This window comes from Diadema antillarum, unplaced genomic scaffold (assembly GCF_040938485.1).
Source record: "Diadema antillarum isolate AM-2024a unplaced genomic scaffold, OU_Dant_1.0 seq00001122_RagTag, whole genome shotgun sequence".
NCBI classification, from domain to species: Eukaryota; Metazoa; Echinodermata; class Echinoidea; order Diadematoida; family Diadematidae; genus Diadema; species Diadema antillarum.
This window is the reverse complement of record NW_027271936.1, coordinates 289,148-351,557: the sequence shown is the minus strand read 5'-3', so window position 1 is coordinate 351,557 and position 62,410 is coordinate 289,148. Positions and strand designations below refer to the sequence as shown.

At 38.3% G+C, this 62,410-nt stretch overlaps 2 protein-coding genes across 2 annotated transcripts; one reads left to right on the top strand and one right to left on the bottom strand.

The window, feature by feature from the left end:
• Nucleotides 1–12,473: 12,473 nt before the first annotated feature.
• On the top strand, nucleotides 12,474–22,044 carry LOC139743927 (exosome complex component MTR3-like). The gene is made up of 7 exons (XM_071654395.1): nucleotides 12,474–12,651; nucleotides 14,279–14,336; nucleotides 15,100–15,353; nucleotides 15,949–16,009; nucleotides 17,166–17,251; nucleotides 19,281–19,451; nucleotides 21,567–22,044. The coding sequence occupies exons 1-7, from the start codon at nucleotides 12,565–12,567 to the stop codon at nucleotides 21,699–21,701; spliced, it is 852 nt and encodes a 283-aa protein (XP_071510496.1). The 5' UTR covers nucleotides 12,474–12,564; the 3' UTR covers nucleotides 21,702–22,044.
• A 4,712-nt stretch (nucleotides 22,045–26,756) lies between these two features.
• Nucleotides 26,757–60,664, bottom strand: LOC139743926 (uncharacterized). The gene is made up of 9 exons (XM_071654394.1): nucleotides 60,557–60,664; nucleotides 59,022–59,144; nucleotides 46,448–46,586; nucleotides 43,629–43,744; nucleotides 39,952–40,090; nucleotides 36,682–36,869; nucleotides 31,858–32,023; nucleotides 27,609–27,725; nucleotides 26,757–26,896 (listed from the first exon to the last, which is right to left on the bottom strand). Exons 1-8 carry the CDS (start codon nucleotides 60,662–60,664, stop codon nucleotides 27,610–27,612), a joined length of 1,095 nt encoding a protein of 364 aa, XP_071510495.1. The 3' UTR covers nucleotides 26,757–26,896; nucleotide 27,609.
• Nucleotides 60,665–62,410: the final 1,746 nt, after the last annotated feature.

The window sequence follows — 62,410 nt, the reverse complement described above, 5'->3', positions numbered from 1 at the left end:
TTGCACAAGCGCATAGAACTAACATAAGCGAAACTGCGGGGAAGCCGCCAGGACCGCGCCTCGCGGCGCGGTCTCCGGGGCTACACACCAGTGAACTACATCATACATGTCTACTCTAGGCAAAAAATATTCAAAAGAATAAACAAATTTGATTTCAAAAAGTAGACACTATTCTACAGACAAACTAGATAGAAATAGATATTCACCAAATAATAAATTGCCGATTTTATTCCATTTAGACATAAATTTTAATCACTTTTTTTTTTTCAGCTACAACAATGTAACGACACGTCATACATTTTCAAGACACACATGCTTTTTCACCTACACTTGGTGCTTGCAGAACACAGCACAGCATGACAGGCCTAGTCCCGCTAGGCACGCTTTTCGAGCTGAGAAATCCGGGGGTACACCACCAGCAGGGCCAGGGAGGTGTGAGAGAGACTCTCTCATACCTCCCTGCCACCAGCAACCGGCGACCTCGCCCTACAACGGTAGGCCCGGCCCTGTATGCAGCTGCCGGCTACTTGTCGCTGATTACATACACACTCGTATTGCTTGCATGCGAGCACGGTCGGCGGACCGGACGAGCTGCCGCTGCTCGGAGCTGAGCCCCAGTCACACCGCGGATCAGTAGCTAGACGTCCCTGGCCCTGAAGTTGAACACACGTAACACAACCTGCACGTGTTTATGTAACACAGCCGTATCTCACTACCATCATTACAAGTACAACCTATAAAACATACTCACCGAAGGGTTCTGACGGCAATATGGGTGTTGTTCAGTCGCAAGTAGTCTTTCAGGGTCAACTGCTGCCGTAGAGCTTTCCCGAGGACACGAATATCTTTGTAATTTACACAATTTCAAACCGATTTCCGAGCGAGCTAGTTAAATTTCGGTAGGAAGCCACCGTGCAGAACTTCAGCTGTCATGTGTCTGCTGTGATGTGTGTGTGTAAAAACGTGTATGTGTTTTCTACTGTGTATAGAAGCGCACGCACTACGTGCGCGTACTGTATGTAAGTCCTCTGTGTCTGTGTGTGTGTGTGTGTGTGTGTGTCGACTGGCCATGTACTTGGACGTCGTGCGCAGAATTTTTTAGACCCAAATACTCTGGACACCATGTAAACAAAATGCACCCAATATTGATTGAGTCTGATTTACTTACTGTTTTGATATACTGGTAGTTCCGATTTAGACGAAATTGAGGGTCCCAGGAGGTGGGTGGGTATGGTCTCTTTCAACTACACATCGTATACGATTGTAAATCAAATAATTATTCTCTTTTATAGGCTCTATATACCTTTATACTGGCCGGGGGCCTATATGGTAGACCTAGATAATGAAAGACAGGTGATGAGAAGCATTGTGATCAGATAAAGTGTTCGAACATTATCATGCCCCTGTCATGAACTATAACTCCAGCTAAGTGGTAGTGCATCATCACTATGATCTTTTTTTACTGAGGGTAGTATCCAGCAAAACAACAACAACAAAGCAAAACGAAACAAAGAGAGAGGGTGGGAGAGAGAGAAAGAAAGGAAGAGAGAAAAAATCTTTGTAACTATGCGCGGCTGTCTACTACAAAACAAATTCCCTTATCATTTCTTAAAGATAAGGGAAATTTTCTTTTTATTTCTTGTGTTTTAACCAAAAATAAAGAGGGGCGCGCGCCCGATAAGTCCCCCTCTGGATTCACCACTCGACAGTCATACACTAGCTATCTCTCACAGTATTCTGAGATTCTATCGATATCACACCATAATTGGGCCTGAGTCAAAAGACTACGTCTAGCTGAAAAAGTAACCTCATGAAAACAACTGGAACTTGTTCGTTACACTTACAGGATAAATGAATGACCATTGCCAGACGTTTTAAGTGGTGGGGGGTAGCCGCCAGACGCCCTTAAAGACCCAAATTTTTCCAGCTAGGCTAGCCTAGCTGAAAAAGTAACCTCATGAAACCCACTGGAACTTGTTCGTTACACTTACAGGATAAATGAATGACCATTGCCAGACGTTTTAAGTGGTGGGGGGTAGCCGCCAGACGCCCTCAAAGACCCAACTTTTTCCAGCTAGGCTAGCCTAGCTGAAAAAGTAACCTAATGAAACCCACTGGAACTTGTTCGTTACACTTACAGGATAAATGAATGACCATTGCCAGACGTTTTAAGTGGTGGGGGGTAGCCGCCAGACGCCCTTAAAGACCCAACTTTTTCCAGCTAGGCTAGCCTAGCTGAAAATATAACCTAATGAAACCCACTGGAACTTGTTATTTACACTTACAGGATATATGCATGGCCGTTGCCAGACGTTTTAAGAAGTGGGGGGGGGGGGGGGGGAAGCCGCCAGATGCCCTCAAAGACCCAATTTTACCAGCTAGACTATAGCCCTGGCTGGAAAAGTAACCTCCTGAAACCCACTGGAACTTGTTCTAAGTTTGCATCTCACCTGATAAACACTGTCGACATAGTATTCTGGTGTTCTTTCAATAACTTTCCACACTTTTGAGCTATATGACCACCAAATTCACTCCTCAGATCATCTAATGATTGCTGTCAAGTGTTAATATTGGTGAAGTCCGACTACGTCAACAGTCAAAAAGTCAATGAACTAGGCCTATGCCATTTGAAAATCTCTGTAATCACAAAGTCGATACGTGGACGAGACATCACTTCGCTTTTGCCTGGTTAGATGGTGAATATTTGTAAGCTTCCGTTTCTAATTCATACAGCACCAGCATACATGTCTGAGAATAGCGGTAAAGAAGATTAGAGTCTTTGGCAACAAGTGCAAAATTAAATTCTGTGCCTTATTTGCTAAACAAACGTGGTAGGAGAACAGCGACCTGTTAGGCAATATGGCGGACCAATCTCTATATTATTAGTGTTATAGAATAAATGACAATGATGTAGTTCTGAAGCATACTTTTCATTAAATGCTTTTGCAATGACTCAATGTATATTTTTAATCGAACTTATAAGTATATATCCATGACTTGCTCATGAATTACGGCAGAACGATTCGGTGAGGAAAGTTTTCTGTCATGTCATTACGGAAGAAGTGAACGTATCAATATTTTGCTGTTTGTTCCATAATTATTTCTGAAGTGGTTAAATGTATTTTCCTAAAACATTTTTTTCTTTTATATGATACCTACGTTGCATCCAAATGCCTATTCGTTGAAAAAATGCGGGCCATGTATTCAAAGGTCAAAGATCATAGGAAGTAGGGCATACATTGTACAACATTTCACTAAGTTGTTGTTGTTGTTGTTTTTTTTTGTTGTTGTTCTTTTTTTTTTTTGGGGGGGGGGCATCATTCAAAGTGTACTAAAACCTTGTATAATACATGTAGGCCCTATTTAGTTTTGTAGTCACGACTCTTGCTATGTATGATGCCAAACTCTTCCCGCTCATACAAATGCAGCCGTTTCAGGGAAATAATTATGATAATGATTGGTAATGCTGAAGTGGTTCATAACATTCCATTGATACTATGTATAGAACAGAAGGTGAATTTGACAATGGTATATGATATCCGCAATTTACTCTTTGACAGGTTCTATCATCCGATTAATAATGTATAAATTGAATATACAGTAGTCCCCTATTCAGTAACTACAGGTTAAGTTATATAAGCTGCATTCATTTTGCACGCGACCATGGCGTTATATAACCAAAGATGATTGAATTCTGTAAATCTCTGTGTGCCTGCACAGGATTGGAAAACGAAGCAACTTTCTGTGTATAGAACAACGAAACAGAAACTGGTGCGTGCATTATTCTCAGTCACTTTGTTATGCATAATGATGGTTTGCTCATTGCAGTTCCGGAATCTCAGCTCGAGGGACTCGAATTGATCCCAAATCAGTCGGCATGCGTGTATCACCCAAAACAATATCTGAACACAAGTATAACTGCAGTCCTCCATAGTCTGTATTAGTTGCCGATAAGGGCTGGTATCAAGTTTGATTTTCATATTATTTACAGTACCTTGTATTTAAATGTTTTCATCGAAATGCCCGTATACGGTATGCGTATCTCAGTTAACTCTTTAAACCATATTTGTAATCTACGTGCCAAGAATCTCATGTTTTCAATAAGCGTGAACTCCAAGACATGTCGTGATAAGGACTTTAAGACAATTGGCATCGTCATTATAAAACGAATTCCCATTTTACAAGACACGTTTTAGATTTTAGATAGAAATATGGATTCGTTTGAATGCATACAAACAGCTTCTTAAATCCTCTTACATTTTGTTTTTAAGATATGGTGTATACTTCAGAAGTGTAAGAAGCATGCTCTTGTTTTCGAGGCTTTGAGTACTGGTAAGAAGCATATGTTATTCTTATAGATTATGTGAATAAATACGCATTCAAGAACGTTTTGAATAAAACGTATCCAGACAACTGCATATCATATTTTCACCTCTTCCTTCATGCAGATGTATACTCTTGCCGAGAAGGTTAACTGTTTGATAGATATAGGGCTCACCTTATTGAAAAGGTAATTGGGTAAATTTTTGTTTTCAGTATATTATTCAAACACAACTAAGTTAACTTTTACATTAACATATTCACAACTCACAAATTCCACACGCACACACATTTCATGATTCACAAGATCCAAGTTACACTAGTCCTATTTACTTTGCAGAGTGCAACAACAACATAAGTTATATACTGAGCAAATAGGCTTACATCAGTTCGCACTATTCAAGGTTTAGAGTAGTTAAGGAACTAAATCGTATACCCGATTATGTGATGCTAAGTTGCACCTTGAGATGATGGGCAATATTGTCCCTATAAAGGAGCAGGCAGTGACACTGACTTGCTCCTTTAAAGGAGCAATTTTGCAGCAGTCATGGAGCAAATAAGCACCACATAGGTGCAACATCATACCAATAAGGCACAAGAATGCACCCTCAAGAGAGGGTACATTCTTGCATCCTTCGGGCATAAAGTTGCACCTAAAGGTACGAGGTTGCGCCTTTTTCAAGGGGGCAAAGTTGCTCCCGAAGGTGTAACTTTCACCCTTTCTTGCGGGTACAAAGTAGCACCCAAAGTTCCAAGATTGCACCCTCAAAACAAGGCACAATCTTGGAACTTTGGGTGTTTCTTTGCACCCTCACGAAAGGATGTAAAGTTGCACCAAGATGTAAAGGCTACACGGGGTGCAAAGGTGCGCCAAGAGGTAAAGGGTGCAAGATCGCACCCTCAAGAAAGGTGCAACTTAGCACCACTTAGTGTGGGTGGAAAGATGCACCCTCAAGAAGAGGTGCAATCTAGCACCACTTAGTGTGGGTGGAAAGATGTACCCAAGGGAACATTTTCGCACCCTCAATAAAGGGTTCAACTTTGCACCCTCTCTGCAGTATTATTTTATACACACGTGAATTCCTTGTTCCTGTGAGCTACGTTTAATATGAGCGTGACCCAGTATTAGACACGTGTCAAGCCTTTGCAGACACAGGATTTTTTTCTTCATATATTTTAAAGGTCATTTAAAACAAATTTAGATATATATTTATTTCTTTTAAGTTAAGAGGAGCAAATGTGGAGATCATGACCTGTGATACATGTTACGGGAAGTCTATATTTTTAAGTGTACTCGTTTGTTGTTTTTTTTTTTCAACTACAAGGAATTACCTATGAGCTAATTGGATAAAGATGCTGAGGATTCCTTTTAATTTTCATCAGTTAATGTCAGTGCTGGTGTATTATTCTTGAAAAGTTGGCATCTAAATGTCCTCCAAACCAAGTACCCAAAACCCTCCAAACCAAAAACGTGCAATACTAGACACGACAGGAATTCCTTGTTGTAAGTTATGTTTCTTAAAAACACTGATTTTTTTTTTTTGCTTTTGCAATGTACTATGTTCAAAAAAACTCTTGAACAATTTTCATATTTCGTTTCTTTCTTAAGAGAAGAAAACGGTGAGGTCATGTGAAGCATGTTCCTATAAGTTTTATTTCGTTAATATTTTTTCTTTACCCATCTCCTCTTGAAACCGTAAGGTGATACGGTACCTAAAAAGTCATAGGCAAAAGGTGTTGAGCTTTACTTCCCCTGTTTAAAGTAAATTCAAGAGCTGGGGAATTATTTTTAAAAAGTTGGCATTTTAAGCTATGTACACCGAGGACGAGTCTTACTGAATGGATTTCTTGTTGCAGTAGAATTGTATTTTGTATGAGCTTGATGGAGTATTAGACAATAAAGTGTTTGCAAAAACTGTTAATGTATTCCCTTTTGCTAATGTCCAAAGAGTTCATTTGCCAAGTTTTGATTGTCTTTTGTTTTAATCATCAGGGGTTTGTTTTATCATGCAATAGAGGAAAGAAACTTAATTATAAAAAAAGCCTTCATATAAAAAGAGATACTGACAATTTCATCAAAAGTTGTGATTTTCAACATTTCCATAATGCAATCGATGAATATTTCTCCCCAGGGCACAGAAAGAAAGTAGTTTTTGGGCTTCTTTTTTTTTCTTTTTTTCACGTCAGTATGTTATAATACCCGCGGGTTTACGCCCATCCCACCAATTTCCATCCGGATACTGTACCCGGCCCTGTTTTTTGTTTTTTGTTTTTTATTTTTGTTTTACACTGCAAAGAAAATGAGAACACTGATGTTTGAGAAAAATCCCGACATGTTTGATTGGGCAATTCTTTTTTGATGTCCATTATTCTTTCCAAATAAGTTTTTTGGTTATCACTGAGGGCAAATACAGATACCCTATTTCTTCTACCAAAACCACAGCACTGTATATTCTCATATTTCTACAGTATTTCGTCTCAACACTTGCCCTATTGATATTTCAAAGCATGTTTCCCTGTGCGCTCAAGAAACTCCCCCATTAAAGGAGACCTCCGGGTGATTCTCAGATTTTTACATTTGTACAACTATGAATTAGTTATACTGAGGACAGAGTTTCAGAATTTGTGATAATTGGGATGAAGAATAAGAATATTTTCAAAAAATAGAACAAATTGCAATGAACAAGGATGATGACATGGGAGAGTCACCATAAGAATGCATGAGTTCGGGCTCAAGGAAAAGCAGAACAAAAGAATAAGGCATGCATATTATAGACAGGTGAACTCGCAAGCAAGCGGTATTGTTATGGAATTACACTGCTATCATTTCTGCAATATGTGAACCTTATAGCTGGTAAAATTGGGTCTTTGAGAGCGTCTGGGGGCTACGCCCCTCCACTTAAAGCGTCTGGCAACGGTCATGCATTTATTCTGTAAGTGTAAGAACAAGTTCCAGTGGGTTTCATGGGGTTACTTTCCTAATTTTCAGCTAGGCTAGCCTAGCTGGTAAGAGTTTGGTCTTTGGGGCGTCTGGCGGCTATTGTCTGGCAACAATCATTCAATTATCCTTTGAGTGTATTACAAGAACAAGTTCCAGTGGGTTTCAGGAGGTTATTCTTCCAGCTATATATAGACTAGTCTAGCTGGTAAAATTGGGTCTTTGAGGGCGTCTGGCGGCTACCCCCCCCCCCCCCCCCCCACCACCACCACCACCAACACCATTTAAAACGTCTGGCAACGGTCATGCATATATCCTGTAAGTGTAAAAACAAGTTCCAGTGGGTTACATTAGGTTACTTTTTCAGCTAGGCTAGCCTAGCTGGAAAAATTTGGGTCTTTAAGGGCGTCTGGCGGCTACTCCCCACCACTTAAAACGTCTGGCAATGGTCATTCATTTATCCTGTAAGTGTAACGAACAAGTTCCAGTGGGTTACATTAGGTTACTTTTTCAGCTAGGCTAGCCTAGCTGGAAAAATTTGGGTCTTTAAGGGCGTCTGGCGGCTACTCCCCACCACTTAAAACGTCTGGCAATGGTCATTCATTTATCCTGTAAGTGTAACGAACAAGTTCCAGTGGGTTTCATGAGGTTACTTTTTCAGCTAGGCTAGCCTAGCTGGAAAAATTTGGGTCTTTAAGGGCGTTTGGCGGCTACCCCCCACCACTTAAAACGTCTGGCAATGGTCATTCATTTATCCTGTAAGTGTAACGAACAAGTTCCAGTTGTTTTCATGAGGTTACTTTTTCAGCTAGGCTAGCCTAGCTGGAGTTGGGCCTTTAAGAGCGTCTGGCGGCTACCCCCACCACTTAAAACGTCTGGCAATGGTCATTCATTTATCCTGTAAGTGTAACGAACAAGTTCCAGTGGTTTTCATGGGGTTACTTTTCCAGCTAGGCTAGCCTAATTTTGAGGGGTCCTTTTTGTGGCCCTCCTGGCCACACCCACCACCGATGACCAGCCAGACGTGCATTTCCATACTCAGGGGCATATGTACTAAATTGCTATACACATAAAAATTGGTAACCTTTTCAGCTAGGCTGACCCCCGCTGGCTCCCGGACTACTATTCTGGTCCAGGGCGTTGATAAATCAGCCTGCCTGAATATACACAAGCGAGGTTGCTGACAGTGAAATGAAATTGATCAAGACCAATGGTGGTAGGCCTATGACATTTCAAACAATAATATCTCCGTGTGTGCCTAAACTAATAGAATCGGCCACTACGTACACTCACAGCTAAATAGCGTCAATACAGATACTGTATACAGAAAAAGAACACTTGGTCTTGGTTTTGTCTTTGTCTTTTTGTTTTGTTTTGTTTTGTTTTGTTTTTTGTTTGGGGGATCGTGGACAGGGGAGGTGCGGGTGATAGAGATGGGTCTGGCTGTGTCCCCCAACCCCACCCTATACTTCATCTCCGATAATTAAAGAAGGCATGTGGCGGATCTAGAGGGGGCGCAACCGGTCAACGCCCCCCCCCCCTTATTTTTCTTTTTTTTTTTTAATGAAATGAAACCCGGAAGTGGCATCAGAAATATTGGTTGCGCCCCCCCCCCCCCCCCCCCTTTACAGAATTCCTGGATCCGCCCCTATGGAAGAGGCCCTGAGCCAGCAGTCTAGATGGCCGAAAGGGATGGCAGTATCGGTTAAAAGATGAGGATTCAGCTTTAACTTTTTGAAACATACTCGAAACCACCTTATGAAATGTTAAAAAGCATACAATTCTAAGTGGAATTATTTTTTTTATGAAAATCCATTTTGTATATGATGGTTGACATATCAAAAAACAAAGTAAAATAAAGCGATCCTAATCATAAAAGGAGAGTCCCACCTTTTATTATGATCTCATCATTTTTGATAATTCGCCGGCCAATTCAAAACCAATTTTCATCAAATAAACTTTGAATTCCTCTCAGAATTTATTGTATGTGCTCTTTCGTATTTCATAAGAGGTTTCTCATCATCTACAAAGATCATCATCAAAAAATGTTGGAAACCTAGCTCTAACCCTCAACCAAAACTGTGCCATCCCTTTGAGACGTATAACACTCCGTGCAAAGGGACTGTCGAGTTGGTTCCGGCTTTGAAGACTATAGAGTAAAATTATATAACTTTTTCTTTCGTTGATCACATTTGTCATGAGTTGTGTAATGTATCCGATGAGGCCCATCACATGTGAACGACAACAGACAAATGTAGAAGAAAAAATGAGAGAACAATTCAACAGCTAGAATTATCCTTTACATTATATATACACTTTGACGGTTATGCATCAAAATTATGGAAGGATGAGTCAGCAAACTTTAGTTTTGTCATGTGGTAACCCTTGCTGTTTGCCCATGCATCCGATGGACTATTTTACCTTGAGAAAACCCTAGTATGTAAACATTCCATTTCTTTTTATAGTCGTGTATTATTTTCATTCAGAATGATAGCAGCCGGAATCGTGTGCACCATTCCATGGCTGCACGCTCTGCTCCACCCGAAGGCACCTGAAGTCGCACCTGTCTACAGGCAGGGAGTCCGACTCGGAGGCGGGCCATCTTTATCGTGCTCGAACGGTACTACGTTCTCAAATCGAAATCGCACAGTCACGGTGCCGTGTTTTGTCAAAAGCGATTGTCAAAGGATCGATCAATGGTCGATCGGTACTGTCGAGTCCATGGCCAGTCTCAGCTGGGGAGATTATGCGGTGACGTATTTTTAGACCCCAACAAGTGCAGCTCCTACCAATTGACTTAGGCCTAGCTTAAATCTTACTGTATAGGATCACGTGAAGAGTTTAATCGCAAAACGAGCCAACTCCATTCGTGTTAAGTTAAGATATTTGTTATCAAAGCTGCAAAAAAACAGAGAAAATAATAAGAAAATGCAGGATATTTCAATCATAACTTCTAGAATATTCCTTGTTGTGTCACAAGTGAACGGTTTAACTTAGGCTCTGTCTGATGATGGACTTACTTTGAAATGTTTAGAAATGGCGCTTAGCTCATTTTGCAATAAAACTCACAGCCATTGATCTATATTACAGGACCACGCGGCATCGCCATATATCGAACATGACCTTGTACATTAATTATAGACCTATATGCATAAACTTGCCGAATGAACTGGCTTACAGATCTCCCTATTATAGGCCCTACAGAGACGCGCTTCACATACTGGGGTATTATGGCTGCGGCTGATCGAGCTACGATATGCATGGCCGGCGGAACGGGAGGGGGGGGGGGGGGGCTCTCCCCCCCCCCCCCCCCCCACACACACACACCTTTTTTTTATGAAGAAAACGTAATTGATTGTTTTTATCATTATGAATAGTACAAATTAGATAAGGATGGGAATGGAAATGGAGGGTCCAACTATAAAGCAAATCTTGTACGATATGGGACCCTCAGAAAATACATAAGAGAATGAATAATGAATTAATTAATATAATATGGGTCAAGAGTCACTATTACAGAGTTTTGTGATGTCTTCCGTTGAAGTTGATTGTTTTGTTCAAGATATTGCTACTTTTACTTTGCTGTTAATTAGGCAGTACCATTTGCAGATGAAACAAAAACCCAGCTTTCGTGCTTCAAAATACATCTAAAATGTAAGTTGGGGATGGAAACAACCAATGTAAAAAATTGAATCAGTAGGGCCTAACAATCAATGTTAAGTTTATGTTGTTAAACGTACAAAATGTGAACAATAAGTATAATAGAAATATTTCTAGACTATACAGTCTATACAGTTACTGTTTAATGAGAAAAATAGTGATATCTTCTTATATTTTTAGGCTTCATTGCAAAATTGTTCTATAGTAGAATGTTTCGTGATGCAAGTGACCTATACACATGCATGAAATGCGATATCTATTGAACATTTGAAGAGTTTGTTCGCAAAAACCGATAAGTCAATTTTTAAAGATTTTGAAGTATGGTCTCTGTCATAAAGTACAAAATAATACCTTTTAAATGATATATTGGTCACTACATATAAAGGTACATTTTTGAAGTTATGGTCAAAAGAAGCAAAAATTTTCTTATTTCCATTCTCTTTTTTTTCTTGACCTTTAATCGCAAATATCTCCGTTTGGCAAATATGGACTTATCGGTTTTTGCGAACAAACTCTTCATTTTTTAATCACTGTTACCAAACGTAAACTATACCTTTAACACGTGATTTCTTCCACCATTTCACCCCTTTTGTCTCAAATATACTCGTTGATTATTATACCTTCAATCTTGTCACTCCCCCCCTAATCCCCGTCCGTTGAGACAAGGATGCTGCAAGTTGGTTCGAGCAAGAGATGTTCCTCCAAATAAGGAAAGCAAACCTCATTGAACGTTTATCAGTAAACCTCCAAACATTCATTGTTTTTTATATACCAAAATTATTGATTATAGTACACATTGTACATGTACCCGTAATAGTAGTGAAAATGTATCATGATAAAACAAAAGAAACCTAGAGTCCAAAAGAAAAAAATCGGGAAAAAGATTCGGGGAGGTCTTTATTAAGAATTTATTTTTTACATTTAATCCCAATCTATTGCTTTTATACTACCTATATTTCGATGTATGTATAAACTTATAGATAATATTGCTTTATATATTTTGTACATGCATTGACAGTCTTTGTTGAAATGAATGGATGAATGAATAATGATTCATGAATGAATATGCAGATGAATGAAATGGTAGACATGGAATTGAAGAGAAAGAAGAAAAATATGATAAACAAGAATAAGTAACAGAAGCAGAAGAAGAAAAGAAGAAGAAGAAGATCGAAGAAGAAGATCGAAGAAGAAGAAGAAGAAGAAGAAGAAGAAGAAGAAGAAGAAGAAGAACAATTAACAACAACAACAGCAAAATCAATGACAGCAACTAGTAACAACACAATCACATTCAAGGCAAAACTGATTGAGTGTCTTCTTTTACGTTGAGATTTCACGGGGGTGTATCATAAATAGGTGTATAGTGTTCTTACATCGAGTGAATATATGTACACAAAGTAAACTACAAATTTGTATTATCTCTCTTTTCTGGTAATGTACTTTCGTTGGAAGTCATCTGTGTTTGCTGTCCTCTACGTTCATGGACCGCAAGCACGCCTTTCAGCTGCAATAATTAGTTTACTACTAGACCTACATGTAGTACAGCAATTATACGACAACTCAGCTCACGTGTACTAACTATCCATCGGGCCTAACTATATTATTATCCTAATTCTTGCTCCTATACTGGATGAGTTGTTGGTACAATGCCGATTGATACGAAGCGAATTCAGGGACCTGAAATATCTCAAAGTCCACTCCTTTACAGAGAAGCAGAGGAGAAAGTACCGTTGGTAAGAGAGAGCTCAGTCCCATATGCAGTGAAATGTGTTAGCGTTGCTAATTACGGCAGAAAGAAAGAAAGAAAAAAAAACATGTTTGACGGTAGACCAATGTGGAGTAAACTTTAAAATGTAACAGGCATTTCTAGCATATTATGTGACCCTGCATCACAAAACCAACCAAAGTCGCCAGACGATATTGATTTTTGTTACTTTTTTGTTTTTTATCATTATTATTTTGTTTTTAAAGGGCAGATTCTGAAAGAGAAGGCCTGCAGTATTTTAATACACATGATGTGTGGTGACGTGACCTGATGACGTGAGTAGAAAGCCCCCAGTTTCTACTCTAGTTTACGGCCAGCTTCCAGAATCCGGACACTTATCACTTCGACACTTTATACCGCAAGCCAGCAAATTTTACTGTCACAACACACGCATATCACATACAAGTGTAGGTTCTAATTTCACATTTAAAAAGCAAAGTCAAGATCTATGCCAAGGTTCAACCTCCCTGGGGCGTGCTATTGGGTTGAACAACGCCGTGTGTGTCTACTCTAACCAACCAAAATACATGGACTCTGACTCTTCTATTCTACACTGTAGATCACTTGTCTTTAAATATTAGAGAGAAAGCCACACTCGGGGGGAAAAATGTGTAATTTACTGAGAAAAGAGGCTCTGAGCTCTGAAGACAGTGAAGTACAGCTGTATAGGGTGGGTCAGTAGGGGGAGCAGAGACAAAATCGCAGGTTCCTGCGTATTCGCAGGTAGGCCCTACCTGCATATATGTAGGCGATTTTAGAGGTTTTGTGCTCTAAAAACCTGCGAATTCGCAGGTTGCGTTGCGATTGCAGCCTCTTGCGGCCAGGCGTTTCATCAGAGGTTTCCAAAAATGGCACCATTTGAAGGAGCGCCTAACGTTGCCTTTAATAGATCCAAAATTTATAGAAAATTCTGGTGTTGTTTCTTTTAAATCGCCGATAAGTGAAAAATGCGTAATTGATCGAAAATGACGTCATCGTAATGCAAGCGCAGTCATGTGATCACGAGCACCTGACACCCAAAACCTGCAAATTCGCAGGTAGAGCTCATGGGGGGAATGTTGTTGCAGTCTGAGTGCAGTGGACAATCTAACGTTACTTTGGTAATTGTTACTAACAATGCGTTTGGGGATCTAGCCAAAAAATTATTGGTCAAACTGCTAAAAATATTTGCTGGAACGTTTGCTATGATTGTATATAAGTGATATAAATGTAACACTTTGAGTGTAGTAACTTACCCATTCATTTTTTGCAACTTTTGGTCGTAAGACATTGATTTTTTTCCTCATTCAAAGTCCTTTCTTTTTAACATTACCAATCGACCCTTTAATTTACCATGGCATCTCTGATATACATTGTATTTGTTTTATAATTGTATTCATTCTTTTCTATATCATAAACCTGGGAAGGATGAACATTTTACAACATGATTTTAAATTGTAGATGGTGATTTATTGGTAAAATAAAATAATATGAAAATTTGATTAAGTACAGTGTGCATCATGTATAATGTTACCAACCGCAGTATTGTCCATGTACAATGTACAATTTTTGTGTACATTTTTAGGTTTTATTCCTCTTTAATGCATCTCTTGCAGATTAGTGAAACAGGCAAAAGACATGATGGAAGAACCCCACAGGAAATTCGCCCTGTTTGTGAGTGCAACATTTATTCTTCTTCTCTTAATGTCTCTTCTCATCACAACATGTGTGTAACTTTTCTGTTGCTGATATAATATGTGAAAATAATGTGCCAATTGGGCCTTTTATATAATTGCATTGGAATTATATTTCATGTTTTATACCTTCATGTGTCAATGTAGATAACATATTCTTTGCACTCTTTAACTAATTCTTGTGAAACTAATAACTGAAATCAATGAAGAGAAGAAAGAGACAAGATGGACATTACATTTGATGTGTGCGTGCTGTGTGTGTGTGTGTGTGTGTGCTCTATGTGTGCTGCCATTGTAGTGTGTTTGTGTATCTGTGTACCTATCAAGGCACTGTTGAACATTGTTGAGAAAATCTATGGTCCTACATGCTATTTGACTGAGTCGCTGCTATTCTATGAAAAAAGGAAAAAAACAACAACCAAATATTAAATACTTTTAAAAAGGAACGTATGTGAGTGAAAGGATTCGCCATGTACAAGTACTCAATATCCGATAGACAGTTGTGCTAGAAGAAATCCTACAGTAAATTTTTTGCTGATACGGTTATGCATAGTAATAGATACCTCAGCAGTGCGGCTTGATTGTTGAGCTTTTGTATACTGGAGTCTTGTTTCATGTGTATGAACATTATCTTAAAGTTCTGTCAGAAAAGGTCAACAATTTTAAAAACTGAGTCACCTACACGTTGTAAATGCTAAATAGTGTCTGTAAAACATTTCTTTGCTTTTGTCATTGAAACAAAGTCTTAAAGGCGGGCGTAGTGAGCCAGGCAAGAGGCTCTGCCTACATCGAAGCCAGGAACACCAAAGTTTTATGCGCCGTCTACGGACCACGTGAGGTTCCGCGTCGCGAGGGGTTCAGCATGAGCGGCCAGCTCCGCTGCGAGTTCAAGTTCGCCTCATTCTCCTGCCGTTACAGGCGCAGCCACGTCACCGACAGTGCTGAGAGGGAACTGGGTCTGCAAGTTCAGCAGGCCCTGGAGCCAGCTGTATGTCTTGTGAGTCTCTCTCATCAACTTTTGTTCTGCAATTTTTTTTTTTTTTGTTATAAATAGTGTTACAAAAATGACTATAAAAATAAAAACAAAAACCTACCATCACAATTTCAAAGTAGGATGCTGAGTTGATACATTGTTAAAATATCTGCTAATGTGTAGAAGAGTTAAGGTCACTTTCTTTTTTATAAACACTTTCTGATGTCGTGGTTTATTATTGTTTTCGTTAGTAAGGGAAACTGTGAATGGAAATTAAGTACTTAAAGTGTGATATGTATTACAACTGTACATTGGAACATTTTTTTTTTCCATTTTAAGTATGTCCTGTTATTTTAACACCAGCATAGCCATGAGTTTTTAGCTAATAGAAGCAATACTTTTCATTCATATTTGGTGGTTTGTGAATGTGTAATGATATTTCTATTATGTCATTCCATTATTATTAATCATGCTTTTAGATGATAGTACCATCCAGAGTATTTGCTTGCATTAAATTCATTGAGTGCGACGTATATGGTTATTTTTGCAGGTGGCAGCTGTTTGCCACATTTGCAAGATTCCTTCTGTATTGTTTTGTCTTTGTGTCTTGTTCTCGTAGCACAAAATTCCAAAATCTCAAGTGGACGTCTTTGTTACAGTACTGGAAAATGATGGGAGTGGTAAGTGTTTGAAATTGCCAGTGAAAAAAAGAGAGGTTATATGTGACCCTGCATCACAAAACCAACATAAAGTCACTAGACATGGATTTTCAGTTAAGGGCAGATTCTGGAAGAACAGACTTTCAGCTTTAAAATGATGCATAACTCAATTCAAATGGACTCTCCGATCCTATCTAAATCTTGAAAAAAAGGACATGCTCTGGAAAAGTGTGCACTGAGAAAAGAGGCTCAGAAGTACAAAAATTGTATAGGGTCTGCTCAAGCGCTTAATATTTAATACCAAGCCCTTCTAACTGTGCAGTGGATGGGACAAAAAACAGGATGTAAAAGAACATACCAACAACAAGGAAGGGATTGTCAGATTAAACTCAAATTGAGTACACTGTATTAACACATTCTATCCACTACTAATACCAATTTTGAAAGAAGTAGCATAATCTTGTCAAGAGAATTAAGGTTGAATATGAAGAGTGTATACAAGATTTTTTTAAAGAGTTGAAAAGGGGTCTCTAAGACATACCTAGTCACGCTATGCTCCAAAATGAGTGTTCTAAAAAGACTGCTAAAATTGCAATTTCACGTTCATTTCATGATTCCAAACTGTAGAATGATGTAGAAGAGATTTAATATCATTTGCGTCTGTACCCTTAAAATCGTTGTCATTTTAATGGTACGTGTATGTGGTTGATCCACATTTCAGACTAAAACAGTGCAAAAGGATAATAGATTCTTATAATTCTGATGATAATTACAATAATGCTGATAACAATAATGATAATGCCATGATTAATCGCTTATGATGGTGGTCTCCTGCATTCAGTGATCTCTGTTGTTTACTGAAAAATACTGTATATCTTATTTTATGTTTCTGTGTATCTACATTGCTCTATGCAATCACCTATGTGTATCTATTTATGTACTGTTATCGATTTATTTCACTGCACTTGTTATTCTTTGTCTTTGTACTTTTTGAAGTTTGTATTCAAATTGCATCTGATTGAATGCAGAAATAAAAGCAAACAAACACACAAACAAATTATCACCATTTTTGCTAATACTATAATCTAACCATTATTAATATTCATTTCAATGTTAACGATGTATGTTTACATGAGGCAGTTCCTCTTTTGTATTCCTACCCTCTCCCCTTCTTCAGCTTTAGCAGCTGCCATCACATGTGCTTCAGTTGCGGTGGCCAATGCAGGCATAGAGATGTATGACATCGTCATTGGCTGTACGGTGGTGAGCTCAGTTATTTGCTTCGTTCAATGTTTATTTCTTTAATATTTTCATTCCATGTGAAAACTAGATATATCGCTACGGCTACTGATATGCCTCCGCCATAATGCATGGTTCTCCTAATAGGTCTATAGTACAATGTCTTGACAATGTGTGATGACAGTTTCACACAATTGGCAAAATATTAAATGACATTATCTAAACCTGGCCTTTGACCTTTGACCTCACAGTTCCAAAGAGAATCACTGTTAGGTTGAACATGCATAAATATGTAAGTTTCATGATGATACCTTGAGTTACTTTCGAGATATGGAGGAAAAAGTGCAATTTAGCACTTTCACTTGACCTTTGACCTTTTGACCTTTGACCTTTTGGCAAGAAACTTCCCCAAAAATATATATTGGGTAATACATGCCATACATGAAGTTTTAAAAAAAAAAACCTTCAGGCACACTGCATTTTAAGGAAAGTAGTGATATTTTGAGGAGTTGACCTTGACCTTTGACCCCCTGACCTTTGACCCATGACCCCCAACTTCCCTAGATAATCACTGCCCATCGGTACAAGCATATATACTAAGTTTCATGAAGATACCTTGAACCATTTGCGAGATATGGAGAAAAACATGAAATTTCAATTTTTTTCACAAAATAACCTGTGACCTTTGACCTTTGACCCTGTGACCCTAAAATCCACACAAAGTATTATCCCCCAAGGATATACCCTCATACCAAGTTTGATGTAAAACCACCACACGGTTCTTGAGATATCGACAAAAACAAAACGGGACGGACGGACGTACGGACGGACGTACGGACGGACGTACGGACGGACGTACGGACGTACGGACGGACGGACGGACGGACGGACGACCCGAAAACATAATGCCTCCGGCCACTTCGTTGCGGAGGCATAAAAAAAAGAAAGAAATACTATGTACGTGTATGCATCTAGGGAACAAGATGACATGAAAGCTACATTCATGTTAAAAACATGACTTGATAATACTCCCTCATACTGTATACCAAGTACATAGATCGGTGTTTTACTACATATGCATCGAATTCATCCTCTACATAGTCATGAAAGCTTGACAAATGATCGGAGAGGATAAAAGAAACATGGAAAGAAGTACAGTTGAACCTCTCTTATCCGGCCTCCCTTTATCCGGATCTCTCTATTATACGGACGCAATCTCGCTGTGAATTTTTTTATTTTTTTTTAATTATTACGGGAGGAAAGGGGGATTCCCAACTCCTTGAGAACTCCTACACAAACACACATGAATTACATATTACTTCCAACATGATTAACATACATTACATCAAATTTCCTTCCAAATTGCTTACCTTCAGACATTTTAACATCCCCAAACATCCCCAAATGTAACAATGAAAAGGTTCCAGTATACACATTACTACATGTGGTACTACAATGGGCTACATCAGTACTTGTGTATGTATATGTACATGTATAAAGCATTGAGTCTCCCGTATCCGGCCAAATCCCTTATCCGGATGAGCCCCGGTCCCGACTTGTCCGGATACGAGAGGTTCAACTGTACTGTGTTTCTTTCATCATCTCCAATCATTTGTCAATCTTCAATGACAATTTAGAGGACGAGTGGATTTTAGACTGTTTCCAAAGTTAATCAAGAGCATCCATATCTCACTGATCAGCAAAATTGGCCTCTGCATTATTTGTTTTATAAAAAGAGTCCATAAATTAATGAAATTCAACATTAATTTTTTCCCCATCATACAGTGTACGTCCGGTACACTGTACAACACTATTCAAGGCTTGAGCCATGCGTTCAGACTTTACAGGACGCATGGCACAGTGTGGGTCAGTAAAAATCAACACATGATAATTGACCAATCAGATTGCAGAGACTCTAAAGCCAATTCATGGACTGCACCTAATGTGAATGTAAATGCACCTTCTGAAGTAAGCCACTCCACTGATAACAACTTCTTTAATGCAATAATCTTATTACTCCCTCCTCCTGTTGCTCTTCCCTTTTCCCCACCAGAGGCAAGCTGGAAAGAGCGTCTTGCTGGATCCGACGGAGGTGGAGGAGTATCACGGCCTCTGTGAGAAGGAACCAAGTCACGCGTCTGTCACTGCCGGCGTCTTGCCATCTCTGAATCAAGTTTCTGGTCTCGTGCAGAAAGGACAGCTGAAATGTGACGATTCCATCAAGGTTTGTCGACAATCCAATATGTCCAAGCGATGGGATTGGCTTTGTATCTGTTGGTTTTCTTTCCTTTTTCCTGGGCTTAATAGTTAGCTAACATTCAGATGCACAAGCCTCAAATTTCATCAATTTGGGTCAAGACCACACTTTTTGAGGGGCACAGATCCACTGAAATGGGCACAAGTGAGTAAAAAATATTGTGGCCATAGAGGGTTTGATTTTCAAGGGGCATTCCAACCAGTAAGAGGAGCATGGCAGTAAATTGCCGATGGCTGGTGGGTATTTCAAGCTCTGGATACAGACTGCCACTTTGATGATTTCTTTTATTCAGAATTTTTTGATAAACATGTCGCATATGACCAATCACATGCCATTAGTCATACATAGGAGTCACTATATTGTAAGGAACAATTATTAGTGGAGGTGCTGTGGTCTATCAAAGTGCACACTGCACACTTCCATTGAGAAGGGTCAGGATTCAAGCCCTGCCACACTGCTTAACTGTAAACCCTTTCTGTGCCACGGACTTTGAATAATGTGTACAACACTTGTAGGGTTTTCTGTGTGAATCTGTACTTAAAGGTTGTGTACAGTTCTGGTTGAGGTGAGGATTTAGCTTTTAATGTTTTGCAAGATATTCAGAAACAACTCTATGAGATGTCAAAGAGCATGCAATTCCATGGGGTATCAAAAGTTTATTTGATGAAAATTGGTGTTGAAATGGCTGAGATATCCAAAAACAAGGTGAAACAAAGAGATCCTAATAAAGCTGTGGCATGTCGCCTTTTATTATTATCACTTTTTTGGATATCTCAGCCATTTGAAAACCAATTTTCATCAAATAAACGTTGAACCCTTCTTAAAATTACATGCTCTTTCATATTTCATAAGAAGTTTCTCATTATCTCACTTAGGAATGTGCAAAACATGAATCCCCACCTCAACCAGTACTGTACAGTCCCTTTAAGGCAACAAAGGGTTAAGCAGGATGCTTCATTCATAACTACAGAGGCTACTCTGCATACTACAGTAATTGAGACCTTCATCAGTTACAATATTCTACCCAGATGTACAGTCAAGAAAAAAAAAATTACAATAGGATTTTTGCATTGATAACTTCCAACATGATTAAACTGTCTGAATGCTATTTCAGGGTCTAAAAATATAACATCTTACCTATGTTTTGCAGAATACCCCATTCAATTTGGTTATTAGTGGTCACAGAGAAATGTGAATCGTTGTGAAGCATGTCGTGGATGTGATTCTTCCAAGTTTAGCACTTGGATGCTCTTGGAACCGCATAATAATGTGTCAGCACAATAGTCAGAACTTGGAGGGAAGGGATTCCTGACATGCTCTACAAAATCCTCATTTCTCTTTGACCACTGAAGCAAATCAGATGGGGTTTTCTGCAAAACGTTTGTAAGTTATAGTTTATGTACCCTGAAATGGTATTTGGATTGATTCACTATTTTTAAAGTTATCATTACGGAGAGTCCCATTATAATTTTTTTTATTGACCTACGGTATAGACATTTCCCTCGAAGGCAGCAGCACGTTACTATGGAGGGATGTACTTCTGTTTGTACTAAGAGTTGAAAAGCCTGGCGTGAACAATCTGTAGGAAGGGGGATGTGTGTACACTTTAATTATAGGCTGATTCCAGTGAACAGGCTTGTACTACATTGCAAGGTACTTTGACCATCACATTGGGGCAGAGAAGTGCTGTAAAAACATTAAAAAAAATATACATTTTCCAGAAATCTGTCATTCACTGGTCAAGTAATAATAATTTTGATATTACTGATAGTTGGCACAAATGTCATGTACTTATAACAGTGCAATTTCAATTACCCAAATCTGTTCAACAAAATGTTTGGAGGTTTGGATTTTTGTACCACTGGCACTGACACATCACACAGATTACTTGAAATATCCCACATTTTTAATTATTTTGGGGTTTAAGCTGTCATCCACCCATGGTTATAGTATTTGTCAATTGTGTTATGAAATAGTATTAATGAAATGTGTTTCTCAGTAATTAGAAAAAGGGTCTTTCCTGACTTTCCTCCTTTGGTTCCAATTCTCTTTTCTATGTACTTGTGGGAATGCGCTCTCCAGGCTTTACAGCAGTGTGTGGACGGGAGCCAGAGAATGTATCCGGTCGTCTACGAGTGCCTCAAGAAATCCATCAAGAAACTGAAACCGCCGCCGACTCCTGACAGCAGTAGTGCCAGCCTAGCGAGCCCAACATGACTTGGTCCCAAATTTGGTCCTACGTCTTGGACCCGTGACAAAGACATTCCTAGTGTGGACACTGGAAAGGGAACAGCGTCTGAGATTTGATCTTCCGGAAAAGGACTGATTCGCGGAAATTTCCCTTTCGATAGGTCAAATGAGCTGAGATGTGTTGTGTTTCATGGAGACCCTATTCATACTTGCAACATAGTTTCCATCTATGCCATGGAAGGATTACTGTCATTAGACCTGCAGTATTGACCCGTTTTAGGATAAGTCCCGAGTACACTCGGGCAGGTGTCTATGGAAAATGAGTGGTGCGTGCCACGTTTTTGCGAAAGTGAGGGGGCCCAGTTTATATTTCTGGTGCCAGTTCTGGGTTTAATCATCTGACAAGCAAAAAAAAAAAAAAACAAACTAGTAATAATAATGATAATAATAATAATGATAAAAACAAAAATGATGACAAGCAAAAAAAAAAAAAAAAGGCTTTAACTGACAATCAAAATACAAAAAAAAAAGGCTTCATCGCAATTTTCCATGTTTTTCTGGTGCCACATTGCGTCGGCCATGAAAAAGTGATGGCATCCCCAAACCATTTATCGCTTGAGACAACCAATGCTGTCATGACAACATACCTATAGATTTGTAATCATTACCACCCCCATTACGAGAAATGTCTCTGAATATGAAAAGGGAATAAAGCAGACCTTGGGATCCAGGTTCTTGTTTGTGCATAAGAATTGATTGAAATTAGTAAGATTTGTACGACGGTTCCTTTCAGTGTTCTACTACCAGTAGAGATGATGATGATGATGGTAAAGATGAAAATAATGATGATAACATAATATTGATTCTGACAAGAACAAAAATTAGTATGAGAGGAATAATAGGTATCTGAATAAGATCATTACATTGTACTTTTAACCCATTCTGCAATTCTCTGAGTCCCTTCAATACCTCCAAATGAGATTCGTTTTGCCTGTCAACAGAGAACGGACAGGTTGGTAATCCACCTGTGTGAAAGCAGTCAAGTGGTACGTGTATCCCCCTTTCCATGGTCAACTACATGTACCATCGAACAATGAGAGTATCGATCGGGTGCGAGGTATGAATAGAGTGTGCGCTGATGGGCTCACAGACTCTTTTGTTCTACACAAAACCTGGCACCTGAAATGGGGTGACTGGGGTCAGCGAACACATATATCTACTGAGCTCAGCTTTCATCGCAATGTACATGCTGATTTGAGTTTTTATAGCCGAACAAGCGCAAACTAAATCAGAAAGAAGGTAAATATTACTATGATATACGCATTTTCCAACAGCAAGAGAACAAATTCTGACAGAATAAACTCTCACCTTTTTATCAAACCTATTTTTCTGGACATTTTAACACAAAGAAACATGAATTTAGGCCACAAAAGTAGGCACTTCATCTTAGGAACCTGGTATACCAGGTTCCAGTATATCAGTTGCTCCCACGGGAACCTGGTATACCAGGTTCCCGTAAAGAACAGGTTAAAAACTCATCGGCAGAATGACATGACATGTATCTTGGTCATATTTTGTCCTCATTTTCTGTCTGTTTAATAATTTTTGTTTGTCGATGCCAATCATCCCAGAAATTAACAAATCCTGTTTTGGTGATAAGTTGAATGGTTCTTCAGAGGTTCACTAAAACAACAAATATAACAATTACAACAAACACAAGCAAACCATTAAACAAACACAAGCACTGAAATGAACATTCCAGATATTTGTTTTATCTAGTATGAAGTCAAGGTCACAATATTGACCAATGAATCATTTTCCGATTTTCAAGTGAAGTTTGTCCCTGTGAATGGTTCTTCAGACTGTATGAGAGAACGTATTAGTCGCCATCCTTTCTACCCTCGGAAACAATGCATCTTGGATCCTCATTTCTCTGGGCAATAATGTGCACCTTCCTCTATTCATAGTACAGTACAAATACTGTGAAATACTCAATGCAGGCCTCCCGCCTCAGTGTAGAATGGACCATCCTAACCCCATTCCTGTGTCGTGCCAAAGACACTTGAAATCACGGAGACTCCATAACACACAAGCACGCATACTTCCAGCTTATAAAAGAGGAATTTGGCATACATAAATAAACTACATACTCTGCAGTGTATGCACAAAATGTTAATAACTCGGAGGCGACACACGCTTTCTGCAAAAATCTGGAGGATGCCTTGTTAGTACACTGTACTGTGTACAGTGCACTCGTATTGGTGTAGTCACACAAAGAATGTTCAGTTTGAGTCTGATCGAACCAAAGTCTTGTTGTAGGGGAACTCTTCGACAGTCTCGGCAGAAAAAACACCCTTCGCAAATTTGAAAACTTTTATGAGACATATTCATTTATATGGGTTGTGAGAGACACTAATATCGTGCTATGTATGTGTTTATGTTGATCGAACATGTTGTTTTGTTTTTTTTCAAACACCCAGACGAAGTACTCCCACCCCCGTACACCTTCACACATGTCAATCCACACACACACGCGCGCACGCACACACACGCGCACACACACACACACGCACACACGCACACACGCACGCACACGCACATGCACACACAACTTTGCTACAACCGTATTACCTCATCACCAGGTATCCCTATCTAAATCCCTATGACGCAAAAGCGTGCGTGTGTTGTGTACAGTGGACTTCCATTATAACAAAGTTCTTGTTACCGGCAGTTTTTTCGTTGTGGCGAAATTTCATTATTATCCGAACAAATAAACAATAAAAAACAGAGCGTATAATATTGCGACCTGATTTTTACTTCCTTGTAACCGGAATTTCCTTATAGCCGTGTTCGTTATAACGGGAGTGCATTGAATGCACAATTCTATTCAAAATGTGTCATAACAACGGCAAAGTTTTAATTTTCATCTGAATGCACCACAATGCAGTTCTACAAATTGTTTTTAGATTATTCATCCGACACCCAGCAGGAGTTAGCCAAACCTTTTTGGGCCCCCCTCTCTTGGTTAGTTGCCGAGAGAATTAGTGTTTATGAATCGGGCATGCTTTCGAAAACATGGCCGATCCTGGGAAATATGTTAATACACATGTACATGTATAAATATACATGTGTGTGTATGTAAATACTGCTATTACTACTACTACTACTACTGCTACTACTACTGTAAAATATATGTTTTTGAGCATAACAAATCTGAAGTCATAAACACAATATATTAAATATAAGTTGAGCATGAGTTAATAGTTACATGACATTTACAGTCATACATTGTTGATTGTGTTGCAAAGTTCCAAAAAATATTGCCAAGTATGTCATGTAACTATTAACTCATGCTCAACTTATATTTAATATATTGTGTTTATGACTTCAGATTTGTTATGCTCAAAAACACATATTTCGTTTCACAAACAGATATTAAAGCTGAGGAAGACCACGGTCGAAAGCTTCACAACTCTGCCGGTTTCATGCGACATCTGCTGTTATCTACATTGTCTCAACTATATATATATATATATATATATATATATATATATATGTGTGTGTGTGTGTCTGTGTGTGTGTCTGTGTGTGTGTGTGTGTCTGTGTGTGTGTGTGTAACACATACATACATATATGAAGAGTTTTATTGCCAAATGAGCTAAGCGCCATTTTGGAACGTTTCAAAGCAAGTCCGTCCTCACTAGAGCAAAATTAACCCTTCCCAGTAATACCTCTCTTATAACATAACAAGGAATATTTTAGAAGTTATGATTGACAATGTCCTGTATTTTCTAATTATTTTCTTTGTCTTTTAGCAGCTTTGATAACAAATATCTCAACTGAACAAGAGTGGAGTTAGCTCGTTTTGCGATAAAGCTCTTCAAATGTATATATATATATATATATATATATATATATACACTGTAAAAACATCGGTGTTAGATTTAACACCACGGGTGTTAAATCTAACACCGATCAAACTTCAATAAAGGACCACACCCACAGGTGTTAAAAATGCACTCTGATGGTGTTGAAAAGTGTTCACCTGACACTTCGTGGTGTTAATTTGACACTGTACCTGGTGTTATTTTGACACTGTACCTGGTGTTATTTTGACACTGTACTGGTGTTAATTCAAAAATGACACCACATGGTGTTGATTTGATATTTGCTGGTGTTAATATCAATGGTTTAACACCCGTCCAGCTTCAATAAGGGACCACACCAGCTGGTGTTACTTTGGTGTAAATTTATTTTCACATTTTTTCAAAAATCTAGTATTTTAATGTAAAATTCTTGATCGTCTTGTTTAAATTAAAAATCAACAAGAAGTGCAGTTACTAAGAAACTCTTCAAAAAACAGTTTAAGATTTGGAAATGACACCCGTAGGTGTTAATTTAACACCATAAATGAGCACCGAAAATTTAACACCAGCTCGGTGTTCACTATTTAACACCGGACTTTTTGCAGTGTATATATATACACACATATATATACATGTGTGTGTGTGTGTGTGTGTGTTCTAATTTTGGAAAACGGGTGTCATTTGAGAAATTTCGTACTGAGCAAAACGCAAGATATCAAACATTGAAAAGAAATAAAGTCAGTGCTGTGCCAGATTTTGTTTTATTGATTTCCTCTTTTGAACATTAATCATTATTACTTTATTTATATTTTGCTTCTAATTCTTGATGAAATGAGTTATGGTCATGCAGTGATAGTGTAGAGCTCCTGGAAGTTAACATTTAATTTAAAGTTAATTCAATGCATGTGATCCTGTCTTTTTCTCAATCGATTGTTCAGGAGTGCGGTAGAACGCGTCACTGCTGAAACAGGAGGTGAGTAGTACTTTTGTAGAGAATCTGTCGAAGATGAACAGACTCGAGATGAGGCGTTTGGTTGGTATAGTGGGGCAAATTCTGATTCATTTTCAGTAAGGGTCTGCATGGACATAAACAGTGCCAAGCTGAGGAGATCCCACCAACGTTGTGGCAAAGTTCAGAGCTTGACTTTTCTAACGTCGAATTATGCGGATTAATCAAATTTAAATCTTCTGATCTTTCTATATTAATTATTCTCTCTCCCTACGTGAAAACGTACAATCTCGCCGTAAGCATCAGATTTCGGTATGAGAAATTCTTTCTTCGGAGGCGATTGATAATTTTCAAAATTTACTTTATTAGTCTTAATCAGGCGGATGATCGTTCAGTTCTCTTCGGACCTGTGACACGTGAGATAGAGAGAACACCTGATAAGTATCAAGCATGATAATAAAGTTCAATTAAATTTTGTCACACATCAGTTCAAAATTAAATAGATCATAACCCTAATATAACCCTAATATCCTTTTGCAAAGGCAGCTCACTCAACCATCTCAGCACACGCACGTGTACACAGCGCGCGACCGGCGAGCTGTGAGAGTTGTAGCGAGCCATAGAGATATGGTATCTCTATGTAGCGAGCTCGCGCTCGCATTCGATGCGTGCGCGCGAGTCCACCGCCCGCCATGGAATATGCGAGTCCATTGCGAGCCGCCTTTGCAAAAGGCTAATCCACACACAGTGTAAAACGATACGCGCGTGCATTTGACCTTCTCTTTTCTTCTCTTTTTTTTTCTTTTTTTTACAGCACAACTACATTTCTCTTGATGTTTTATAGCTAACAAAAGGAAGCAAGACCTCATTAGGTTATACATTTACTCGTTGAACAATCGTCATCAGGTCAGGCTATTTGTGGATATCCCCCCCCCCCCCAAAAAAAGAAAAGAATATATATATATATATATATATATATATATATATATTTCTGTTTCTTCCCCTACACCCTGTCTTTCTCTCCCGCCCTCGATGATTCCTACCCTTACTCCGGGAAATCCCGTTAGTCTGTATTCTTTAAATCGATTTAATTCCGATATAATGATGTGTCATACTTACTTTAATTGCCTACGTAGAGCAGCTTGTTTGGTGAGCCTGTGCCAGGGTCAGCAATGACGTTGTCGAGAGCTGCGGCAATCATCTGGTCTGAATTCCCTTCAAAGAGAGTGAGTGCTCCTACGGGAAGAAGACAACAACATCTGAATTATACAAACAGATTGATTGATTGATTGATTGATTGATTGATTGATTGATTGATTGATTGACTGATTGATTGATTGATTGATTGATTGATTGATTGATTGATTGATTGATTGACTGACTGACTGGCTGACTGATTGATTGATTGATTGATTCATTCATTGATTCATTCATTGATTGATTCATTCATCCATCCATTCATTCATTCATTCATTCATTCATTCATTTATTCATTCATTCATTCATTCATTTGTTTATTCATTCATTCAGTATTCTTTACCCAGGGCAGCCCGTGGTTTATAGGCCTACACTGTTATTCTTTGGGGCCCTGCAACAGAATAACAAAGTACAACAGTTAATTCAACATACACAAAATAACAAATTAAGGACATCCTGTCGTAAATTGCAATATTATCAAAACAGTGTCGATGCTTAGTGTAAAGTGCAAAATAGGTTTTTGATGATAATGATACGCAAAATTAATTCACATCATTTGAAATAGGATGGTATGTACCCTTTACCAACATGACTAAATCTACCCCAAATGAGATATGTATAACAGGGGTCCTATGCTCTAACGAATGTTTGAAGGGAGGTGGCGTTTTGGACTTGGGGAGCTGATTCTAAAGACATGAAACACAGTGTGAGAACCATGTTGTTGTTTTTTGTTGTTGTCCTGATTGAGTTTTAACTTGTAGAATTATGAGACAATTTGTTGGCTCAGTAAGTAGAGCGGCTGCCTCACAATCGGGAGGTCGTGGCTTCGAACCCCGGCCGCGTCATTACCAAAAGACGTTAAAAGATGGGAGTTGCTGCTACCTTGTTTGCCGTTCAACAGTTGAAAAGGTTAGAGTAACGTCGATCAATTGGGCAAACAAGAATTTCCATTTTCGGACAATAAAATTTGGAGTTTATATCCAAAACAATTATTATTTACTTCCTTTTCGTGCAATTTTCAGCTTTTCGGCGGTGAGTTGGCTCAGTCGGTAGCGCGTGTGCTTCACGATCCTAAGGACCCAGGTTCGAACCCGAATCTGGACTGAGCATTGTTGCGTGTAATCATACCGTCCCCTCTAGCAGGAGGCAAAACACTCTGTCCCTCGGATAGGACATAATGGAGGTCCCGTGTATGATCAGGGAGTAACAACACATGCACGTAAAAGATCCCGCTTCATTCATTCATCGCAAAGAGCAGGGTGTTTAACCCGGTGAAGTGGTCAAGCCTCACATCCAACTGCACCCCATGGAAGACCAGTTTAGCGTAGCTGAATATGGGATATCCAGCCATCTTCTCAGATGGAAATGAACAAACAAACAAACAAACAAACAAACAAACAAACAAACTATATGAGTGTGTGTTACCAAGGGGCATAATGAGTTCTTGAAAATATGCAGGCATTCCGCCATGAAATGTTTAAAAAACTGATCAACATTTTTTTGTTTTGTGTTTTAAATCAATATTTGTGTGTGTTTGTGTGTGTGCGTGTCTATCAGTCTGTCTGTCTGTGTGCGAGTGTGTCCCTCTCTGATCTCTCTTTCTGTTTAAGGTTAGGGTTAAAAACTTTTTTTTTCACATAATTTTATGAGAGTGGGTAAGCTGTAAGAATTTAGGGAGAGAGGAGGAGAGCGAGGTAGCCGGATGATAACCTGTCGTTCACGGAGGATTAACTCTAGGACAGAATGGTGTGAGGTGTGTGATTATTGTGTTTGGAGTGCTGTGAGTGTGCATGTTATGAGATGAGAAGTGCAGCTGGTAGGGTGACCTGTTTCCATTAAGGAGTGGTTATTTTCAGTAAGCATAAGTTCGGAATTGGCGAATTCTTTTTAGCGTAATCAGTTGAGAAGAAAGTCGGGGGAAAGAAAGTTTGTGTGAAACGTGATACGTGATTGTGAGAGATAATAATGTATGCAACATTGCTTCTATCGCTGTTATCCCCTTGAAAAAAGCGCGAAGTTTCATAACAATGTGAGCCTTCATTAAAGGACAAGTTCACCTTCATAGACATGTGGATTGAGTGAATGCAGCAATATTAGTAGAACACATCAGTGAGAGTTTGAGCAAAATCGGACAATCCGTTCAAAAGTTATGAATTTTTGAAGTTTGTGCTCAGTCACGGCTGGATGAAAAGACTACTATAGCTTGTGATGTCACATGAGTACAACGATATAAAGAAAGAATAAAGAACATTCAACATATTTCCATTTTTCTCGCATAACAAAAGAACACTCGACTTCTCTCTTTCAGAAGGCAGGGGGAATAATATTACCCTGAACATACGTCAGTAGCAAGTCGAAGAAATGTGCACTTTATTCAAAAAGTAAAGTTTTGTGAAATTCTCTTTTTATTTTCCTTATATAGTTGTACGCATGTGACATCATACACTGTAGTAGTCTTCTCTTCCAGCAGTGACAGCGCAGATACTTAAAATATTCGTAACTTTTGAACGGATTGTGCAATTTTCCTCAAACTTTCACTGATGTGTTCTACTAATACTGCTGCATTCTCTCAATCCTTATGTATATGAAGGTGGACTTGTCCTTTAAGCACAGCTCAAACGCGATCAATAGAGGGGCATTGCTGTGTGAAGTTCTTTCCTGGGGGGGGGGGGGGCATTTCATGAAGGAACTTGTCGGATAAAATATCTGACAAGTCAATTATATCCGACAAGTTCAGAGAAATCAGCCTATCAGACTAAAGAATTTCTCAAAACTTGTCGGATATAATTGACTTGTCAGATATTTTATCCGACAAGTTCCTTCATGAAATGCCCCCCAGGTTGTTCATCGTTCTGCAACACTAACACGACTAAGAGGTTCTGGAAAGTCACAGGCATGCCACATTTGGCGCAATTTGGCTTTCTACATGTGGAGTGTGATTTCATCTATACTTGTCCTATTTATAAAGGATAGGGGAAGGTGGGGCAAGATGGGACACGGGGCAGGATGGGACAATGCGATAACTATCTAGTAAGCATCAGAGGGCACTATAAAAATCTGCACTGATAAAAAGCACGCTGTCAGGAAGCCATCTTTACGCTCTGTGAAGCTGAGATTCTCCTGAGCTGTGGAGGACAAACGCAAAAGTTGATATCGATGACGGCAGAATTTCTGCAGTTAAGAAATGTATAGTATCCCTGGCATAATATGAAGAAAGGTAGAACGTTGATATTGTGTGGTTTTTATAGTATATACATCAAATTTAGGCAGACTGTATGTCGTTGCATGTATTGTGTAGAGCTTAGAAGTGTAGTGTGTGTGTGCATGGGGCAGGATGGGACATCTACCTCGGGGCAGATTGAGCGGGTGTCCCATCTTGCCCCGTCATATTTGATAGGGTTAATGTATATGTTTTATTCTTTCTGCAGCTTCAGAACGGTCCGGAATTACAAAAGAAAGAGCGACCGTTTCGATTGGAACACGGAACTATGCGTCTTCATTGTTTGTCCCATCCTGCCCCACGTATGTGGGGCAGGATGGGACAGATTTGGCTATTTTGAGATGGCTGTTACGTAAAATAAAAGTAGGCAATTAAGATGATATTACGTGTGATAGTGTTGCCTTACACAATCTTTGTAAATCCTGTTTCATGTGGAAGTTTGTGACGTAGTATTTGAAATAAAGCACATTTAGTGAAATGTGGCCCATCCTGCCCCACGTTCCCCTACATTTTGTCATGATATTATCATTGTAAATCCATCCGTGAGCCCATGTCTGTTTGCCCATGGTTTGTTTCGTCGTTTTGCTTGATTTTCTTCTGTTGAAGTTGAAACGAACAGTTTTATCGCAAAGCGGCATAAACGCCCTTTTAGATACTTTTAAGTAAGTCCATCATCAGATAGAACAAAATAGACCTTTAATACCTCACTTTTTTACATTAAAATTCATGTTACTGATGTTATGATTAAAGTTTGATAATGTATCCAAGATTTTTCGTCATCTTTTTGGATGTTTATAGCAGCTTTGATCTCAAATATCCCAAGTGAATATGAATGGATCGAGCTAACTCATCAACACTCTTCAAGTACTAGGCCCAGGTGGTACTTTATAAACAACTATCTTTTTCTTTTATTAGGTCAAGGCTTGGCGAAGGTTGAGGGATCACAATTACCTGCCACATGCGGACAAGCCATGGATGTCCCACTGATTGTTTTAGTTGACAAGTCGTTCCATGTGGACGTGATGTCTGTTCCGGGAGCGAAGATGTCAAGGCTTTCGCCAAAGTTGGAGAAGCTCGATCGAGTGTCTGTCTTGTCCGTGGCACCAACCGTAATAGCCTTAGAAATAATGAACAAAAACAAAAACGAGACGAAAGAGTATAATGAAAAGTTTGATCGCAAAATAAGTTAACCCCATTCATATTTACAATTTGTACTTGTTATTTGCGATTGAAGGGGAAATGTAGTCCAAATACATTTTTGTATAAGTTAGTCTGATAAGAAAGAGTAAAGTATCACGAGTTCAACTGTATAAATTTGATCGAAATCGGATGAAAAATAAGGAAGTTATGACATTTTGAAGTTTCGCTAGTTTTTGTTTGTTTGTTTGGGGGGGGGGGCAGTTCTTGAACAGTCAATATGAATATGCAAATGGCAAAGTGAGCATGTCATTCCCTCACAACTTACCATATAGTTTGTACATAAGATGTTGAAATTTCCAGCTTTTCATCCAAACGCAATTATGCTCGAGGCTCAAATCCTCATATAACTGATCACTATTCTGAAGTTATTCAGTCAGGAATAACGTCATGTTTCAAACTTCAATGACAGAAACATTGATTTGTGTGTGTGTGTGTGTGTGTGTGTGTGTACACGGTCAATGGAAAATTGTGAGGGTATAACATGGTTAGCTCACTCATTTGCATATCATATCCACTGTACAAGAGCTGTTTTGCAGAAATGAGCAAAACTTCAAAATGTCAAAACTTCCTTATTTTTCATCCGGTTTCAGTCAAATTTTTACCGTTGAACTCGTAAAATTGAACTTTTTTATCAGACTATAACTTATTATATTTGGACTGGATTTCTTAAAGCTACTAAAATCAAATAGAATGATAAGAACGTATGGGATATATTTGTTATAATTGCTTCAAGAATAACCCTTATGTATCAAAGGTTTTATTTTGCTGTATATCTGATCACACTCTTCATAATAATGTTGTTATAGTCTACATACCAATCGCAGCGGTGTCGCGTCACGGTATGCAGTGGAAAAATTGAACGTAGCAATGATAACATGAAATTGCTGAAAATTTGTTAACAGCACACAGTGTGGCAGGTTAATCTCTCACGTAATCACAACACCTTGTTTTGACACATTCACCCAATTTCACAGAAACAGGTATTTAATGTAAGGTTGGTACATTGCTTTAGTTGTTGTTTTGTTCTTTTCTTCCTTTCCCGTGCGCTAAATTACGAGTGAGAACGCAACATTACGTAACCTTTAACCATCAATGTTACCAAGTTGGGACTAGTCTTCCTCTCTGGTGTGGGGCACGCTGGCCAGGCCTTGTTTACACTCCACAAGATCACGAGTTTTTCCGACATCATGGCAGAGGAATCATTCGTGATTTGAGTGTTTGCTATAGTTCCTTTTATGGTGTTGTTGTTGTTGTTGTTGTTGTTGTTGTTGTTGTTGTTGTTGTTGCCAGTGGCGGATTCAGAGCGCTCTTTATTTTTAAACAAAACAAAAAAAATGGGGGATGGGGCGCTAGTGTAAAGGCGCCCCCCCCCCCCCTTACGGAATTCCTGGATCCGCTCCTGGTTGCTGTAGTTGTTTTTAAGAGGCGCGTGATTCAAATTTGAATATTTGCGCCTTTATCTTCATAATATCGATACTTTACGTTATAGTAAATCGAAAAGTAAATAGATTTATTTTTTGTTTGTTTTACCACTTCTGTAGTCTCCTCAGTAATAGTTTACTATTCTTTTTTTATTTTTTGCGTGTATAGGGTACTGTCAATGTCAATGCTTGACTAATGGTATTTAAACGCAAAGTTTTGTCATGTACGAAAGATAGTATGCCATAACGTGATCAGTAGGTCGCATAGGCGCCGGAAGTGGGGGGGGGGGGGGGGCAAAACGCATTTTTGCCCCCCAAAAAGCCCCCTCCAAAAAAAATGATAATGATAATGATAATAAAAATAAATTAATAAACAAAGAAAATAAACTAAATATGTATATATATGAATAAAAGGAAAAAAATATGGCTACAAACGGCAGCTTTTGGACTGTAAAATGTCAACATTTTCAAGCTCGCTCGCTTCGCTCGCTCACATCCAGCAGCTGAGCCCGCGGTGCGCCTCCCCCTTAATTTCTAAAGCGAAAAACATAGCTACGACGGCAGTTGTTGGACTCTAGAATGTCAACATTTTCAAGCTCGCTCGCTTCGCTCGCTCGCATTGAATCGTTTTGCCATTCTCCTAATGTTGCTGACAGTAATTGCCAGTAGATGCGCCCGATGCCCCCACCCCTTAATTTCCAAAGCGAAAGATAAATATAGCTACAAACGGGAGTTTGGGGACTGTAAAATGTCAAAATTTTCAAGCTCGCTCGCATTGAATCGTTATGCCACTCTCCTAATGTTGCTGCCAGTAATTGCCTGCAGTTGCGCCCGATGCGCCCCCATTAATTTCCAAAGCGAAAGATATAGCTACAAACGCCAGTTTGGGGACTGTAGAATGTCAAAATTTTCAAGCTTGCTCGCTTCGCTCGCTCGCATTGAATCGTTATGCCATTCTCCTAATGTTGCTGCCAATTATTGCCAGCAGTTGCGCCCGATGCGCCCCCATTTATTTCAAAGCGAAATATGTAGCTACAATTAAAACTCCAGTTTTGGAACTGTAGAATATCAAAATTTTCAAGCTCGCTCGCAATTTATTGTTATGCCATTCACCTTATGTTGCTGACAGTATATAATTTGTCGATCGTTTCACACCGTCATTCCATAATCCATGTAACGAAAACTTACAATGTTCCTCAATGACTGCGTTGTTGAATGTATCACATTCCGTAATGTATTGTAGTCCCATTATTGCTCACGCACACACGCACAAGCATACAGACCGTCAAAATTACTTTATGGTTCCCCCCATGTTTCGACCCACCGTACGCCACTTTACCTACATATATATATATATATATATATATATATATATATATATATATATATAATAGATGTGTGTGCGTGTGTGTGTGTGTGTGTGTGTGTGTATATTGTGTAACATATTATGCATGGTCTAATCTTGAGCCCCCTCCAATGTTTGCCCCCCCCCCCCCAATCCAAAACTGCTTCCGGCGCGCCTGATAGGTCGGATGCTATATTTCGTTTAAGAGTTTCCGTAAATCCCTTTCAAATAACCGATACTGTACTGATAAAAAAAGATCGATTGATATCAAACACCCTTTACAATCTTTGTGGTGCGGTAGTAGATTATAATGCAACGTATAATGTAAGCACACCTAAACCAGTCAAAAACAGTACACACACAAACACACACACACACACACACACCTTACAAATACACACGAAAAAAGTTCCTTGAAATGACTACTTAGAAATTCATAGGTCACAATACATAAATGAGGGAACACAGAACATAAAAGTGAATCACAATAACTTGTACTAATGTAAAAGTTGCTGATTATAGGACTTAAGTGTTATTCCACACCAAGTGAAAATCCACCGAAATAAATAAGAGTAAAATGCGTTGATAAGAATGCACGGTAGATAGTTATAGTGCGTGTTTATGGAGCCTCTCGCATCGGCGCGCATGAGCTGGTATTTTACCTCCCGCATGAGCGCTTATTTCTCTTGTTTATACAGAAGTCAAGATACCGGCTCATGCGAGCCGATGCGAGCGGACCTCAGCTGAATTTGGGGGTCAAGCATAGGTCACGTTTGCAGTGCAGTTTATTGCATGATGGGAAAAAATGAAAAAAATCAAGATGGCACCGGCAAAGTCATCAGGACCACCAAGCTTGAAGGTCATTCTTGTAACGTTCCTCTTGACAACCACCCGGCCAAATGATCAATTGAAATCCAGTTTTTCAGTAAGAAGGAGAAGACATGGTTCGATCATGACAGATATTAGAATACGCGCTTTCCGGTTACCTCTCGAATTTCGGTCGTCTGTATAAACACACAGCAAAATACGCGAGGCTCCTCTCGCATCGGCCACCTCAAAAGGTGGCGGACGGAACCTCTCGCATGAGCCTGCATTTGGCGGCGTATGCCGGCATACGCCGTGTTTATACAGAGCAAAATTCGAGAGGTCCTCTCGCATGAGCCGGCATGAGCCGGCATGAGCGCGTATTTTGCTTCTCTGTATAAACACGCTAATAGTTTCACAAGTTTTAGTCTATACAAAGCAATTTCGACGCAACGCTCATTGTTGAGTATCAATCCGCGCTTGCGGGCCTAAAGATAGGTCGCTTGTAGATTGGTGGTTATTTTACAGAAAATGACGGCTTTTATGCGCACACTTGGAACTATTACAGTTGTACCCAATTCCACAGAGATTTTCTCTCATCGGTCGTTCATCGGAAGCGAAGTATGTTGCTTCTCGCCACTCATCGAAGTGTACTAGTATCCGATCGCAGTCTGATGAATTAACTACCGACTTGGTTGGTCGACTATCAGGTCAGTGTCAGACACGTCGCGCGTGATCCTCTTTGGACGATCTTGCCTTATCTGATCACCGCCCGACATTGAATTATTATCTGACACTGACCTGATAGTCGACCAACCCAAGTCAAATTAATCGGACTGTGATCCGATGCATTTCGGTGGGTGGCCGGAAGCAACACAATTTGTTTCCGATGAGTGACCGATGAGAGCAAAATCTCTGTGGAATGGGGGTATAAGCAAATCGGTGAACAGTTTCACGCCTTCCTTGGATAATTATCATTACTCCGCCCCGACAAGATGAACTTACTTCCTCCAAACGAGCTGGTGAGGTGTTTCCGGCGTCTTCGTTGGAATTACCAGCAGCCACAACAGTCTTGACTCCGTTGGCGATCAAATCTTTTACGGCATTGTCGAGGGAAGTTGAAGCACCGCCTCCCAGGGACATCGACGCGATATTGTTGTCGCCCACCTTCTTATCCCTGACGTATTCGATTCCTGCATGTGATGACATATTATGTATTGTAACTTTGATTATTCTAAAAACATCATAATCAATCACGTTATTCTTAAACGTCATGACCACCCAAGGCCACCACGTGACATTATTATCATTGTAATGAAATGACGATGAGATGAGTAAGTTCACAGAAATTAAAAAGACTGGGCGAGTATTAAATGCGGGAGCTAGAGTCGGTTTCTAAGTATTGTACGTATAGGAAGGGCGGGCACGCTCAGCGCTCGGCAACTAAAAAAAAAAAAAAAAAAAATATGTGATACGGGGCGGACGCGCTCAGCGCTTATAACGTTGAGAGTATGTCATACTTAAGGAGCTTCAGATTTTCGCAGCGGGGACGTCCAGAGGACAAAAAAACAATATAATGTTCTGAGCATTCGCAGAAACGCGCGTCAAGTCGATCTATTTTATAGCTTGCGTCGTCTTAGTTTTTCGCTACGCGTTCTGGGCTATTGTTACGTCCGCTCAATTCACGACGTGACGAGCTAACTTCATGCACCCATATGGGGGCGCCATTTTATTTTTTATACGTTGCGTCCCAGCGTAATCTAAAGCTACTTTTCAGCACTACGTAAGGGGAGAGAACGTCCACCGCAATCGTCGTCTCTGACTCAAACGTCCGCGCCGCAAATCTACAGCTCCCTATCATCTGCTAGCGCGTTCGCGTAGTTTGGGGAGTGGGTGACTGGGCGCTCGTGAAAAAGCAATCATACCTCAGTTTACAGAGGAGAAATGTTATAAAGAAACTCCATGAAAAGAATAAAAACACATATCTACGGGAAAACATAGAGGAATCTACAGGGGTGCTTCATAACCTTAGCAAGTAGATTCCTTTACCATAATGAAAAAAAAAGGGGGGAGGCATTGCAGACAGAAGTCACATTGAGTGTGAACGTGAGTACAAATTAACAACGTGGCAGCAGTAAGTATTGTTTAAAAGGTTTAGTCAAAGTCAAACACCGAATGAGTAGGATGAACGCAATTGTGTAGGCGCGATATCATGCGGATTAAAAATAAAAAATCTGTCAGTCAAGGGATATTTTGTCATTTATTTTCGTTGCATTGAACGGTGACAAAATATGACACCGGTCATGCCCCTATAAAGACTTCCTCTTGGAACAAACACTCATCATGCCTATAGTGCAAAATGATAATTTGAATTTCAGTGAGTTTTTTTTTCCGGGTAAATTAAAGGGATGGTGAAGTTTTGTTTGAATAGAGGGATTCAGATTTTTGACTATTTGCGAGAGGATAAGAAATCACTCATCTTAATATTAAAGAGTGTACAATTCTAAGAGAATTCAAAGTTTATTGGACAAAAAAAAAAATCGGTTTTGAAATGGCTGTGATATCAAAAAAAAAAACAGAGTAAAACAAAGTGGTCCTAATAAGAGGTCATGGTTCCCACCTTTATAAGGACCTCATTGTTTTTGGATATCTCAGCCATTTCAAAACAAGTTTTCATCAAATAAACTTTGACTTAATCTTTAAATTCTAGCTCATTCATATCTTAAGTGGTTTTTCATTATCTCTCAAAAAGTTGGAAACCTGGCGTTCCATTTCAATCAAAACTATACCATCCCTTTAAGAACAATTGAAGAGTTTGTTCGCAAAAACCGATAAGTCCATTTTTGAAGATTTTGAAGTACGGTCTCTGTCATAGAGTACAAAATAATACCTTTTAAATGATATATTGGTCACTACATATAAAGGTACATTTTTGAAGTTATGGTCAAAAGAAGCAAACATTTTCTTATTATTCTCTTTACTTCTTGACATTTAGTCGCAAATATCTCCTTTGGCAAATATGGACTTATCGGTTTTTGCAAACAAACTCTTCAATTAGTACACAATCTGAAATTTCCAAGGTCCATCGTAAATATTCAACACAAGTCATCTCTGCATCTGATAATTTCAAGACAGCAGAATACCAACATTGATGAATATTAATAAAGACAACCTGATTCCATACAAGATAATCCCTTAGTTGTATTCTATAAATATTGAATATAGCAACAAAAAAAAAACAACGACTTCATAAGGAGCTTCTTGGACCCTCCATTTCCATCCCCATCTTCATAGTTAACTTGTATTAAAATACGCTTTATGTATTATGTTAACAAAGATATAATTGCGTGCTTTTTTTTTCATCTGCTACTCATTTTCATTATATGTACTTTGTGAAATCACATTCTGCAATTATTACAAATATCCTGTACATATACATTGTACATAATTTATTTCTTTATGTGATGGAAGCGAATATAAATTTAAATCTTGAATCTTGAATCTTGAATCTTGCGTGTGCACTTGCTACTTGATACGTACATTTTTACATGTATAGGATATGCCTTTATTTTGAATAATTATCAATGTAGAAGAAATGGAAAACGTTATACAGTGGCTACGATCTTCTTTTACACTGAAAGCGAGAGAAAGAAAAGAAATGATGAGGAAAAACCTTACCAAGGTTCTTCAATCATTTGGACAACGCAGGCTTAGATTTTTTTTTAATGCTTTATTGATTGATCGATTTATCTATAAAATGTTCTTGTTTCACTGTGAGAGAGGAAAAAAAAACATTCATAGTCAGCAGCACAGAAAAAGACATCGAAAGTCCCTGGTAGACACGAGATATCAATGAAAAGAATAAAGGATCTGGAGAGAGAGAGAAAAAAAAAGATGTTTGTCGGACTCCATAACCTTGTTTGCGATTTGGAGGAGTGGTACACGAAACTAGGGGCAATAAAGAAGTAATAATGACAATAATTCAGTATGTACCTATGTAGTGGCGGATCCAGAGGGGGGTGCAAGAGGCGCACGACCCCCTTTATTTATCGTTAAAAACAAAAGAAATATAAGGAAAAAAATGAAATGAAACCCGGAAGTGGCACCAGAAAAATTAGTTGCGCCCCCCTGTCCCATGTTTACAGAATTCCTGGATCCGCCCCTGCTATGTGCCATACTGCATGTGTTACGACATTCAAGGAAAAAAAAAACATAACCAAAACAACCTTCAGACAAGTATATAGCAAGATAAACATGCATGAGGTTATACTTTACCGCTGACGATGTTGGATGTGCTTCCTGATCCAATGCAGTTGAGTACTTTCACACCCTTTATCGTTACTTTGTTAGCGACGCCATAGGTGGTGGATCCGACTGTCCCAGCGCAATGGGTGCCATGTCCGTTACAGTCTTCCTGTTAGAGTTAATGGGAAGGAGATTAAAGAAGTCCCTTTTAACTAGTGAATATTAAGCTTTACTGCTGTTGCAACTTTCTATGCTGACCTCTATCTAATTATGTCAAACTCTCCAGGAGCCATGTCATACTGTATACGAATGAATCTAGCAGTGACGGATACGGACGGGGCGCAGTGGGCAAGCCCCCCCCCCTCTTTATTTGTTTTTAAAGCAAAAGAAATAAAAAATGGGGAAATTCCCCCCTTTGATTTTGTAAAGGCGCCTCCACTTTACGGACTATCCTGGATCCGCCCCCGAGTAGGCCTATCATTCTTTTATTTCAACCCCCATTGGGGATGTAATTATAATGATAATGAAAATGATAATAATGATAATGATAGTATAATGGATATATCATAAGGATTACTGCATTCCCTGCACTCACGGAAGAGTGCTGCTAAATCCGATCAAAATGAATATTGGCTTATGGTTGGGACAGAGTCATTATTATCTTTTTGATTTAGGGTTCCAAGTGGGGCTGCCGAGGCCTGGAACTGTCCTTAGAACTATGACTTTTCCATAGATAAAAAGACATCTTTATAACAGCAAAGCAAACAAAGAATCAAACAAAATAACAACAACAACGGGAAAAAAGTTTTTTTTTTAAACTTAAGTAATAATATTTTCATAACTATCGTTATCACTATACCATCAGCCAGGATTATGACTACAAAATAAAGTTTAATGTGTATCCGCCGTAGGATGACTTTTAACAAATATTTAAAACAAAATGCTCCCGAACATTATGCCGAAGGGAGGCACCTGTCCCCTATCAGCCCTATTCTGGATCCGCGAATGCATTAACAAACTTCTAGTTATATGGAGTTGTGTGTCTCGGAAAAACGACCTTCTGGATAGCACCAAAATGTTCGGATTTACGGACCCATTCCATATTTGGATTGAGTAACATCTAAAGGCATACAATTTTTTTTGTGTTTCGGATTATAAAATCTTTGAAATATTAAAAACGAAGGTCATCCCATTTTACTAGTTCTCGATCTGTCAGCCAGCTTGAGTAGACGTTTGAAATATTTGGAGTTTGTAGACATTATTTTTGAGCCCGTTCACAAGTCATAATAGACACCATGTATATATCGGTACAACTGAAATGATAGACTCCCTGACCCTTTATAGGAATACTTTCTGCTCATTTTGGTGGTAGTTCAGCAGAAAGGCATTTTTAGAACCAACAAACTAATCAAACAAAACAAACAATATAAAACAATCGCAAAAGTTCACTGAGCATGGGCGCCCCTAAACTATACCCCTCAGAAAATAGTATAAACATTTTGTAGTCACCCTGCCTTTAGAGTTTTACTCGAAGGGCAACGCGTATTTGCATGATATAATGACAATGTTTTATAGAAGTGATCAAACTTTTTGACACCATACAAGCGCGCCGGAAAACTTTTGTTTTGTTTTTTGTTTTGTCTTTGTGTGTGTGTGTGTGTGTGTGTTTTTTTTTTTTTTTGGGGGGGGGGGTGGGCAATATCTTTACGGGGGCACATTATGTGACGGTGTGAGATCCTCGGCAAGGGAGCGAAGCGACCGAGCGGGGGAGGGTGTGGGAAGGGGGATTTCACCCTCCTATACGGTAGGGACTTTTGGTAAAAACACAATATTTAAGAATAATTTTATAGAGCATTTAAAAAATAATTTCTAGGGAATCAAACATGGTAAAAAAATCACTGCGAAGGACTGTTTATGATTATAACTTACGGGGGCACATTTATGTGACGGTAAAGTGAGATCCTCGGCGAGGGAGCGAAGCGACCGAGCGGGAGGAGGGTTGTGGGAGGGGGGATACCCCCCCCCCCCTCCCGCGGTAGGGAATTTTTGTATTAAAAAAAAAACAACAACAACAACAGCAACCAGAGTGGAACAGTCACATTTATAGAGCATTTTAAAGCAAAATTCTAAGGAATTAAACATAGTAAAAAAAATACTGCGAAGGACTATGATCAATCATAGCTCTTCATTTTACTTTTTAAGTACGGGGAGAGCGAGCGAACGACTCGGAATGTATGTTGTCACGTCTGATCACCTAAATTTTGTTTACGCTGTTCTTGACTATAAACATAACAGAAGCCACATTTTGTCATGCAATATTTTTTCAGAAACATTTTATACTCATCTAGATAATTATGCGGGAACAACGAGAGCAAGAGCTTAGAATCATCGTAAATATTCGTTTTTCGTGAACGTACGTACACGGATAGCCGCTTCAAACAATACTCCGTTATTAATGAGCCGGACTGTTGAAAATGCTCATGGTAAAGTCACTGAAGTGTTACTCGTTCACCATCTTGGGATTGGCCATTACCTCATAAGATTTCTTAAAGGGGATATCCGGAGGATTTTCAGACTTTTACACCTGAACAACTATAAATTAGTTAAACCGAGTACAGAGTTTCTGAATTTATAGTGATTGGGATGAGAAATGAGAATGTTTCTAAAATTTATAACAAATTGCAATGAACAAGGATGATGACATGTCAGCCTCACCATAGGAATGCATGAGTTGGGGCTCAAGGAAGCAGAACAAAAGAATAAGGCATGCATAGATTCTTCCACAGGTATGCTTGTTAAGCAAGTGGTATTGTAATGGAATTACAATGTACACTGCTACATTTCTGAAATATGTGAGGCTCTGATGTCATCAACACTGTTCAGTGTAATTTGTTTAAGATTTTCATTTATTTTTATTGGTTTCTCTGCTCAAAGGCAACAATAAATTCCACGAATCTATATATGGAGCTGTTGATTTATGTACTACATGATGTGAAATCATGAAAATCGTCCGGAATGCCCTTTTAATACGGATGAGGCACTGGGTCCATTGAGGGTAGGTCAGCGCCAGCATGCATTAGTGAGCCACTATCACTTTGCCATTTGGTTTTAGTCTGAAATGTATTGATTAAAAGCTTAAACGTGATCGCATTGTTCGAGCAATGAAAGATATTCTTATATTGCTATAAAAAGGAAAAAAAAAAGGGTTTATTAAAGATATGTTCCAGGGGCCACACTCGTTGAAAGACGCGAGGCTACCATCTATACACTAAATTTACTCGTAAGTAAATATTAGTGTAGAGATACAATAATGTAAAGATACAAATAGTGTATGATATTAGTGTTTTATAAATAAAAATTCACCCCGTTAGGGACGAAAATTTCACATATTTCAGTTATGAAATTGAAAATATGTTAGACAAGAAAAGTGCCTATATTGTTCTTTTGGTCTTTGGATAATTAATTGATTATTTGTTACAGGGGGCGCATGGGGGGGGGGGGGAGACTCGTTTTGCCCTCCCCAAAAACAACAACAACAAACAAACAAAATATTTTGGGGGCAAATGCCCCCTCTGCCCCCCCCCCCTCCCCCTCCCCCTCTTCCGGAGTCCTTGAAACCATACAAAATCATTATTTTCAATCCAATTTGAATGCGAATATCGATGGTTATTCCATTTTGCCTTTCAGATTTATTGTTGAATACTTACATCCTTCTTAGTTAAGGTGAATCCAACCTCTTGAGTGGCACGGCCGTTAAAGTCTGGGTGACTTTGTTGAACACCAGTATCAATCACCCACACAGTCCACCCATTACCGTCGTTTCCTGGGGAGGTTTAAGAGAATGAAATTACTGCCAATTTTTTGAATCAATGATGTCTCAGCTGTTATCTGACAACTGGATCAACGCATTTAAATTGTACAGTGAAACGAGGAGTCTTTTTATTCATACTTTCTTTCCTAATCTTTACACATTATCTCGTCGGTCTTATGCCCAAAGGACCTTAAACCACTTCCACTGTTATGCCAAAAGGCCCTTAACGTATAGACTTTGTACACTATTAGTGCCCTTTTGGCATAACAGGGGAAGTTCTTTAAGGCCCTTTTGGCATACGTTACTCCTTTCTTCGTCTTAGCATCACCTGTGGACATGTGTATCATTTTCTTTTTTGTTTCGTAAAGTAGTTTGTTGTTTTGTTGTAGCTTATTATATCGATAGATTATCATTATATATTGGGATCTTCCTTCATGGTAACCTAGCTAATTTTTCTTTGCATTTCTCTATTCTTTGTCACGATTATTTTGTTTCATGCTTAAGTTGTAGCCATGATGATTAATGAATAAATGTGTGTGTTTTCTCAATAATAACTGATTTATATTTCGTATTATGCAAAGACAATAAATGGAGTGAAACGAAATAAAATACTATGGCCAAGCAGATCTGCTGTGACTTGGTACACTTAACGAAGATACAGCTTTACTCCTATTCTAAAGAATGTACACTGCAAAAAGTCCGGTGTTAAATAGTGAACACCGAGCTGGTGTTGTATTTTCGGTGCTCATTTATGGTGTTAAATTAACACCTCCGGGTGTCATTTCCAAATATAAAACTGTTTTTTTGAAGAGTTTCTTAGTAACTGCACTTCTTGTTGATTTTTAATTTAAACAAGACGATCAAGAATTTTACATGAAAATACTAGATTTTTGAAAAAATGTGAAAATAAATTTACACCACAGTAACACCAGCTGGTGTGGTCTCTTATTGAAGCTGGACGGGTGTTAAACCATTGATATTAACACCAAAATATATCAAATCAACACCATGTGGAGTCATTTTTGAATTAACACCAGTACAGTGTCAAAATAACACCAGGTACAGTGTCAAATTAACACCACGAAGTGTGAGGTGAACACTTTTCAACACCATCACGGTGCATTTTCTACACCTGTGGGTGTGGTCCTCTATTGAAGTTTGATCGGTGTTAGATTTAACACCCATGGTGTTAAATCTAACACCGATGTTTTTACAGTGTACATACTTAAAAAGAAACCTTATTTTCATACTGTCCTATTCTTTTTAATGGTTCTCTTTTGGCCAAGGTTCGAATAATTCTCCATGTTCTATACTAAATTAGCAAATTGGGTATAGAGTGTCACCGAATTTTAACATCATAGAAGGTCCCATGAGGACCACATTGTTTTACAAGATAATATCAGGCATGAAAACTGACTGTGAGAAGACATTAGTCAAGGAAATCCAGAATTCTAAACACAGTACAGTGTGTCTCTAAAAAAAGTAAACCCAACTTCAACAGCAAATTTTCAGAAAACTATAAAATATTTGCACATTATTTTTTCATGGTTAGATAGTCCAATAAGTCTTTTATGCAATGATACCACGTAGAATATGTAATTCTCATGCATGGCTGAGCATGATCAACTTAGTTAATGGGTGTGAAATCATCACTGTGGCAAGTTATTTCTTGCTATTGTCATGCATTCAGGGCATATCTGAAGTTAAATTTTTGTCACATGTTAGGCCTATGATTACATAACAACTTCAGCAAAGGTTGTTCCTGACACATTCATTTCATTTCATTTCATTTCACACATGCATGTTTTTTTTATTTTCATTTCCAATCAAACACAGGTAATACATTTTGACATGATTACATATATTGAAACATAATAATACTTCACACTTCACATGCTTTCCAAACATGGTACAGTTGACAATTGAGCAGAGAGTATTCCTGGTAACTCGATACCAGGAAACAAGAAGTTTCGTGGAAGTTCAAGAGGCTTTTCGGGTGCAGTTCCCCGACAGGCAGCCTCCAACAAAAAGAGCCATCTGGTACAATGTGAGAAAGTATGCTGATCACGAAACTTGCCACAGTGATGATCTCACACCCATTCACTAAGTTGAATCATGCTCAGTCATGCATGAGAGTTACATAACCTACGTGGTATCATTGGACAGAGGACTTATTGGACTATCTAACCATGAAAAAATAATGTGTAGATATTTTATAGTTTTCTGAAAATTTGCCGTTGAAGTTGGGTTTACTTTTTTTAGAGACACACTGTATATCAACTTTGGGCGAAAATGAATAACAATGACCCCTTGAGGACGTTTTTATTTTACTACACAACGCATTTCCCATGATAGACACTTGCCCGAATATACTCGGGACTCGTCCTCATAGGTTTAGGAATAAGATAACAACAATTTCTAGACAAGCGAAGACCTGATTAGAGAAAAGATAAACCAACATGGGCTTATGATTAACCTTTTATAGGTATTCCGTGAGTGAATATTAATGTGCATAATTATACAGTATTTATCTTATGTTGTTAAACTTTTGTTTGATTTCGTGCAGGGAAGGGTAGTATCCCAAACTGCGTTATCTCCTTCCACTAAAGCGGGTTCCTTGAAATAACGTTATTTTGTGAAAAGGAGAAAGGTTTGAATATTTCATAATTGAATAACTAAATTCGGCCAATGATTAGAAGATTCCAGTCTCCTTACCCCGTGGTGAGTATTGTGTATCAAGTGTATTTGTTAGCTGGTCGATTCGGTCCAGCCCCCACGTAGCGTCCTCTCGTACGCTTTGTATGCGGTACACACCGTCTTCCTCTACGTATTCTACGGCTGGCAGACTTCGCACCTAAAAGGTTAAAGGTACCGTGGTAAGTCATGTCATAGATTTTTTTTTTCTGCTAGCCGAGCTGAGAACTGCATGATCTAGAGTTGTCTTATTTGCCGGCACGTGCTATTTCCAGAAGTGAACAAAACAAAAATAGAAAGGAAATAATGAATAATAACTATATCGTTCATGTCCTTTCACGTCCCTTTTTTCTTGTTTGATTTGATTTTTTTTTTCTGGAGGCGCACACAGTTATCAATTATTGTACCATTGTATCACATGTATTTTTCTTTTCTTTTCTTTTCTTTCTTCTTCTTTTGTTACTGTTAACGTTAATTTTGTTAATGTTATTGTGTTTTCTGGTCTATTTGTATGAGTAGCAAAGTGCGCTTAGAAGCGTCAGTATGAAGCGCCATATAAATGCAATTATTAATATTATTATTAATTTCCTTTATTGACACAATTCATTTGCATACATTATACATAATTAATATGCACGTAGTCCGTACATGAAATATGTTATATATGTTTTGTGCGAATTGCTATAAGCTATGGACAAAATATATATATATATAATATATAATACAAAATACAAAAAAAAAAACACGTATAACGCACGTTTGATAGAAATAGATTCATTGTTAGATTTATGACAGAAGGAGAGAGAAAGGAAGAAAGATCAAAGGGGGAAAAAGAACAGTGGTACTCCACATCATGGTGGTTAAAGATACAGGTGTATGCAAAATTGCTAATTCTTGTAATAATATACTCTCTAAAAAAATCGAGTGAAAATTTTCACTCTAAAAAGAGTGAATACAAAAAAGAGTGAATTTTGAGTGAAAATGCTCATTTTCACTCATTTTGGAGTGACGTCAGGGATCACTCGAAGATTTTGGAGTGATCCCTGACGTCACTCCAAAATGAGTGAAAATGAGCATTTTCACTCAAAATTCACTCCAATTTCACTCGAAATTCACTCTTTTTTGTATTCACTCTTTTTAGAGTGAACATTTTCACTCGATTTTTTTTAGAGAGTTATATCTGTTACTATGATTATGCTTGCTTTGATTTGATTTATTTCCGCATTCAATTGAATACAAATTTAATGGAAATTTCAAAAGCACAAAGACAGAGAATAGCAAGAGCACTGAAATAAAACGATAACGGTACACACAAGTAGGTACACATGAGCATTAGCATTGAGCAGTGTATATACACAGAAACATAAAATGAAATATACAGTAGGCCTATTTGTTTTCAGTACAACAGAGATAATTGAATGCAGGAGACCGCCATCGTAAGCGATTAAGCTTGATATGTATGGGGCCTCAATATCCATACGTCTACTCGATGTACGAATAACAAAAATAAACTTTATGAACAGGCAAGAACCGTGCAACTGGTTTTGAACATACTGGATTTGCAAAGAAGGGCATTCCTTACTTGTCTTCTAAAATATATATGTTTTGTTTGGCACAGTCGTATTTCATGAGAAAGAGAATCACAGAATGGATGTCAGGTGAACATGTCGTATGGATCAGTGGTCAATTCAAGGCCGTTCTTGGCTTTTCAATTTGCATGTTTGTAGAGGTTCTGGTTAGAAAACTTATATGAATAGCTGAGTTAAAGCGGAAGATGTTTAACAGGTTGGTGGGCAGTTTGTGGGAATAAAATTTGTACACAAATACAGCACTTTGGCGGTAATGAATATATTAACAAATGATTAATAGAGAGAGAGTGCGCAATCGAAAAAAAAAATGGGTTCGCATGAGACAAGTAGTACGAGTTCGTGCAAATACGGGCAGCTCTTTTTTTTTTTCTGACGGAGAAGAAGTGAGTTAGTCTTCTGACATGCCCAAACGATATTACGGTAAGAAATATAAGGCAGTATGGTGGACTTATGAATGGTAAATAACAGCGCGGGAATGTATGATATATTCGATCTCCTATATACAGAAGTCACAATGTCGGCAAGATGCATATTCCAGTTTAATTTGTCTGTCTCATCTCTTTCCCTCTATTTCTGTTTTCCCCGTTTCCCATTTTTTTTTCCTGTTCCCTCTTTCCTCATTTCCCGCCCTCTAGTTTAAAGCTCTTCACCCCGTCTCTTCTGTTCCCCGTGAGGTACCCACATAGTGCACCAAGCACGGTCTTTTCACTGGGTACCTTCAGCCTTTCTTTTCGCAGAATGTATAGATATATTTGTATGAATTATAATGCCTCATCTTATAGACATGAACATGTTATTCTTTGCTACACCAGTATCACTCCATAAAATGCATGTTAAGATTTCACATATTTTTTTTGTACATTCTGTTGTAAAAAGTAAGCAAAAATGTGAACTTTGAACTGAATTGAATTGCATTGCATTGAATTGAATTATTCTTTGTTCTATGCCGCATGCAATTAGATATCATTTAAGTGGGTTTTTTCCCTATACTACACACTAAGAAAAAATGGTTCACTCTTGCACCTTTTACGGGTGCAAAGTGATGTCACACTGGTGGCTTCCTATGGGTGTTATCTTGCACCCTCAAGAAATTGGTGCAAAAGTGTCACCATGGTGCAATGGTATAATTTTGCACCCTGTGGGCGCACCTTTGCACCTCCATAGAGGATGCAACATTGCACCCTTTATTGAGGGTGCGAAGTTCTTCCCTTGGGTGCATATTTCCACCCACACTAAGTGGTGCTAAGTTTCACCCTTTTCTTGAGGGTGCATCTTTCCACCCACACTAATTGGTGCTGAGTTGCACCTTTCTTGAGGGTGTGATCGTTCTCCCTTTAATTTTCGGCGCAACTTTGCACCCTTTCTTGCCTCTACTTTTGGTGCAACTTTACACCTTTTCTTGAGGGTGCAAAGCACCCAAAGTTCCAAGATTGTAGCCTCTCTTGAGGGTGCGATTTTGTGCCATATATATAGGTATAATGTTGCACCTAAAAGTATGTGGTGCTTATTTGATCCATGACTGCTGCAAAATTGCTTCTTTAAAGGAGCCAGTCAGTGTCACTATCTACGCCTTTAGAGGCGCAATGTTGCCCAGTAACCTCAAGTGCACCTTGAGATTACTGGGCAATATTGCGTCTCTAGAGGAACAGGCAGTGACACTGATTGGCTCCTTTAAAGAAGCAATTTTGCAGCAGTTATGGATGAAATAAGCACCACATATTTGCAACATTATACCTATAAGGTATATACTTAGCATCACATAACCGGGTACAATTTGGTTACTTAACTACTTTAAACCTTGAATAGTGCGAACTAATGCAAGCCTGTTTGCTCAGTATATCAAACTTATGCTGTTGTTGCACTCTGCAAAGTAAATAGGATTGGTGTAATTTGGATCCTGTGAATCATGAAATGTGTGTGTGGAATTTGTGAGTTTTGCAATGTTAATGTAGAAGTTAACATATAGTTGTGTTTGAATGACACACTAAAACCAAATATTTACCCAATTACCTTTCCAATAAGGTGAGCACTATCACTATCTATCATCAAACCCTCTAGGCAAGAGTATACATCTGCATGAAGGAAGAGGTAAAAATATGATATACATTTGTCTGGATACGTTTTATTCAAAACGTACTTGAATACGTACTTATTCACATAATCTATAAGAATAAGATATCCTTCTTACCGGTACACAAAGCCTCAAAAACAAGAGCATGCTACTTACATTTCTAAAGTATGCAACCATATCTATAAAAAAAAAGATGTAAGAGGATTTAACAAGTTGTTTGTATGCATTTAAACGAATAGGCCTACATATTTCCATGCGTACAATATTCATGTAACAGTGACGTCATCATGAATCATCAAAAAGATATGTTTCCAGCATAGACATGAATTTATCTAAAATCTAAAACATGTCTTACAATTAGGAGTTTGTTTTATAATGACGATGCCAATTGTCTTAAAGTCCTTATCACGACATGTCTTGGGGTTCACACTTATTTGAATCATGAGATTCTTGGCACTTGATTACGACTACAATTTATTATGGTTTAGATACTTAATTGACATACGCATACCGCATACAGGTATACGGGCATTTCGATGAAAACATCTAAATACAAGGTATGATTATAATATGAAAATCGAACTTGATACCAGCCCTTATGGGCTACCAATGGAGACTAGGCAGAATCACAGTTATGTATTCAGATTTTGTTTTGGGTGATACACGCATTCCGACTGATTTGGGATCAATTCGAGTCCCTCGAGCTGAGATTCCGGAACTGCAATGAGCAAATCATCATAATGACTAACAAAGTGACTGAGAATAATACATGCACCAGTCTCTGTTTCGTTGTTCTATACACAGAAAGTTGTTACGTTTTCCGATCCTCTGTAGGCACACAGTAATTTGCAGATCACCTTTGGCTATAACGCCATGGTCGCGTGCAAAATGAATGCAGCTTATCTAACTTGTAGTTTCCGAATAGGGGACTACCGTGCTTATGCATATTAATCGGATAATAGACCCCGTCAAAGATTAAATTGCGGATATCGTATACCATTGTCAAATCCACTTTTTGTTCTATACACAGTTTCACTGGACTCTTATGAACCACTTAAGCATTACCAAATCATGGAGTATAAGAATAATCTTATGTCATTTCCTTGAAACGGCTGCATTTGCATGAGCGGGAACAGTTTGGCATCATACATAACTAAATACATGTATTATACAAGGTTTCATCTGGATGCAACGTAGGTATATATAAAATGAAAAATGTTTTAGGAAAATACATTTAACCACTTCAGAAATAACTATGGAACAAATAGCATAATATTGACACGTTCCCTTCTTCCTAATGACGCGACAGAAAACTTTCCTCACCGAATCATTCTGTCGCTATTCAAGTACAAGTCATTGGTGATTATATACCTATCTAGTTCGATTAAAAGTACACATGGAGTCATTGCAAAAGTATCTAATGAAAAGTATGCTTCAGAACTACATCATTGTCATTTATTCTATAACGCTAATAATAGAGTTATTGTTCCGCTATAATTATTGCCTAACAGGTTGTAGTACCCCTACGACGTTTGTTCAGCAAATAAGGCACAAAATAAAATTTTGCGAATTTTACACGCTGTTGCCAAAGTATCTAATCTTCTTTACCACTATTCTCAGACATGAGGTATGCTGATGCTGTATGAATTAGAAACGGAAGCTTCACAAAATATTCACCATCTAACAAGATAAAAGCGAAGTGATGTCTTGCCCACATATCGAATTTGTGATTACACTGATTTTCAAATGTAAGCTCATTGACATTCACTTTTTGACTGTTGACGGAGTCGGACTTCCAATATCAACACTTGACAGCCATCTTTAGATGATCTGAGGAGTGAATTTGGTGGTCATATAGCTCAAAAGTGTTGAAAGTTATTAAAAGAACACCACAATACTATGTCGACAGTGCTTACCAGGTGAGATACAAAGAAAGAGCACGAAATGACATTGTAGAATTTGGCAATGACCTACAATATTTGACCTTGAACGCTGGCACCCACAAGGTGGTAGAAGTAACTTCGTCCAATCTTACATACATATGCAAAGTTTAATTTGGATACCTCAAACAGTATAAAAGGGGAATGAAACCCAAATGTACCCGTGGATTGGAGCAATATCATAAGAACATATAAGTGAACGTGGAAAATCGTATGATCCAGTGGAAGTTATGCATTTTTTAACGTTTCAGCGTCACTTTCATGTATGGAAACGTATATGAAGAAAATATCAAGGGAATTCCATAAAATCTGATTCTAAATGAAAAGTAAAAATTGCCTCCACTTATTTGTCGTTGCCATAATGTTAAGGGTAATATTAGCCCCCCCCCCCCCTTCTGGAAGAAGTAAATCAAGTGCTCCTTTTGTAATGCTAGAAAGGTGAAACTATGCCTATTTTCTTTACATTTCTTTATATAATTTTCCATGGTTGACGTCAAAGATGTAGCTTTCTCATCTCGTAATGGCGGCACTGAAACTCTAAATATATATGTATATATAGCTCTTCAACGGATTTCCGATATTCCTCAATTTGTCACGATGTGTTCAACTGCTAAAGTAATCTCCCTGCATTAACTTGTAGGCCTACTTTTCGTTTCATTTCCCTTCGTGATTCAACGTTGCCATAATCGATTTCAGACAGATGTACGAACGGAGGGACAACCTGAACAACATAATTTCTCTGGTGACAATTCCTTGTAAAAGTATACACCATGAAAACTTTTGGCTGGTAAACTATATCAAGACAATTATTGAACAATGTTGTTAATGAAATGCCGTAGGTTTTTTTCGTGATAGTTGCCTGTTCAGATCAAGCATTGCAATGTACTGCTGAAGAATGCATCGAGTGTTTCTGCCTTGTTTGGGATACTCAAAGCCACAGAGCACAGAAGGCCGCAAACATTGTAGCGAAGGAAGACACGATTGTATACAGGAATTCGGGCAGATTTCACAACCATCCAGCCAAATAGTGATGTCACTAGTGCGCAGCATTCACAGTGAAGATTGTGGGATTTAGTCCTGCCAGGTTCTGAAAGAGATTTTGGCATGAATAAATAATGACTGAATAAAATTTCGAAGGAAATAGGTCGTTTACACTATTTTGTTGCTTACATAAACTAACAGGTTGCAACTATGACCATTGACCAGAAAATGGAAAATTAAATTGATTGTATAGTTTTTGTTGAGATCTACTTCAGGTTTCTAACATCTTTTGCTGAGATAATGAAAAATGGTTTTGAAATAGCTACGATATCCAAAACAGAGCAATAATGATATAATGTAGGACCCACTTTTTATCACGATCGCTGCGTTTTACTTTGTTTTTGGATGCCTCATCCATTTCAAAACCAATTTTCATCAAATAATCTTTAGAATTCCTTTTAGAATGGCATACTCTCTATTATTTCATAAGTAGGGCCTTGGTATATCACAAAAAGTTAAAAGCCCAAATCCTCACCTCCACCAATACTATACCATCCCTTTAAGCTTTGATAATCCTATTGGTTTCTAAACAAATCCGGTCGGATAGATTTATTTCAGCTCTTTGTCATATAAGTAAAACATGATAATGTTGCAAAGAAATTTTCCTCTTATATTTCTAGTCACAAAGCAGATGGAATTCCCGTCTCCCATAAAAAAAAATGCACCACTTACTTTGTCACAGACATACAGCATGTCCTCTCCAAGCAGGCGGGGAATTAAGAGACAGCATGCAGACATCACTAAGTTAGAGCTGAAAAAAAAAAGAATAGATGTGGAATAGCCTGAGTAAAGTCATGTTGAAAAAAAAAATGTGGCGAATTTGGACTGAGATGAAAATACACACCTTTTATGTAGGCCTGCATACATTTATGACATAGGGCATATTCAAATATTCCCACATTTTTCCGAACCAACTCAAAGTCTTCATAACATAAAATAACAAAGTAAGACAACACCATATTACATGCCAATCTAACATCAGTTTGCTGTATATTTTACACAGTTAGGAAAGGAGTAAGACTTATTGACCTCAGCCATTCTCCCGTTGCTGAGCTTGCCACAGACGATGGTCCGGGTGCTGGCCATGGCAATGGGTGTAATGATGCCCATTATGGTTGACACCTCTAATCCTGTTACCACACACAAAAAAAGTGAAAATATAGCCCCCTCTACTTATTCACAACATTGATTTGATTTACTTTAATAATACTGGTTACAGAAAAGGAGATTACACCCCCCCCCCCCCCCAAAAAAAAAAAGAGGCTATTCAGGGCATTTGAAGATTCTTGCGGGGTAGAGATGCTGCCTGTATAATTATATGAGAGACAATCCATCATGGAGTTTTCAAGAAAAAAATCCAAAAAAACTGAGAAGACGTAGAACGCAAAAGGCAAGAATGAATGATCGCAAAGGTCCACTTGAGTAACATATCTCTCGATTATAGATGGTATCAAAAATTGCACTATTATAGTCTTATCAAATTTTCCGCAACCCACTAAACGGTGGCTACGTTATAGTAACTGATAAAACTGCGTTCATGTGTAATGATAAGCTTTAATATAATATACTTCACGGATATCACATGCTGAAAATCTAGATGAATCAATAACCTGAAAATACATATATTACGGATTAATCCATTAATTAAACTTACATATTCTGTTGAGGAATCACTCTGTCCTTCAGAATTGCATAGAAGTTTACGTGATCAGGAGAATGCGCGCAACTTCATCAAGCAAGATACAATATTATTGTATCTTGCTTGAATACCTGAAAAGGAAAATCAAGTGTCATGAGTTCAAGGCCACTGATCATGCGTGTGTAATAATTTTGCAGAAGAGCTGATATTAGTTATATGTAAATGTGACTACATAACTCTCTCCATGGCAGCTTAATGTATAGTTCAATTCTTATGCACTGCCTTGCTGCATACAGGGTGTACTTAAGTCCACCACTAACACTACCTGACTACAGAGAATTATCCCAGCATAAAAATGAGCGTGCAATGTTTGCCATTATAAGTTTAGTTAGTACACTGGTCTATTTATCCATAAGTTTATCAACACTTATTCATCAACTTTCGTTCCTTGTATTCGTTATTAATCAAGTGTGGTATGGCACGACGCGATGTATTATCCTTGAGGATGTGTGTGTTGGGGGGGGGGGAGGGGGCGTAAAGGTTATGCAAAGGATACACTTCCTATAGGAATATCCGATTCCACGTTTTCTGAACTATTTTGTTTTGTTGTTGATCGGTAAATATAAAGAATTATTTGAAATTTGTGATGATGTATGTGTTCACTGTATTGTGATTATAAATTATGCTTGTATATAATTGTGTATGTAGTGAAAATTGTATCATTTATAATGTGTACATGTAGCCTATATTATGTAAGTTTATGCATGTACAGTATGTAGCTATTCCTATGTGCACGCCCATATACCAACAAAAAGAATTTCCTAAATGAACAATAAATGAATCTGAAATCGGAAATCGGAAATCGGAAATCGGAAATCGGAATGCCATGACGTCTTTAGCAAGACATTTTATCGTTAAAGCTGATCTAATTCCACAGAATGGTTACGAAACAAAGCAAAATAAAACAGAAAAAAGCACGCATAAAACTAGCCAATTTTAACAGAACTCTAAAATGAACATTTTAATATTACTGCCTACAAGCCTACATTATAAGACAAGGCTATACAACCAAAAACATAATAGATACAAGAAATTTGATGAAGGGTAATATCGAGAGTAAGGCCTTGGTCGAGAACATTGTAGATATTTCAAATCATGCTTTACGATGATATTTTAACTCACCATTTTCCACGTAGTAAGAATCTAGGGGTCTTGATATTATGAAGTGGACAAAATAATGTTGAAGTCAGAGTTGCAGTAAGCCGCTACGAAAAGCCTCACAAGAGCTGACCTGCTGTGGAAATGGAATTTGCGCTGGATGCTCAGCTCAAACACGCATGCACGAGCTGTACAATGAGCCATCTGGGAGTCAACTTATGTGCACATAAGTTCGCACGACTCAACAATTCATTAAATTCCTAAATCATATTCAAGAAAAGAATGAACATGCCCACGCCAGGTGACCAAACGACTGGGTCCGTGAATTGACACTTTACTAAGGAAACATCCATGTCATTATTTTGCATCGAATGTATTCTATGGATTAATAGGCGTTTAAAAAAGATATTTTCCACTTTTGATTCTTAATAATTCAGTAACTATATATCAGATAACACTGTCATTGATATGGGTGATAGTTGTATAGTGTACAATTTTGTTGGAGGTGGTTTAAAACATAAATCAGTTTCATGAAATCCATTATCAATTTCATAGTGAGGTTACAGATTTTGCGCTATTTCCAACCCTCTGTACAAAACTTTCACTTTGCACAGGGGTCAATGGGTGTGCATGGGAGTATGTGGTTAACACCCTGACAATGGTGTTGAACAATGGCCAGGGTTTGAATGCTTTATTATTTATTCATGAGAAATTCCACTATCACAGCTAGTCTTTATTAATTCTAAAATGTGGTGTTTGCAAGCACATGGAAACATGTGCACACATTTTTCATGGGCATGCATTTTACCCTTAGGCTTTACCGTGCATGAATCCATGAAAAAAAAATGAAAAAAAATAAACCCTTAAAAATAAATCGTGTAGTTTGCATCCTTATATATCCGCGATTTTGCTCTCTAAATGATTTTATTTTATCATTTCATTTATTTTCACTTAATAAAATATGCATACATAAAATGTGACAATGGTGTGACAAGTATAAAATGACAATGTGACAAACAAACAAACAAAGCAAACAAACAGCAAAAGATATCAAGTGAAGGGGTGAGTGAGAAGGCAATTGGCCTTATTCAAAACTAATCCCGGAAAAGGAAATATATTGTATATACAGAGAAAAACATTGGCACACACACACACACACACACATACACACACACACATACACAGACAAAAACATGGACCAGCGCACATTAACAATACGCAAGATGTCATTTTCACAAGCACACCCTATCTTGCTAGTCTCTTATAAATTCGTAAAATGATATTGGTAACTTCCAGAAAACCTTTCAAGTAAAATACGCTTGAAAGCTTTCTTAAAACTTTGTACCGTTTTCTTACATTTCACATCAGAGTGGATGGAATTCCAGTTTTGAGGGCTTTGAAAAAATATTGACTTTTTTTTTTTTGCTGTCCCGAGATCGAGTCGCAACGAAAATCTTTTGCGTGTAGTAGGGTTTGACTCCATCATCGCACAGTGAAAGCATGCAGGGAATGCTGTGACATATTCCATTTTGATTGGTCAATACCAGACGAGCAGTCAGGTATTCTTCGATAGCTTGTTCGCAGACCCTTTCATCAAAGACTCAATTTCATTTAAAGATGCTCCGATGAATGATTATGAAATTATGGGAGAACATCAAGTTTTATGATGTCTTTTAAAAAACATGTACATAGTAGCACCACGACGGTATGCAATATTGTATTCAAGTGTCGATCAACACCATAGGTCTTTCTTTGAGACTAGTTATGGGCTCAATATTGCACCTTAGCAAGAATGAACCACAAACAGGACGATATGTCTTTGTAATGGTAATTACGTTTCGACATCCCAACCAATAAGAGATAGGTTAGATGAATGTTAAAGACACGGGGATACACGAATAGAAATTGCGCAAAAAAAAATGAAATAAAACGAACATTATTCTAATAGGCATGCCTGGGCAGTAATCCGATGTATCTATTGATAAAGAATTCTATTTGAAGATACATATCAGTTTGATTTGTCAGAATCATGAGGAAAAGTGATAAAATAAACCGGCTATCCAGGGTACAGTTTAAACACTTTCACATGAAACAGCTCTGATTAAGATTAACACTTTTGCACAATAATATTTCTGTTCAGAATTGACTTTTGCTTTATATGTTTTTATCTTTAAGTATAGGATTTCATTTCATTTAATAGATAAACAAGCAAAATATAGCCAAAATTATGTTAACGTCCAAAATGAATCTTCAGATTGCTCAGCGAGACGGCGGCATCTAATCCCGATCAGCGAAGGCACAAATGCACCTGTGGAATTGTTTTGTACAGCAATAGAAATCTGACGACTATTTGAATAATTACAGCCAGTTGGAACTTCATCTGTTAAACCTCCTAGGTTATGTGTACAATGTGATTGGTCAATACCAGACAAGCAATCAGGTATTCTACGTTAGTTTCTTTGTAGTAGACCCCTTTCATCATGGACACAACTTGATTTTAAAATATACTCTCGATGAATGATTATAGAATATGAAAGAAAATTAAGTTTCGTGATATCAAAAAATATATGTTCACAATATCAGCACAAGGATATGTAATATTGCATTTTAGTGTCGAGCAACACCATAGGAGGTCTTTGTTTTGAGACTAGTTTGGGGCGCAATATTGCACCGTCGATGACCGTGGCAAGATCGAACCCCAAATGAACCATATAAGAAGCAAAGTTCCACCATTTTCGCAAATCGTGTGATTTGCACCCATTTCCGCGACTTCGAACCCTTCTAGCTCCCTTATTGAACCTTTTTTTCTTAGTGTGTATATTGAACACATGCACTCACACGTTTGTTCACCTTTCACATACTCTGTAATATGCTGTTATTTTTGCTTACAAATATTTTCGCGAATGAAGAGGTCACAGACATTTTTGCTCGATGTTTTCGCAAATTGACATCGACGCTAATGTAAATGTACCATTACTGTAGCATCTGGTGACATTTTCGCGTGTTATTAAATTCGCAATCCAGCTGGTATTTACGAAATTCGGGAAAATTAAGCCCTCGCGAAAATAATAGTTCATACAGAGCACATGAAGGGGACCAGCAGTGAGAAAGAAAGGAATGCGAAGATAGCTCAAAGATCAATGCGATCGAAACTTACAACATCGAGAATGCGGTCATCCAGCTCGGCGGCGAATCCATGCAGGACGTGGTGCCAAATAGCGCCGACCCGTCCGCCAGAGATACGAACATCGGAGGCCACATTGTCGACATTGTACTCGTCCTGGAAATAAAGCGAAGTTTGACATGGTGAAATCTATCGTTTTTATCTTATTTCCCGTGTTTGGTCACGCTATGAATTGATCACTAAATAAATTGCGCCTTAAAACAATAGTAATTATGACTAAACTTTATTCAACTCCAGCTCTTCAACAATCGAGACAAGCTCATCTCAGGTATAATCTATTATATTCGATGTGAGTCTATCATACGCATAAGATTACGAGACAAAATTGAAATCTAGACAGGAAAGTGTTGGAGTCTTCCCATGAGCTCAAAACCAAAATGTCAAATGGCCCTCGACCTAGCCTTTGGAAAAAGGTCCATGATTCATATACCCACGAGTCATACAGTTATAAGCTAGACACCAAGTGAAATAGGCCGCCACTAGCTGGACAGGCCTATCGCTGAAAATGGGCAAATAAGGTCCGTGAATCCAACACTAAGCAAACAAGGCCAGCGAACTCAAAACTAGGCCAGCTCCCCCCAAACAAACAATCCAAAAAACCCCAAAACCCAAAAACCCAAATCCATGAGCTCGACAGATGTACATAAAGCCCCGTAACGTCATGATGTGAGCTTATAATGACCTTCATTTGCCTTTATATCTCGTGAACCGCACAGCTCGTCGGCATAATTATTGTAGTTTATGTTGAACTCGTAGGCATTTTTCACTTTAATGCGCGTATAGCGTCTGACTTTTGAGGTGTATGACTTGTGAGCTTTTTAACTCGTGGGCTATGACTCGTGGGTTGTATTGCTATTATGATTTAGGGCCTATATGGGATATACACTGTTAAAACATCGGTGTTAGATTTAACACCATGGGTGTTACATCTAACACCGATCAAACTTCAATAGAGGACCACACCCACAGGTGTAGAAAATGTATTGTGACGGTGTTAAAAAGTGTTCACCTGGCACTTCGTGGTGTTAATTTGACACTGTGGCTGGTGATATTTTTGACACTGCGCTAGAGTTAATTCAATGATGACACCGCATGATGTTGATTTGATATTGGTGGTGTTAATTTCAATGGTATAACACCCGTCCAGCTTCAATAGGGGACCACACCAACTGGTGTTACTGTGGTGTAAATGTGTTTACACATTTTTTTTTTCAAAAATCAAGTACTTTATCGGAAAATTCTTTATCGTCTTGTTGAAGTTCAAAATTAACAAGAAGTGCAGTAACTAAGAAACTATTCCAAAAAACAATTTTAAATTTTGAAATGACACCCGGAGGTGTTAATCTAACACCTTGAATGAGCACCGGAAATTTAACACCAGCTCGGTGTTTCATATTTAACACCAGACTTTTTGCAGTGTATGACTCGTCGGTATCGAGCTTATGACGTGCAGAAGAAATGTTGGATGGATGAAAACATCACGAAACTCTGCCCTCGCTGACACTCACCCGAATCTTTACGAGGTACTTGCCCGGGATTGGTTCGCTGTTGAGGAGAAGTGGAGCGAGCTCAGCGGAGGCCGCTGCCACAAGGAAGATTGGGAGAATGGCCAGCATAGTGCCTGGTAGGAAAAACATATGAGGAAAACAATGAACTCCTTCTCTCTCTAGATTTCTAACTACGGGGAACATTGTGCGGGTTCTCGTGTATCGAAGTCAAAATCGCAACCAATTTCCCACCGTGCTTTGAAAGTTCGTTTACCAAAAATCTGAATTGCAATAATAAAGGTAACACTGACAAAGCACAAAATACTCTTCAGGAACGACCATATAAACTAATCAAAAGTAAAATTGATGATTTGATAAAATAATGGTTCAGTTCCTCTGCTCAGAAAGAGGGGCTTAAAATTTGCCCACTTGAATATTCTTAGCTTAATTTCTAAAATTGATGAACCTAGATTACTTCTGAGACATACATCACTTGATGTTATTGGTTTGAATGAGACATGTTGTGATTCCATGACTGATGATTCTTAATTGCATATCGATTATTATGTTGTTGTTGTTGTTGTTTTATAGAAAGAAAAATGAGAGAGAGAAAAATGGGGCCCTATGATGATTATGTTTTATCACATGAAGACCGCACAAGACATGGTGGTGGTGTGGCTGTATAAACTTCCCACAGATTCAATTATAAAATAAGAGACGATTTTAATTCATCTACTTTAGAATGCCTTTGGTTTGAATTGCATTATCATGTGCATGCATATTTCGCTGTTTGCCATGAATTCGGAATAGCAGTGACCAGGGCGATTCATCATGAATAATTAATAAAGTATTCATGTGCCTTGGAGCAGAGCTCTGAACAGGTGGTATCCATGTCCATTGTTCAGGGTCATTGTAAGTACACACTCACATACACATCATTAGTTCCTGTGTAAAGTTCAAGTTTTGTACGGATGAATAAAATTTGACCAAAATCTGGAACTTACCTTTGAAATTAATCATGGATTTCATGAAACTGATATAGGTTTTCATATTCAAATCACCTCCAACTAAATTGTACACTATTCAGCCTTTACTCATATCAACGACAGTTTCATCTGATGTATAGTATTCGAACTATTAGCATAAAAGTGGGGTTTTTTGTAACGCCTAGTACATTATCGTTTAGCTATTTAATAGACATAACATGATGTTCATCAATAATATCATCCAGGGCTCCATGGAAGACCACTATTTATTGGTGAATGGGCTACCCTGACAAAAGATAGAATGAATGGATGAATTGATTAATTAATTAATGAACAAAATAGATAGATAAATAAATAAATACATAGATAAATTAATTAATTTCTAGCTCTTTCTTAAGTTGTTCGATCTGCTTGGTTACAAAGCGCTGGGTGTATTGAATGCCAGTAGGCCCTATAATTCCCCTTCTTTCATCTGATGTCTTTAGACAAGGTTAAACGACACATTGCCTGAAGAGCAACATGTCTACAAGGACACCAAAATTATAGAATTGATTAAAAATGGCGTTGAACTTTGAAAAATTGTAAAGAGTGCATAATACTGGAAATGATCTGTAATATTATAAACTACGGTGTTACATATTATGAAGATGAATAAGCTCTTTCAAGCATTATTTCAATGTCAATACAGCAGGAAAAAATCAGTAATTTATCGTTGTTTATCGAATGAGAGGGATAATAGACTTACACAAAAAAGAAAATTTTGACAAAATTTACCAAAGAGTTCGGAAGACTTAGATTGTAAGCTCCCAGTGTTGTTTTATAGTCTCATTTATTTTTGTAATCTTGGAGAGTGTCCTGAAATAACTCGGAAAGCTAAGCTACATTAGGA

Excerpts from the sequence above, each read along its gene's own strand:
- LOC139743927 (XM_071654395.1), top strand. The coding sequence starts at position 12,565 with ATGCCGATTGATACGAAGCGAATTCAGGGACCTGAAATATCTCAAAGT. Across the intron at positions 14,337-15,099 it reads ACAGGAAATTCGCCCTGTTT|TCTTAAAGGCGGGCGTAGTG; the intron begins GTGAGTGCAACA and ends ATTGAAACAAAG. Across the intron at positions 19,452-21,566 it reads AATGTGACGATTCCATCAAG|GCTTTACAGCAGTGTGTGGA; the intron begins GTTTGTCGACAA and ends TGCGCTCTCCAG.
- LOC139743926 (XM_071654394.1), bottom strand. The coding sequence starts at position 60,664 with ATGCTGGCCATTCTCCCAATCTTCCTTGTGGCAGCGGCCTCCGCTGAG. Across the intron at positions 59,145-60,556 it reads AGTACCTCGTAAAGATTCGG|GACGAGTACAATGTCGACAA; the intron begins GTGAGTGTCAGC and ends CTTTATTTCCAG. Across the intron at positions 40,091-43,628 it reads TCACCTTAACTAAGAAGGAT|GAAGACTGTAACGGACATGG; the intron begins GTAAGTATTCAA and ends TAACTCTAACAG.